Raw genomic sequence first — 72089 nt, 5'->3', positions numbered from 1 at the left:
TTGACAGGACACCACACAATGTTATGAACAATAAACAAGAATGCTGTAAAGTCAATAGAGCACACAGCACAGATTAGAAACCAGCAGCTCTTGAAATGCAGCTATAAACAGGGAGTAATTTTTGAGTAAATTCCTATAGGGACAATCTTTGACCCTAATTTGCATATATATTTTAAATAATGAATTAAATGAGGGGGAAAAAAAACCAAGTCAGATATCACTACAGTTTGCTTTTGGCACTTCTGTGAGAGGAATGGTGAAAAAAACCCAAAACTACTGCTTTGCTGGCATTGGTTTATGTCATTTGCTTAGATAATGATATCTTTTGTTGTGATCAAAAGTTAAGTCATGCACTTAATCAGGAAGACTAACCAACTGCTCTCCCAGGACTAGAGAAGGAGAACCAGAGGAGAAGACTTAGACTGGACCTGAGCCCCTGGCAAGTAAGACTTCCCAAAGTGATGGTTGCAAAAAAAGGGCAATAGAGCTCACTGTCATATAAAGGGTTTGAAGTGGGAAGATTTCTCTGCGGTATGCTGCAGTTGAATCAGACTTGAGGCAGTAATTAATATACAGCAAACGAGATGCCTTTGTTATGTATGAGGTCAGATGAACAGTCCCTTCTGATCTTAAAATATTAATTTATGTATAGGGGGGAAAAAATACCCTCACAAAGCTTTATCCAACCTGAGAGAATCAGTGGAGTGCACATGGAATAGTAATTAATTTTCTAGTTATTATTTTGACAAGAAAATTGCAAAGAAAATCTCAACAATTTTTTAGATAATTCAAGGTTTTCCAAACTGGACATACCAAGATTTCAACTGTTTAAAGCTTTGTATTACTGTCTTATCCCTTTCCCCCTCCATTTCACCAGTGAATGAATGATTATCAGGGACTTCATTTCTAGATGTCTTTCTCCCACCCCCTTCTTTCTCTATTTTTCTCAGGAATTCCTCATTTTTGAAAATGTTACAGAGCAGTTCTAGGAAAACTGAAAGTCTCAAGTCTCCAGTCTCTGGCTGTTTCCCCCTAGCTTGCTCTGAGCAACCCTGCCTCTCACCAGCTGCCAAAACCCACACAGGGCAGCAGCCAGACCCCCATAGCCCCACCAACACCTTCTCCCTCCCCTCTCCACCCTCTCTGCTGGTGGCTGGCAAGAGCTTAACTTAGGAGCAACTCCTGCAATCCACCACCACCTGCACTCTTCCCCAAGGAAAAGGATCTGGAAGTTTTATGGGGCGATTCAAAGTGGCTACACCAGTTAGGAAAATCTTTGCGTCTGCATTTCTCTCCTTTTTCCTGTCTTCAATGAGGTGTTATATAGTAAATGCAAATTGTCTTGAAGAGAAAAACAAATGAGAAACCTCACACATGTTCATAGAGTGAAATCCAGACTGCCTGACAAAAGGACCAACAATAAGTTAATGATTGCTACAAACCAGGACTCAATCATGTACCCACAGGTTATAAAAAAAACCCCAAAAAACACACTGTTATCTTCAGACAATTTGCTAATATGCAGTATGTAAAGTTTTCTTTAGAGCTGTCTGGCAAGAGATGGGGGAAATGCAGACTCTAGCATTAGAGACACTTAGGAGTAGTTTTATCAACAGCTGGATTATGAATGTGTGAAAATATCACTCCTATCCTTTCAAATTGCTATTTAATTGGTATTTAATAAAAACCAAAACATTTAAAAGAAGAAAAGGTATCACAGAAAGAGTTTTCTTAAACTAGCACAATCTGGCATTGAGAAATTTGGAAGGTGTTTTATATGGATTTTTGTGGGTTTTAGCTGGGTGGCTAAAGTATACTACATTAATTTTGAGTCTGTACTTACAGACTGCAGCAGAGTGAAAAGTAAACAATTAGGTTTGTTTGCTCTCTGAATTGTGATACTTTTGGCCTTTCATTGATTTAAAAGTATGTTGATCATATTTTATGCTTTGACAACACCTGCCAATCCAAGATCTGAAATGCTTTATAGTAGGTAATTAGCAAAATCTACAGAATATTTCCCCCTCTTTAAGCCAGATACAGTAATGTTGAAAATGCAAATACTCTATATTCATTAACGCAAAAAAAAAAAAAATAGCATGATACTGAAAAAAAAACTTTTGTTGTGACAGGTGTTAGGAATCCTATTTTGTATACAGAGGAAAGAAAAAAAGCAGAAAAGCTGATAGTCACAGTCAGTTAGCAGGAATGCAAACATGTACAAACTACAACCACTCTAGCAGTAACCAAAACTGGAATATGGATTTTGAGAGGTGCTCAATACCTAGTAATTCCTGTGCTTCTTCAAGTAAATGCCCAAATGAAAACAACAAGAGCTGTAGTTCATATAAATAGACATCTGCCAGTTCCCTTCTTTACCTTCTAAACAAGTTTCTTCCTGGTCAGAGATTACAAGATGTGAAAGGATTGTTTCTGCTGTGATGGTAATGGGAAAATGTGGTAAGGAGAGGCTGAGAGAGAGCATGTGCTGCTCCAGGCAATGCTAATGAGGGGGCCATTCATTAGCACAGTAGCCTTCCCTGACATAAATCTGCCCTGATCTGTTAACATTTGCTAATATGTAGTTTACTGTAATAAATTAGAATAAATTGTACTAGCTGAATTTCTTCTGAAGTTGCAGTTTCTCTTTGCAAGACGTGAGCTGCCTATTTGGTTCATTGGCTTGTTCATTGCTCTGTGTGGCTCCCTGCACCACCAGCCCCAGCTCCCCTCTACAGATCCACATGCACCCAAGAGGTCTAAGCAAAACAAAATCCCAACGGTTGAGTTTCTCTTGGTTTCATTCTGAAATCATGCAAAACCAGACATCTTATTTTTAGAGAAGGTAGTGAGTGAAGTTCACAAATGAGTTTTCTACAAAGCTTCCATGTTGTGGTGTGGTTTTTGCTTTGAGTTTGTGTTTGCCCACTATTCTCCTCCCTAATATCCTCCCCTCCCGAGTTGCCAATCTAACCAAGCCCTTCCCTAACTTCCTCCCTCCCAAGCTGTCAATCCTCCCTATCCCTACCCCTTTTTCCAGAGTGTTCCTTGTCTATCTTGTAGTACTCGATACCCCATTTGTTACTTTGTATTATCCCCCTCCCCTGCTCTCCCTGATAGGTTTATAGAATGTTAGTCCTGCCCTAGATTCCTCCCCTGCCATGCCCTCATTGGTTGGTTGCCCTATACCACTCCCCCTATAAAAACCTCTGCATACCCCCTAAGTCTTGTCTTGGAGTCCAGGAATAAATCCATCCAGTTCTACCCCAAGACCCATGACATCGTTATCTGTTCCTGTGCCGGACCAAGCGATAACTGGGAATAGCAGAGCTCCCGGGGGGAAAGTCGCGCTCCTGCTGTTGCTGCCTAGCAGCCATGACAGTGCACTGTGACACTTCCAGACAACCTAGGCTGGGATTTGGAGCAGGTAGGTCCAGACTGAGATGTTAAGCCAAGACAGTACTGCTCAGAAGATCAAGCTCTTTTGCAAGTAGGTACAGTAAATTGTTGATGCATATGCTGCCATCAGCACTGTTGACCACAGAATCTAGTTGAGTAAGTGGAAAAATTAAACAGTTGCTCATTAACTTGTTCCTTTTCTTAGGATGAAGTCTGACATGGGAGACAACAAAAGGAAGGGGAAAATACTTTTTGCCATTGGTTGTGAATTCCCTTATACCACTGATGCATGTGATGCATGTGAGGAGATTTAAGAAACTAAACAAGAAGAAAAAATAATTTTTTTCCCTCCAGGGGTTTAGTATGCTGATGATCCAGAAAGCTGATTCCAGTTCATTTAAGAGTCAGACAACTCACTCAAGTGAATAAAACCATCAGTGATTACAAATGAAGAAGTGTGCTGCTCCCCTTTCATAAGAGCAGAAGGAACATAAGTTGAGATGTCTTTCTGTAAAGTAAAACTACACCCTCAAAGATCCTACCTATTATTTAAACCAGTAACATTCTTACGTAAAAATCACAAATAGAATCTAGATATAACATCACAGAATGGTTGAGGTTGGAAGTGACCTATAAGAGTCACTTGGTCCAACTCTTCTGCTCAAGCAAGGCTGCCTAGAGTTGGTTGTACACAACTTTCCTGTTTTCCTGTAAAACTTCTGCCAGTGCTCTGTCACCCTCACAGTAAAAAGTGCTGAAGTTCAGAGGGGTCCTTCTGAGTTTCAGTTTGTGTCTGTTGCATCTGGTCCTGTCACTCAGTACTGCTGCAAAGAGACAGACTCTTCCTTCTCTCCTTCAGCTTTCCTTCAGCTATTTGTACACATTAGTGAGACACCCCCCACCAGGCTGAACAGTCCCAGCTGTTTTGGCCTTTATCCACATAAGAGACTGCTTATCAAATTCTTTGAGAACAACTCTATATATTTCTTTTCCTGTGAGGTCAGGTGAGAGAAGACAGGATACAATGTGCATTAGAATCTATTTGATTATATTGAACTGTCTCTCTTTATGATAATTTGAAATCTTGTGTGTATGATCAATAGAATCTAAAGAGTGATTCATCCCATCTTAAAGTAACTGTCTGAAACAGATGAGATGAACTATGCTCTAAAATTCCTTCCTTACTTCAGTAAAGAAGGCATAGTGCAATTACTCACACTGAAGGAGAATAAACTTGGACAAAATTGTCTCCTGTAAGTTACAGAGACCTCTAAAAAAGAACTTGCTACAACATAAACTAAAAATACAACTAATGTGTTTATTCTGCACAGAAGATATGCAGGAGGTATTCTAATGTGCTAAATTAATACCATGGTCCCTAAAAATGACAATCAAATTATTTTTAAAAAATCTGTTCTCAACAGCAGAAATCTTATGTCTTTGACATAACAAGATATGGAAGTTTCAATCTTTAAAAACAAATTTAGTGGCAAATTTACAACAAATATGCTATTATTTGGTTCATAGGGAAATATTACACAAGTTGGCCTAGACCACAAAGGTTTTTATATCAGCTGCTGTTTCTGTGGTAATTTATGAAGCAGGATAGGACATAGGAAAACTGTCATTGTAAGGAAGATATTTAATGTATTGGATATTGATCACATAGCAATTTACTGTAGAAATTCAATTTTGGTACACTAGTGTATTCTTTTTGTTTAGTCAATAGCCTCGGGTATGTCTGAAGCTTTTTGTACATGAAAGTATGTACAGTGGGAGAAAGGAGAAATTATGGATGAGCTTCAGAGGAGCTTTGATAGGATACAGATTCAGCTTCCTTTTAATCATCTGGATATCATCTGGACAATCATCTGCTTCTTCAAAAAAGAAAACAAACAGCAGATATTTTTGGCATGAGATTTAAGTTGGCTGGCATTAAACAGCAGCTGTAGATCACGTCCCTCCACAGTAAACCCTCTGTCCCTCCCTCAATAGTGATACTAATTTTAAATATTTATGTTTCCATGTAGATGAGATTATGTACTTCTGGAGACATACTCATGCATTTGCTTATGGAAAAGGGGTTGAGATGAAATTAGGTGTGTTTTATTATTTGAGGACTTGTTATACTGTGCCTGTCAGGAGAGGTTTAGCACTGTAATTAATGTTTCCATGAATTAAACACAGAAGTCTAGTACAGTGACAGTATTTAAGTAAAATATATGATTGCTCTATCCTCTGTTTAACAGATTTTGTCAGTTCATAATTCATGTTTATTTTGAATATCAGTCAATCTCTGATTGTTTTTCCTCTAAAATACCATTGTTGCATTACATGGGAAAGAAATGTAAATCTATAGTACAACAAAGAACAAGACAGTCTCTTCAATATTCTCCAGGTACTCAGAATATTTGACATGGAGTTTAGGTGCTGATATATATATCTGAGGTAGCACCTCTGCATGTGCTTTATTGGTCCTGAAAATAATTACAAACACTGAAAACACTGAAATAACACTTTATACATCCTATTTCCCTTCAAATTGCTGCAAATAATATTTTAAATATTTTTGCCAGTTTACAAGAATATAAGCTAATAAGCAAGTAGATAAACATGCTTTACTGGGATATCTGAATTCAAATTTTCAAAATCTTAAGGGTCTGAAAGGAAAAGAAGTTATCAAGATAGCTCGGATACCCACTTTCATCATTGTCAGTGAGGTCTTTGACAGGTAGGAAAAATTTAAAAGTCCCGGTATTTCTGTACCTGTTGTAATGAGAACTGCTAGATAGATGTTGTGAAAATCCATTTGATAAAGTGAATGATCCCTCAGTCCAGTTGATAGTCAGTGCACCCTAATCAGAAGGATAATCAGTTTGGTTTACTCTCACTTCTTGTTCCATTATCCATCTGCAAATTGGGTTTTAAAGAATTTGTGATTTCAGTGTTTCTCTGGAATAACTAAGAAACTCCATGAACTAAAATCTTTCACCCAAGTGAAGGGGGCTGCAATCAGACATTATCTTTCAATATTCTGATAGAAAACTCTACAGCAGCTAAAAGCAAAAGGAATGTAGGGGAGCCCACAAGCATCATCCAGAATGAAATACATACAGAGGACACCTTAAGAGGTCCTACCATTCAGAGGCTAACCACAATGTTATTTTCTTGATAGCAGGTAAGTAAAGCATAGTAATGACATGCATGAAGACAGACATTGCGTGCAGACATTGAGAGATGGATTTTGGGAAACACAAATGCAGGAGAAATATGGCAGATTACAGACTAGAAATTAAGATAGAAAGCCACTACAGAATATAAGGTGAGGTTTCCTTATTTTACCATTTCAGCATTTTTTTTAATGGTTCAAGTCCTTTACTCTGGTTCACAATGCAGGGTCCAGATAGTTTCAATGAGAGAGCTGACTGTATCTCATCACTAACTGTACTGCTTATGAGATGAAGAATACAGGACTAGCTCCACAGACCATTCCTTGGGTCATATTAAATAATGGATGTTCAGAGATAAAGAATATTTATCTATTTTATTCAGAGAGATGGAACTTCTATGCTTTGGAAATTTTTAAGATTTCAATTTTCAGAGAAAATGATGTGACATGATACACTTCATATTTACAAAGTTGCTTTCCAAAAGTATACATGAATTCACACAAACCAGTTTTGCTACATACATTTAGCACTTTTTTTACTATTGAAGCTCTTAACTAACTAAACCCACATTAAATTAAAAAGCTATAAAAAGATTTACACATCATTTATTTTGAAACACAAACTTAATTGAACATATGTTTTTATCTAGAGAGGAGCCTATTTGTTTACCTGTAACCACACAATGTGGTAAGATTGCCACATAAATGGAGCAAATGAATGATGAATTTGGTCTCCAATATTTCTGACCTCTCACTATATCAGTGAGGAAAATATAGACTCAAGAGATACACAGTCAAGTGGACTTATTCCAGACAAAAACAAGTAATGAAAACTGGAATATAACAGAAAAATAGGTGAAGATTTCAGAAGAGAGAATAAAAATATTTTCTTTACATCATTTATTCCTTACATTCTTTGACTTTATATTATAAATAATTTTCAAGGCCGATGTTAACGTTCCCCATTTTAATCAGGAGAAATATAAAAAACCCATGATTAAATAAATCAATTGGGTACCTATTTAATTCTTTTTCTACCAATTCTACCACTGAATCTTCAACATCAAAATAGCATGTTCCTTGAATTGCTGACCAGTTATCCTTAACTAACCCATGGGGCAGTTTAGTATGTGCAGAACATTATTCACACTGCATGTGACTTAATCTTTATAGCAACTTTTCTGAACAATAATTTATAAACACAAGCCATTCTGTTATTACTCCAGAGGCAAAGAACCAGATTTTGCTCTAGAATGTATATGCATCTCTTTTCCTCTTTTGTAATGTGCAGAATCAACACAAACTTGCAACCAAAAACTTGGAAATAGGGTTTTTCCTTCTGTTCAGTGTTCTTGCATGGATATGATCATACATGCTAAAGTTAGCACATTGTTATGCCTCATTCTGCTCAGTGAGTTTGGGGGAGGACTGTGTCTCACTCTGGCTGGTGCACAGGAGATACAAAATTCTTAGGAGGTTCAATAACAAACTTTTACTTGCAAATTTTAGAACATTAAGGTAGTAAAAGGTACTAGGCAAATTTTAAAACGTAGCCATTTTGGTTAGAACTGCAAAAATACAAAACCATAAAAATAACACTTCAGAAAATTTTTAAGGGAAAAGGAGGAAAGAGAAAGAAAGGAAAATAATCACCGTCCATGGGTCCCGCAGCAAGAGTTGGTTGTTGCAATTCCTATGCCTGCTGGTCAAAGCGATGGTTGCAGTCTTGGTCCACCAGGGCTGGAGGAAGCCCAGGAAACACAAAGTCCAATGGGTTAATATATGTTCAGGTACAGGTGTGAACACCCAGATACCTCCCCTGGGGTGAGGAATTTTACACTGTATGGGTATGTTCCCTATATGAGAATGGAGGCTACTTTAAGTGATTTGACTAACTTTTTGAAGATACTATATTAACTGCAACAAAGTTAGTCTTCTACTTTCAGTGTGTAGGTTTGAATCACACCCAAACTAGGTATTTCAAATAGTCAAAACTCTTCTCTAAAACACCCCTGGGGTCTCTTTTGGGTTAAAAAAATTACAGATCTCAGACTTTTTGTGGTGGAAAAGTCTCTTCCACAACATACCTGAAGACTGTTAACATTAGAATAATTCAGATTTATTCTGTTATGGTAGCAATAATAGCATACTTATAATAAATGGATCTGAAATTTTTTACCATAAAATAATTTAGAAAAAAATAAAGCAGTTAAAATATTTTTAATTGGACTTCATCAACCTCTTTTTCTATAGCAACTGCAGTGGAGTGATCAAAAAGGGGAAAATACCCAAATACTGAGAGTTTAACTACAACTGGTTTGCCAGATGCTAGGTAGAATGAGCACAGCAGAACACTATTAAAAATTGGTCATAAACTGACTCGATTTAGCCACAAAGCAAGCCCCAAAACGATATTTTTGCAGTCATTTATTAAAGAAAAAACAGTCATTTACATTCACACATAAGCAATTGTTGTGGATGCATAGAAGAAAACTGATGCTCTATATACTTCAGAGATTTATTTTGAACTACCTCTGCTCTGATTTTACAGACTGAGTACCCATGTCTTGGTTAAAACTGATAGTAAGTTCAAAATGATAGGAGGTGGTCACAGAGTATCTGACTTGGAAGTGACCCACTTCCAAGATCATTGAGTCAAACTCTTGGCCCTGCACAGGACAACCCTAATCCTTGATGACCTGACAGACAAAAATATGGAATGACTGTTCAATCCTCTAAATTTCATTTTCTTAGAAAAATGTAGAATAAAGCACCCAAAACATTACCAAAATCACTGCAGAAGTCTCAAAAAAGTATCTACTTAAAGTAAGAAATACACAATTCTTTGTAAGCTTTAAAATCAAACCTCACACTGCCTCACCCAGCATGTGAGCGCAATGGGACACTGCAGATATTTTAGCTGGAGCCACTAGTTGTTAAGCAAATATCTTTCTTTCAAACTATTCACTTCCCTTTTGGTTTTAAGTTACAACAGCAAACAGAGCTAAAAGAACAAGCTGAAGAAAAGAGGCACTGAAATTCTGCAAAGGAACCAATCACAAAAAGGCATTCCTTCATTTTCTCATATTCATACAAATGGAAATCTGAAAAGTGAAATGCTAATGGTACTTTCAAAGTGTTGAGTATCTTAGGCAATTTAAATCCTTACTGCAGAGAGAAAGACATTTCCACAGAGTTATTCTCTGCCAATATCAGAAATTCCCCTTTATAAAACAAGTTCAAGTAACAGCTCAGTGTTTCCAAACTTAAAGAAAATGTGACCTGTTATGTTTTCCATAGAGCAAAAGAGACATATTTTCTTCTCTAGAATAAGTAAATTTACATTAAGTGAAACAACTCAACCAGAAAAATATAATAATAATAATAATAACAGTAGTAGTAGTAGTAATTAAAAAAGAAGTTCCATGTGGAAACCACAGCTAACAACAGAGAGAGTAAAGTCCTAGAAGCATAGTCCTAGAAGTCCGCTGGTTTGAAATGAGATTATTTCTTAATCTATCTAAGAAAATAACTTTTTTTTTTTCAGTCAAGGAGCCAACTTTTTTCCTCAAATTCCAATTTGAAGTTATTCCTAGAGAACAAGCAGGGATAAAGAAATTCAAGAGACACACTGACTGCAAATGTCAGTGGACATTGGCTAGGATGGTACGATTCCATATTGTGGAACGCCAAACAAAGACAGGAAAAAAATATCTATATTAAAAGTATGAAAACCAGAACTCCATTATATCTTAATGTCATATTAAGAACTTAGAAAGCAGCAATGCATCCAATGATGAGATCCTGATAGACCTGATCCAGTATTTTTTATATCTTTAGGATTTTTAGATGATTTTCAGAAAATAACATATAATTCCAGATCTTTGATGAGAGAGAATATGTTCCCAATGTACAGAGCAGCTAGAACTGTGCTTTCTGGTACAGTAGTACTCATGAAAATCCAAGTTCATGTTCTCTGGAAAGGGACGAGTTACTTTGATGCATGGTCTCATCGTCATTAACCATCACAAAGAAACCACCACATGCTGCAATTTACTGAGATGCTACTGCCAGGATAAGGAACAACTCTCTAACAGCATTACTAATGACAGAGATACACATCAAAGCATGCCTTCTGGAGACAAGCATCCTTACAGCTCTATAAAGCAGAAAATATCTGACAAATAAAATACTTTGTTTATCTATTAAGAGTGCTGAGAATGGCCAAGTGTTCATACTCCAGAGGTAGCCATATCTCAGGAGAAAACACCTCAGGAAGTTTGTCCCTATTATGGATAAGCTATAAGATGGAGTTTTGTTTAAAAAGGCAGGATAAAGCAGCAGCTCTAGAGGATTTGGAAGCTTGAAATAAGCTGAGGCCCATCACCAGAAGAAATGCTAAATCAGTAGCATACACAAATTTATGAAAAATTATTCCTAGTCAAGCAATCAACAGAACTAGGAGATCTGTACTAAATCTTTTATTTATTAAAAGTTACAGGAATTACAAGATAGCAGCAGATTAATACTCCATTTTCTATGAAGTGCACTGAATGGAGAGCAAAACTAAGGTCATAGGCAAAGATGTCTGTATTGTTTATAAAGCCTGTCAGCTGGTTGCTCTGGCTGTGTTGCGACCTAACACCACTCTGACCAGGAGTTTTTTTTCTTCTTTGCACTTCCCTATCATTATTTCTACTTGTGTGCACTGATTCTGGCTTACAAATTCAGGCAGAGACTCTTTTGATCTTTGAAAGATGTGTAACTAACCTGACTTGCTGAGACAACAGGCCTCCATGCCCCACAGTAGAACACAAATCAGTCAGTGTCAATAGGGAACTTAAGCACAAATTACCATCTAATAGGTGATTTGTGAGCAAATGAAGACAGACTTGCAAGACATACTAGATTGTCACAGCAGTTACCAAGCATACAATTAAAGACCTCAGAAAAGAATGCATCAAATAACAATGTATTTGTTTCACACTAGCAGGAGAATGAATGACAGAACAAAAAAAGCAGTAAAATATAGGGGATGATAATGATCCAACGCCCATGTACTCAGGTCAGCAGATCTGAGTACAGCCCTCAAGAAGTAATTTTAAGTACTTTCAATTAAGAATGCAAAACCTAAACTCCATTGGAACAAACTGCATGGGTGACACAAGGCAGATTGCCCTGCAGTAGACAAGGCAAGTAATGAAGAGTTATCAGTGACCTTGTCATATGCACTTATATCATGTATATACCAGGATCTGCACTTTTCAAGAATCTCATTGGTCAGTGGCACTCAATGCTTCTGATTTTTCTGCAAGATTTGCAAAGAACATCAACAGGAATCCAGAGATAACATTAAATAGAACCCAAACAATCACATAGAGAAGACTAGTACAACCATAATGATGTGAAGGGAGAGGATGGATTCCTGGAACATCCTTGCAGGAAAGTCTGGCTCCAGCAGGTCAAGAAGGCTTTTACGGAGAATACAAAGTAGTTACTAAAGGAATATGTGCATACAACTCAAATCAATGGATATGGCCTGGATCTGTCCATTAGTTACCTCCAAAGGTGTGAAGAGACATTCCCTCACAACAAAGCTATTCATGAAGTACATGCTGAGCTCATACTATCTCAGTGGAGAGATGTTATGAGCAATATGCAGTGAAGGCTGTTTATATTTTCTGAAAAAAGTATTAAGTTGTGCATTCTCCAAAACCATCATCTTGGAAACAACTCTAAACCAGACTTCATGCTCTCTGTTAGTGCTAAGAGAGGATTTTTACTGGGTCAGTCAATAATCCACAAGACTGCTCTGATAGTCATGTTGGAGGCAGCTAGTACTTTTCCTTCTTCATCACTTTTCCTTCTTCATCCAAGGTGAAAACAAGTAGTATGAAAGCATCCCTTACTAAGACACAGTAAGTTATTATATGTGTATTAGAGTTTAGGCTACATTGAAGCAGATACATAGCAAGCAAATTTGACTGACAAAACTGACATAATCAGTGGAGTACGGACAGATACAGGGAGATGGCTAAGAAAGTCACTGCAAGTTTCTCAAATGTTGGCTGTAGATGTTTGTCTATGAGTAACTATTCTATAAGAATCTCTGAATCCTTACTTGGTGAATTAACTGCTCGCAAAATAAGGAACTATTCTTGGCATGTTGCTCCAGGCAGTGTAAAATGTGTACTAGGGATCTCCCACAAGAAATACACAGGCAGGACTTTGATAAAAGTAGTCTTGGGATTAGGAACAGTTTAAGGTACCTGACTGCTGCTATAGGCCTAAGTCACTTACTCTACAGTATTTGAAGACAGTGGAAACTGAGTTTTCACTTATATGCTAGAATTCTCTGCTCAAGCTATCCTTCTGTGACTGAATGGAAGCTGAATTTATCAGGTTAATAATATAGAAAATATATGTGGAACACTGTCCTTGACTATCTTAAAGCAGAAATAAACTTTGTCATTTTTTCTGAGAGTGAATTCATTCTATACATCACCTTTAAGTATGTTCTTTTTCTTTCTCTCTTTTTCTTTTTCTTTTTCTTTTTCTTTTTCTTTTTCTTCTTTTTCTTTTTCTTTTTCTTTTCCTTTTTCATTTAATATTTTGGGAGAGAGATGGAGGGAAGGAAGAGGAGGACATCAGTAGCTCCCTTTCCAAGTCATTTTCCAAATACAGATTTTATTTTTCTGTACATAAAATTTTCATCTATTTGTAACATCCATTTTGCCTGATGCTGACAGTCCTTTCTGCTTATATAAGGGAGAAAACTGAGAATTATTGAATTTATCTACAGACAATCTATAGTCTTTCCATGACTTTATGTCTCTTCACTCTGCAGAAGCTCTTGGCTTTGGATAACACAAAATTTTGGAGAAGGAAAGCATAAGGAGATGGAGTCTATCTGCTAGTAAGAAGAGCTTCCCCTGGCGAGTACTAATATTTGCAATTGGAAATCCAAAGAAGAGTTAATGCCTGTTTCAAAGCCTGCTTCATCTGAGGCACAGATAACTTCACTTTCACTCTACCTGGCCACAAATCAGAGCTGCTGGCCTTCTTATTATGTGGCAGCCAGTCAGAATTGGGTCTAAATTGGACCCTAGCTTTCCTCATTCCTGTGAATCAAAGAATCACAAAATACCTACCTATGTCTAGACACAAACAAAGCTTCTATTCTTACTGACATTTGACAACACTATTCCAAAAAAAGAGCTCACATGTGCACAGGCAGTGTGATTCCCAGAGAGCTCCATATCACTGCACTGAGAGAGCTGATTTACTGTACATAGTTATGAGGTAATTAATATGTATTTATTACTTATTATTTTATTATGTGTTTATTTTGGAGAGGTAATAAACTATCTGCAAGGCTCTTTTAAAAGACATTTTATATCTTTGACTTGTCCTGGCTTGAAAATTACCAAATTTCCAATTTTTCGGGCAATGGGAATGGGTCTTGTTTGGTTTGAAAAAAATACATCCTGTTGTCTCAGGTATCCAATTCCAACTCAGAAACAGCAAAGGAAGTTACTTTTCTCACTTAGTTCATTAAGAAAGCAAAAGACATGTTTTGTCCAGCTTTGACAAGTTCCTATGAAATCAGACTATAAAGCCGTAGTCCTTCCATGAATTCCATCCTTTCCAAAGTCTGTGCAGTCACAAAACCTGCATGAAGTAAACGGGCATCTGCCTATTCACAGTTCATAGCCCAAGTGCAGGGGCTGGTTTATGATCTGTTTTCCATTTGTTTCACAGGCATTGCCCACTGTCTAATGGATAGGATATTTGGTCAAAAACCAAGGAAATAAACTAGTTAGAACTGAAGCACTGCAAGTTCCTGACTGGTATGCATTGTTGCATTTGCATTGTGGGCTTTTATTTTTTTGGTTATTGTGCTTTGCTTATTTTGCTTTGCTTGCTTTATTTTTGGGGTGGGTGGTTGTGGGTTTGTTTGTGGGTGTTTTTTTGTATAAGCAAGTCTCCTAACAAAAGTTTGTGTGCTCTTTTTTTCCATTACTTAAATGCAAAACCTTGTTGCCCTAAATAAAGTCCTTTCTGTTTGGAGGTAGAATGGTAGAAAGTGAAACACTTGATTAATATATTCCTTGGCAATTTCCCACCAGCACAACCAGAGACACGATTGTTTTTCATAATCACCTTTTCCCTCAATAACTCTTAGCAGAAGTTCCCTTTAAACCTGCCATGGCTGAGCCCTGGCAGTCCTCAAGTGCAGTTGGTTTAACCATGCTTCTTTAGGTATGTAAATAAAGTTGTTTTAACTGTATTTTGCTGTATTCCTTAAGGAAAAAATTAGAAGTTGACTGCTTTTAAAAATCTGAACAGTGACAACCATCCCATTGACTTCAAAATTTTTACAGGTCTAATTATCTCATTCTATTTCCTTTCAATATTTTGTAGCCATACTAAATTAATTTTTAAATGAAACAACATCTAAAAAATGTTAAAAGGGTTTTTTCCCACCTTTCTTAGGCAATAAACATCTTGAGACTTCACAAGTCGTCTCTCCTTTTTTTGTTAAAACACATCTTTAATACCTATTTTAGCTTACATGAAAAGGTGCAAGCATTTCGCTATAGTAAGAGCTTTTTGCTGTGCTGAGCTCAGAGGAATAAACAGACTTGAATTTAATAGTGATGCTCTTAAAAAGTAGTTTCCAAGGCGCTTTCTGGAAGGATTAGTGCCATTTAATATGCTGATTAATCAGCTTCTAAATAGTCAATTTGTAAAATCAGAAGTAGTTAATACCTGAAGTGTGTTTAATTGTACACACTGAATTATTTTCAGAAAGGAAAAGGTGTTCGGTAACACCTTTCTTGCCGACCTATTCTGTCTGGCCGAACATTGAATTTAAGGGTTTTCTTATTCTGTCAGTAACAGGCAACAAGCGCCCCGCGGACTTCAGTGGGAGCGCGGCCGGACTGCTGTGCCCCCGCAGGGCACCCCAGGGATGGCGACACCCGCTCGGTGAGTGGGCTGGCACCGCGCAGCCCCGCTCGCTCCCAGCGCCCCGGGCACCCGCGGCACCCACCCCGGGGGAGTCTGAGCTAATCCGCCGGCTCCTGCAGCTCTAATTACTGCTAGGCACTGCAAAGGGCTCCTGAAAGCTTCTTATGACCTCTCAGTCGAAGGCAACCTGCAAAAGAAAATAAATAGCAGATAAATACCTTATAAATGCCCAGTTAGAATTATGATTCACTGTAACCTAGGAGTGCTCTGCCTCTTTCTTAAAAGCAAACGTAATTTGCAAATGTTTCTTAAGGGGCTTGTCACACCCACGTCTTCACATGAACTTAATCAAAGTGTCAAATGTCCCGTTGGGTGAAGCAGAGTCCAAACTTTCCCCTGTGCTGCAGCTAAAGCAGGGCACTTCCCTGGTCTGTCACTAGTACACCTACTTTTGTCTGAATTTTCTTGCATTCTTGCATTCTAAGTAGTCTCCTTTAAAGCAGACTAATTTTCAAAGTACACTTCACTGTATATATGGATTTAACGTGTTGTACAAATAATCCCCAGAAAACACTGTGCTCCTGTCTTTTGTGACTTCAGATATAGGAGTAGACTGCTGGAATTAAAAGACCCTCACACTCTTAAAATTAAAGAGGTCTATAATTCTTTGCAGAATGGAGGCCTACGTTACTTCTTGTCTCTATTTCTAATAGCTACAAGTTGCACTTATTATTTGCTGTCCTTTGTTATGTTTACAATCTTTACTAATTGTTAATATATATAAAAACCACTTTTTAACCCATTCTTTAAGGCTGCAAATTAAAACAAAGAAGACAAGCCTTGGCATCAGGAGCTGGACTTTGATGAACCTTGAGGGTCCCTTCCAACTCAGGATACTCTAATTCTATGATCCTACAGGTCATTTTTCACCAGTGTCTTTCCAGACCCTTTGTTGGCCTTTACTGAAGTTTTCAGCGGAAAATTTGATATGTGAGGGATCAGTAAGGGGGAGAAAAAACAAACCAAAAAAAAAACCCCAAAAACCCAAACCACCACATCAGATTTAATGATAGAGACTATTGGCCATTCCACTTAATTTACCAGAATGGACCAAATTTATTCCCAAAACAATTCACCAAATCCATAGCAGTTGTAGGACTGTGTTAAGGTCACTGATAGACAATATGAGAAAACACTATTAACTGTGGAACAGAAAAGCATCTTTCTGATGATGAGGAATGCCTAGCCTTTTCTTTCATGTGGAGAAATACCAGCCTTTTTAAAACCATGCAATAAAACACCCATTAGCTGCAGTGTTATCCTCCTTACTTGACGGTTTGTTTGTTGTTTTGGTTTTTTTTTTTACTGTATGTGTGGCAGTAACAATATTCCAAGTTTAGCATCAAAGAGACTCAAAGCTGAAGTTGTATAACAATTTGGTTAGTTTGGAAGAGTGAAGCAATGGTTTCTCATCTGGGAACTTCTAATGCCTCAGCAAGGAGGATGTTTCTATCAACACTGCAAATCACAGAAAACCGTGGGGTGCAGCAGGATTTGCAGGTTTTCCTGCCAGGCTGTTGAGCCTGAGGCTGACAGAGATAGTCTCAGTTGAAAGCTGCACTAGCTGTGCTTGGAACCTACTGTACTTGTGACAAAAACACATGCAGTGCATGAAGTTAAATATGTGCACAAAAGATTAAAGTACATATAAAATATATTTATGTGTATATATGATTTTACAGGTGCAATATATGAATGAGTGTCTGAGCATTCAAATCAAGAAACCAGGATAAAACTGTGCATTAAAGAACTGTAGCATGCATGCAAACTTTGTGGCTTTAGACAAGTTTTAGCACTAGAAATCGAGGAACTTAAAATACAAGCCCTGGTGCATGCTGTCAGGTTTGTTTTCAACTATTTTTCAATTTTTGAAAATTTGAGCCCTTTCACATTATTTACTGGCATTATGAATATCTGCCAGGCTTATGAAAATGAGCTTGTTTTTCTTGTACTGCAGGTTCATGATCATTTATACCACACCTGAGCATTACTGGAGTAAATGGAAGTGCACATTTGAGATAGATCGGGTTTGAATCCACAACTGCATTCTGTCAAACTGGACAGTAATATTTTTAATTCTATCTTTAGGATCTTATACTAGCTTTATTTGAGCTACAGATCGACCTATTCTGATCTTGCGTAAAGCAAAACCAGGGGAGACAACATTTGAGACAGCAAAGCTTCAAGATCAAAGATGTGTATGGAAAAAAAAACTGAATTCATTTGAAGAGGCAGAGTGAGGTTTTTTAAGTTCAAGGGACTGTTATGTTTCTAGACTCAGAATCGGTGCACAAAGACTGGATTTACCACCACATTAAATAGTACTCTTTAGAGCACAATATATTTGACACACTCTTTTCAGAGGTAACAACCATTTAAGATGCACCTAGGACCCCTAGTGCCTTGCCACTGGTTCATATTATGGCAGCCAGAATCATTTGTGGGGCCAAATGACAAACGAAACAAATGAACAGAGACAGGTTAAAATAACTCTAACAAAAAAATCATGATCTGGCTTCATCTAAGGCACCTCAAGCAGCTGTGCTCATACTGTGCGAAGGGTTGTTAAGGCAGGTCTGAGCAGGCAGTGTGCTGGATGGGAAAATCTGAAGCCACAGCTGCTTGAGAAAATTGTGTGGGGAGCCATTCACAGGGATACGTATTCTGTTTGCTCTCCACTGCCTCACCCTGTCAACTTGAAAACTTGTCTGTAGGTATGGAAAGGTCCTCAGGCCACCGGCAAAAGGTTATTCAGGCACACCTGCTCTGCTGAGGGAAAGTGCTAGGGAAACATGCTCAGAATGCTGGCAGCTGTACTGACTTTCCCCATCCACTGTATACAGCTTTGTTAGAAGTCTAACTCTCAAGTCTAGCTCATGAAGGTGAACTGGTCAGAAAGGGTCCTTGCCATCCATTTACTGGGCTTAGAGTTCTATGTCCAAACCTCCTTCTTAAATACATGCTCAAGGGCTCTTTGAATAAATGACATTTTTCAATAGTCCAGCTCTAGAGATCAGTGTATGCTCCTAAATAAAGATGACAACAAAGGATTGTTTGCATTTGCAAAGCAGCTTCTCTGGTAGAATTATTCATTTCTGTGAACTGCTTTTTCATATTTTATTATTAATTATACACTTAATTTTATCTGTTTAAGAAAATTAGAGAATGAAGTATTTGGAAAGCAGTGGAATAAGTTCAAGAGATTTAAAATGCAAGAGAAGTCAGGCAGCTATACATAAAAATTTTAAACAAAATTCTACCCTTTTATATTTAGCTGTTGACATTTTTTAGACAAACACATTTAGTTTTAACTTTGAATGATCTCTTGCTGATTTTATTTTAACATAATTTATGGCTTATTTTTTATTACATGCATTCATATATATGTATAAAAAGAACACTTATTTATAACTTATTATATTAATTTATATACTGAAATATACACAAGGCTAAGTTTCTTGGGTAAATATCTTTTGATCATATTTTTAAATAGTATTATTTTACAAATAAGATGCTAGTCCAAGGGTTTAACATTGCCCCAGGAGAATTAGTCTCTGAGGAACATATTGCTCACAGCTGCAGTGAAATATCCATCACTGAAAATTTCAGCACTTTTAATTCCATCTCAGTGACATCAGTGGGATATCTTACTCACATGTGGTACTCAGTAAGGGCATGTATGATTTTATCAAAAGCCTAGAAAAGTAATTTTGTGTTTATCATTAGCAATTTTTCTGATAAAAAATCAGAACAAAAAATATTACTGTCATAACATGGTGTATTTGTGGTGGATTTTTTTTTCATTACAATTACAATAAGATGTAACTTTCCCAAAGTTTAAAATGATCAACAAACCTCTTCCTGTTTACTTTAGTTTATAGCTTCTTTCTTTTAATCCCCTACAAAACTGGGAAATTCATACTGTAGCAGTAGCATAGCCAACCTTATGGAGACTTTACTGATTATTTTACAGAATAACTAGGTTGGAAGAGACCTTCAAGATCATCCAACCCAGCCCTAACACCTCAATTAAACCATGGCACCGAGTGCCATATCCAGTCTTTTTTTAAACACGTAAGTTACTCAAAGGACAACTCAATTATTGAGTGTCTGCAACTCAGTGAAAGCCATGGTTTCTTAATCGCTGCTGCCAGACTTGTGTCCAGCCTGACCACGTGTGATAGCACTGCTTTGATTTTGACACTGTACATGTGCACCAAGGTACACTGTGGCACTGTGCCTTCCCATCCTCAGATCCTCATACCTCAGATGTGGTGGGATGCTGACAGTGTTGTTGATATCTTTCTGGAAGATTGCTTTTTCTAATGCTGAGGTCAGTACTGCCCAAGGAGAACTGTACACTAAACTATTTGTCTTGCAGCAATGTTAATGCATTGCACCCTTGTATCTTGTTTATTTCCTCTCCACAAGCTGAACAGCAACAGAGAACACAACTGCAAGGAGAGTCCCTGAACCGGATGTTCCTTCTTTGGAGATTACAGTACACTACCAGGAACATATGCAACTCTCTGCCCTGCTAAATATTTTGTTTGATAGATTGAAGAGTGTAGAGAGGTTAGTGAAAGGGTGAAATTACTGAGAGGAGATTACTAGGCTTCAAACCTGTGAGGGAAAACAACAAAAGAAAAACTTCACAACTGAAAACATTATGGAAATGCATGCTGAGGGTTATCTTAACTTACCCTAGCAGAAAACCCACTTGATAAAGTTACTTAGGGTGAAAAGAAGTACCATGACCATTAGGAAACTGACAAACCTGTTTCCCAGGGTTCACTGGCAGCTAATGGGGTATTTGAAAGTGACATCTCCATTTCAGAGACTTCCCAGGCTGTGTTGCCTCAATGTCAGAGATGCACAAGAGGCTACAGAAAATTTTGCTTGTATAAGGTTCCCCAAAAGGATTCATACCAGGATCCCTTACAGTTTCTTCTGATTCCACATTAACAAGATCAAAGCAAAGAGTGTGTTGCAGACCATTGTTCACCAATCTGGCCAGCTGGTGCACAGGAATGGTGTTGGTTGCAGCTCCTGCTGGGATGTAGCTGGCACTCAGCCCATTCAGATCTGCAGGCTGTGTGCTGCTGTCAGCTCCAGCCTGCTCTTTGATGCTCCAGCTCAGAAAGACAGACTTTATTGGCAAACATAGCTATTTCAAGTAACCACTTGAACAGCTGTGGTAGTGGTGCAATTTGTGTTTGGCCAACTTCTTACCTGGATAGTGCTTGATTATTTTGTTGCATATAATAACTGGAAAAGCAAGAGGCAGCAGACAGCAGAAGTGGGGGACCAAGTCCAGATGACACTACAGAGTGCTATGACTCACTGGTTTCCCAATGATGGCAATGGGATAGCTTTGTGCAAAATTTCAAGCGCTACTTGCTGCACTGCAACACTGGGTATTCATTTTGTGAGAGCTGGAAACTCTGTCCTCGTGACCTTGCTACCAGCTTTTTGTAGCCAACTCCATTCCTCTCCCCTTTAATATGTGACTTCCAAATGGGATATAGTACTTCATCCCAGTCCTCACCAGAACATTATTTCTTTCTCTCACATAGAAAACTCCAAGTGATATACCCCGAAATGCTTCCTATATTATTATTGTTAGCACATACTTATTTAGTTTGTGATGCACTACCAGATATTTCTTCCATGTGGTCCTCATTTTGTATTTGTACATGATACTTCACTTATGCATAGCATTTCCCCTTTGGTTTACTAAGTCTTCTAAGATTTAACCTGTTAATAAATCCTTACTAGAACTTGTTACATCAGCAGGAAACAAAGTAAACTATTACAGGGGTATAATAAAATTTTAAACTACAATTAATATTTGTGATAAATTTTGCTTACTATAGTTACAATGATATTTAAGGTACTGTCATGGGTTGATGCTGGCCAGATTCTAGGCACCCACCAAAACCACTCACTCACTCCCTTCTGTGGCTGAATAGACAAGAAAAAAATGTAACAAAGGGCTCATGGGTTGAGATAAGGACCGGGAAAGATCACTCATCAAACACCATCATGGGAAAAACAGGATCAACTAACAAATCAGAGAAGGATAATGAGAAGTAAAATAAACCCTGAAAAATGCCTTCCTCCCACTCCTCCCTCCTTGGAGCTCTATCACCTATTCCAGTGGCTCAAGGAGGCAGAGAATGGGGGTTATGGTCACTTCACCACCTGAGGCTTCTCCTCCTGCTCAGGGAGAGGAGTCATTCCCTGGCTGCACCATGGGGTCCCTGCCATGGGAGACAGTTCTCCATGAACTTCTCCAATGTGAGTCCAACTCATAAACAACGGCTCCCCATGAAGTGAAGCAATGTTTGTCCATCATATGGGCAAGTCCTCCCAAAACTGCTGCAGCATGGGTCACTATTCCAAGGGGTGCAGTCCTTCAAGGACAGGCTACTCCAGCATGGGAGCAGGGCTCCTCTCTCCACGGGCCTCCCACAAGATCAAAGCTGCCTCTTAGGCATCCACCTGCTCTAGTATGGGGGTCCTCTATAGGCTGCAGGTGGATCTCTGCATCCCCATGGAGCTCCATGGGCTGTAGCAGCACAGCTGCTTCACCATGGTTATCACCACGGCCTACAGGGGAATCTTAGCTACAGCATGTGGAGCACCTCCTCCCTCTCCTTCTTCACTGACCTTGGTGTCTTCAGTGTTGTTCTTCTCACATTTTATCACTCTGTTCTTCTCTTGCCAAAACAAAACTATGCCACAATTTTTTATCTTTCTTCTTAAATAAGTTAGCACAGAGGCATTATCAGCATTTCTCATTGGCCCAGCCTTGGCCAGTGGAATGTCCATTTTTTGAGCCACCAGGGATTGGTTCTGCTGGACATGGAAGAAGCTTCTAGAAGCTTCTCACAGAAGCCACCCCTGTAGCTTCCCCACTACCAAAACCAGGCCAAGCAAAACCAGTACAGGTCTTCATTGTAGAAAGAAATTTGAGAAATATGCTCCCATATTATTCTATTTAGCTTAATGTGTATGTTTGAAAGAAGATATTGAGAATCATCTGAAAAAACAGGGTCTAGACTAAACTAGTCATAAGGTTCTTTTTATACAGAAGGAGAAAATGTCCACAGACTGATTCATTCTAAATTCTTTGATTGTCTATTTTAGAAAGGTAGTAATCACTTCCTGGATTTGTCTTTTTCCACTGACTCCAGAAGAAGCCAATACAAATGCTTTAGAAGAGATACCAAACTTCCAAATTGCTAAAATTACACAAGATGAGTCCCAGCTGTAGCTCATTCTTCCCCTAGAACAGACAATCAGACATAAATTCATCAAAGATTTAGGACCTAACTCCCATTGATTTCTCACTGTGAGATTCTTTAAGCAGTTGACTTCAAGGAGAGCTACACATCTAAAGGTAGTGATTACTTAATATCAAGACTGCAAAATACTGATATAAATCTTAAAAATCAGCCTGTGACTATTTAAGCACATACAGCCTTCAAGCCCTTTTTCCTGGGGCAAAATCTTTCATCCTCACTGCAGAAAGGAACTTATGTTTGAGCTTCAGGTACCACAATCCCCCACTCCAAGGAAGGGGAGCAGGGAAGAGCCAAAGATATTATTGTCTGGAAGAGCCACTGCTAGGTCCAACAGAGCACTCTTTCAGATTCCCTTTTGGACTACTTCTTGGCCTTTCTTACCACAAAATGTTTACTTATTTTAAGAGATTATTTAAAAACCCTCAACAAACTAAAACAACAGGTAGAACAGACCTGGCAGGTGTTTTATTACAGTAGCACCATCCTGAAATTACATCTACTTATTTTTATTCAAATTGACAACATTTCAACTTGAGTGTTCCTTAATGACATAAAACTAAGTCTTAATTTTTTTCTCTTTGATGTTACATCATTGTAGCTGCTGATTGTTTAATTGTCCTTCTAATCAAGCACTTAACTTCCTACTTAGCCCCACACAGGACATGACTTGAAGACATTAACAATCGTCACTAATGCGGATTGCCTTAGGATGTTTTAAGTTTATTTGTAATGGAGGCAAACACTCACTGTTTGGATGAATTCTATAAAAGCTGAACATTTTCTGCCCTAGGCAAAGTTTTCAGAGAGTTCATATGGTTTTTCTGGTTGTAATCAGTGCATTCAAATTATGTATAATTTGGTTTTCATGGTTTCACTGTTGGATCACATGAAGTCAATTATAATTACTACAAAAAATAAATTTCTGCATGCACCTTGGAATATTCACCGTGAAGTTATGACACACTAGAAGGAGATTCACAATTACTAGGAAATTATTTAAGGATATTTTATTATTTTCCTCAAATGCAAATGAAATTGCAGTGGTTAATCACAGGGTTTGAAATAAATGGTTATGAAGTCTTAGTGCTACTATAATCTAAAAGTAGTATCAATTGCAATACCAAATGGGCAGAAGTAAAGGAAGGTAGAAAAGCTCTTCATTTAGAGTAATATCCATGAAAAATATTCCAAGATATTGGATGTGATTATTGTTCACACACAAAGAAGTGAAAAAGCTCTTCTGCATACAATACGGAGGTTTTGTGGGACTCTTCAGTAACTTCCAGACAGGTGCCTGAGGCAAAACTTTCTCTTGTCTATTGCAAGGTATTTCATGTAGGCAAGCAGCCTCCAAAAAAGCATATCCTGCTCCACTTCTCTTTTATAAGCAGAATGGGTCGCACTGGTTCATCTCTCCCTCCAGCTGTGGTTTTAGAAAAAAAAATTGTTAGCCTTAAGATTTCTCTTTTTAATGGAATAAATTGGTGAATCTCCAAAAGACAGTAATGATCTTGAGAGCACGAACTCCTAATTTCCTTCTCTCAGACAGCCCTAAAAATCTTCTTTGACAATAAATAAAACTGAACTGTGAAAGTTTAGGAATAAACAGACAGGACATTAATTCTGCCACTGCTCCTACACGGTCATTTACTGACAGGAAAGTAAATAGATGGGCCATTGGTTTCTATATCACTCTATCAAAAGTGAAATGTGTCAAAGTGTAAGCAATGTTGTTCTGCTTCACTTCTGCTTTTTGCTGCTGAACCCTACCCAAATCACTTCATTTACCCATGAAAAGTAGAAAAATCTGAAATGAATACCAGACACAGATTTGGATTACAAGGTGATCCAGGAGTACATGGGAAGACTTCGAATTCCTGAGATGGCCTTAGTGGACAAAATCATTTAAAATTTAGTAGATGTAACTGTTCAGTCCTTTTGACCTTCTGATATTAATCCTGCAGATCTAACTACACATAACTATATATGACTATATGTAATTGTCCAATGTAATGACTTGAGACTCCTTTGCAAAATGAATAAAAAACCTTCAATTAGTTTAACTGAACTCTTACTAATGTTATAAAAGATGTTCTAATTGGAATTCAGAACAGAAAATGCATAGTACCTTAATAGTTTTACTTAATTTAGCAATAGGTAAATTATTTTTAATAATATGCTAAATCCAGTCTGATTTAGGGTTGACCTTTTCTGGAAGTAGATTATTTAAAAGCAGTGCCTGATTTCAGTGCATTAATGATATGCAAAAAAAAATAATCATACTTAAGACAGCTTCTGGGTGTGTCTTTAGCCTGAAGTGAATACATATTTTAAATAACATATGTTTGGACTTGACTCTGATTTACAATAATCAGAGAATTAAAATGATACCATTAGAATCAAGCCATAACATCCAAAACTGGGCAGTATCTCACTACACAATTCCCTATCCTACCAACTCATCCACCGGACTATGCTTGGCAGTGTTGTGGAGGAAACTAATCTCGTTAGCCAAAGAGAGAGCTTGAGAGTCTAGTTTTACAAGAATTTTTCTCTGCAGCCATGCTTCCCCCTCCTCAACATCATTCCCTCAGGCTGACCTGTATTCAGGCTGTCAAGGAAAGGACCTGTCTTTGCATAACCCCAAGTCAAATCTCTTCCTTGTGCAGCTACATGGAAAACTGGCTAAGCAAATTATTCCAACTCAGAATTAAACCAAGTGTGTGTGTGTTGTTATTATTTTTAAGGGGTTTCAGTCAAATCAGTCCCCTAATCCTGGTGAATCCACCATTATGCTAATGCCAATGCCAAAGAACGGTCACCAGAAGTTGCTTGCTACATCTCAGGGTAGATGAATGGGAGACCTCTTATTTTGATATAAACTTACTTTTAAGCTTATAAGATATAGTCCAGCAAAACTTGTGAAGGAAGAACTTGTATTTGCTTATGTACAGCCACAGTGCACACTCAACCTAAAACCAGTGATGAAAACACTCCTGGAACTGAGGGCCACAAGAACTTGCAGTGCTCATATGAGGTCTCTGAGACTTCTGAAGAGAGCAAATCTCCCTGTAGGAAGAAAGACTTTCTGTCATGGATTCTGAAGTACACATACATGTAAGTATATATAAGCACTGTAGGATTCATAATATTGATTAGTTTGAGAAAAGAAGCTGCAAAGCAAATGAACTAATTTTCTGAATTGATTTACCTTGCTTAACTGAAACCAGCTCCATATATTACTAGCACTAAATATGCATTAGGTTTTTCTACGGACACAGTATTCCCTGACTGCATGAGTGGTTTTCAAAATTACAAAACCAGAAGTTCCTACCCTTTTCATCTCTTTTTTTCCTTGCTTTTGTTTCTCAGATTCTCCCTTGTTCCACAGTTCACATAAGCACCGTATATATTATTGACTGCTATGATAAAATAAGTTCAAAATGCTTTGTTTCTAATTTTTCTTTTCCTTGAATGTTAAAACTGACAGCTTAATGATTCTTTTGCCACTTACTAGTGAATCACCACCCCTACCAACACTCAAGAGAAGCTCACTTTTCCCAGAAAAGTGAGGCCTTTTGCTGTGCACTCTGGGAACTATAATACAAAGCTTAGTTACTTTAAATCTATTTTAATTTTTGTAGATTCCTCAATAATTACCTGGAGCACTATAAAGATCCTTCTCTTGAATGTTTGATTACTTTGCAAAATTAGCAAGTATAGCATATCTTACCTATATGTAAACACAACATGTTCAAGTGTCTCTTTATCTTGGTGTTATGGTGTGAAACAATTGGATAGCTAGAACAAATGCTGGAACTTGAGAAAAGCAGCTTTCCCACTGACTTCCATGGAAACAGGTACAGACTAATCATGGATAGCTTCAAAAATCCAAATTGAGCACTGTCCTGCTGTCTGTTTAGAACAGCTAAGTGTTTCACAGGCTTTGTTGATCTAATGTCATCCTAATGTTTTCCAAAGGAAGACTGGAAAAGAAACTGCAATACTGACATGCCAATGGTACCAGGATAGCTTTCATTCACTTTAAATAAAAAAATAACTTGTAAAGACATGCTAAGTCATTTCTGTCCTTTATTTTGTTCTTTTGCTTGTTTGCTTGCTTTTATATGTAGAAAAAAAGTGTGTTCCTGCAGCATTTGTTTGTTTGTTTTCCCATGGTAATTTCCTTAAGGAACACCAGTGGTCAATGGAGCACAAGCTGACAAAACATTGCAGTGCTCTGCACACCCTATGCATCTGAAACAGTCATGTTGACAGTGGCACATGAATGTTTGTAGTTACTTAGGACTTGACAGTTTGGCTTGCAAACTCATGACTCCTGGCTAAAATGTAGTTTTCTTTCACAAAAATCCCTGTATCATGAGATATACGTGGAAACAAAAAAAACCGGGACAAAGTTTCAGCCTTAGAAATCTTGATACTGGAGCTGTCATACTTCTTGAGGCTCCAAGTTCACAGTGTCTAAGATGTCTGCCATCTTTCAGGTGCACATATAAAGGTGGGAGGGAAAGCAGTGTTCATGAGCAATTTGATGGCGGCTGCTCCTGCAGAGTAGGGGGGTGTGAAGCCTTCAGTAATTGAATCCGTTGCAGGGTCCGCGCTTACATATGGAACTTGAACAATAGGTATTTACTTAAATTACATCGATTACCTCAGACATGTGGAATCTGTATGTCCTGCCCACTTCCCTGAACCTTTGGAGCCAGGATCCTGTGGGGAACTTAATGGGCTTAATTACGGTGTCTGGACTAGCCATGAAGGACCCGGAAGGCAGGAGTTAACCTCACCTCACCTTTTACATGCCAGTGACCCCAGGCTTGGCTGGGAAGCCCGGGGCCTCTGGAGCAGCTTCTGGATTACCACGACACAAGCTACCTTGTGTGATGGCAAAGAGGAACCCCGCGCGAGTACGGCCATGGTGCCCGTGCCTTCTCACCTCGGCCCGGGCGTGGTGGGTGACGCTCAGGGCACACAGGGCCCGCTCCCGCCCGCCCGCCCATGGAGAGGCCGAGGAGGGCAGCAAAATCCCATAGCAGCGCCCGCCGTGCTGCGAGGCGGGGGCCCGGGGGTGCCACCTCCAAGGCTTGGCAGCAGTGGGACACGACGCCGGCCCACCCGCGCCCTGGCCCACCTTCGCGCCCCCCAGCCCCGCGGCGCCCGGCGGCGGCTGTCACATGGCACGGGGAGGGGGCTGCGGCGGGGCGGGCCGTGCTTGGGGCTCCCCCGGCCGCGCGGAGGCGGGCTGAGGTGGCGGAAAGTTTGCGGAGTGGCTGGCGGCGGTGGCGGCGCTGCGGTCCCCTCCCGCTTTCTTGTCTTTACTTTTTTCTACACACCCGTCTTCCATCGCCTTCCCCTCTCAGCGGTCGCTCCGGGGCATGAGCGGCAGCCGCCACCCGCGCTGAGAAGCAGGAGGTCGTGCCGCGCTCGGCTCCGTCAGTGGGGGGAACGCCAGGGACGGGAGCGCGGGCAGCGGCTCCGAGCCCGCCATGCTCCGCCGGTCCCGCTCGGCGCTCGCCGTCCTCCCGGCGCTGCTTCTGCTGCCGCTGCTGCTGGGCGGCCGCCCCGCCGCCGCCCGCTGCCCCGCGCCCTGCCGCTGCGCTGGGCACCTCGTCGCCTGCAGCCGCCTGGAGTGGAGCCGGCTGCCCGAGCGGCTGCCCCGGGGGGCGGTGCAGCTGTGAGTATCGGGGAGGCGGGCATCGTGGCGGGCTGGGGGCACCGCTCTGCGTCCGCCCGCCATCTTCTGCCCCCGGGGCCGCGGGCGGGCGGGCGAGCTTTGAAGGGACCGCGGGTGCGGTGGCGGCAGCGAGGTGCGGGAGCGGGCAGCGCTGGGGCTGCGGCCGAGCTGTCATGGGGCGCGGAGAGGCGCCGGCGGCCGCAGCGGGACAGCGTTCCTTGGGGCAGGCTGCGGCCGCGAAGGAGGTGGCGATAAGCGCCCGGCTGAAGTGGGCCCGGGAGCGCTGCTCAGTGGCGGAGAGGGCGAGGAAAAAGTTCTGTTGACTTTGTTGGACAGCGTACAGTAATCATCACGTTAGCACTGATCGGTGTTGGGAAAGCTCCTATCGGTTTTCTTCGTGCAGCTCTTCATTCCGGGGTAGTTTTGGCGCTGGCGATGGTGCGAGCCCGCTCGGCCCGGTGCCGCGCAGTGGCCGAACCCAGGGCAGCGCCAACTCAAGTGTCAGCTGAGGAAAAGTTACTTTCAGTGATAAACTTTTATAGAAAAAAGCATAAATTAGGTCACCTTTCTAAAAGCTTGAAAATGAACGAGGGACTTCTTAACATTTGTTTTTAATCGCTTGTCACTGAAAGATCGTCTATATTAGTCGTATTAATTTTCTATTACATTTTCAAAGCAGATCGAGATAAGGGCTTTAAAGTAAACAGGAAGACTTTCAATTAGTTGTGGCTAATTCTGTTCAATTGCCTCGTCTGGGGGTCATGCTGCTTTACTCATGAAATGTGGATGGCTGTATTGGCACCATATGGAACTGAACACAGTCTGGGAGTTGAATATTTCCAGGACTGGTATACGAAAGTGTGAGGGGAATGAAACTTTTTTTTTTTTTTTTCCTTATGTGATTGAAACTTACAGATCTACTACTGCATCTGCTTTACATTCAGCACCTAGTTTTGCTTTCTAGTACATTTCATTTGTCTTAGTTTTTTGAACTGTTTACATATGCCCACTTAAGTTTTCTGACAAAACCCAAGGATTTTGTTTAGATAGAATGTAAGCTTTATAGTTTAATTTCGTAGCTTAGCATACATAAATGCTGTTAAAATTCAGCTGTGGTGAATAAAAAGGGGATAATCACAGAACTTTTCATTTTTTTAGAGTTGCTTTAAAAAGCATTTTTCATTAGCAGTAATCCAAATTTGTTTTTTCCACTTATGTTCCCGAGAGACAATAAAACACATTGCAGAGCTTTTTTTGTTAGCACAAGGGACATTTTTCTAATTAGAATTCCCTTGGTAGTGTAAATTGCCCTTATGTAAGTGCACATTCCTTTAAAAGTGTGAGAAAATAAGTTCCGCTTGTATAAATAAGCTTTGGTCTGTTGTAAGAAACCCTGCTGTGATTAGTCATTGGACAGCTGTGTCACTTGCTTTTAAACTCGCAGAAGTACATCTTTGGAGGTGTCACCAAACCATGTGGTCTGGCCACTTTTGTGTAAATATTTCTTTTGTTTGTGACAAATGCCTTAGAAGTACCCAGCTCTTTCTTCCTTCCCCTCTTAATAAGAGCAAGGAAGAGTGTGTTGTCTGTTACCTCCAGCTGCCACAGTACTTGGACCTGGGATTGTGCAATTTGATAATTAATGCATTCAGCTTTGCATACGCAAAAAAGGTTTGACTAGTTTGGATTACTGTTGCAAGAAACTGCACATTACAAATTGTAAAAGACTGATTATGAATTTTATTGCTATATGTCTATGTTTTCCATGAAACTATAGTGGGTGTAGCCAAAGGCTAGTAGTTTAATTGCAAGTTTTGCAGTCGTCTTGAAAAAACAACAGCTTTTTTTACCACGTTCTTAACATACACTGGTGAGACCCCCAAGCAGGAGAGTGGAAGCTTTTATGCCTGGGAAGGTCTAGGCCCATATTAGGCTTTACATCTTCCTTTGCCCATCTGTACTCACCCATACAGAGAGCAGGTTTTTGAAGCTCTTGCTGCATGCTTTTGTGCCTGTTTTGTTCACATTCCCTGCTGAAATAAAATAAGAGTGACCTCAGAATGGACAAAGAGGGGAAAAAATGAACCCATGTTCCCTTCTACTTCGTGGCAGGTGTGTGAATACTGGTTGTATGGAAGTGTCTTCATAGAGTGTAAACAGGCTATAATTGCCAACTTCACTGTGCTTTTAGCTAAAGGTGCCTTCTATTACCTTGCCTTCATGAGAGGTAACAGTCTGCTGAAAACTGATAAATACTTATAATGGCTTTGTGTACAGATAGTTTTGAAGTTGGATTTCCATTTAATTCCAGGATGTGTATCCTGATAATGCAAGAATGTGAAGTTGTTAGAGCTGGTGGAGGAGGAATAGTGTTGAGCACTGGCCAGAGTCCTCCATGTGTGCAAACTCCCATTGGCACTGCAGTACCCTTTCCCAGGTTCACTCAGGAATGCTAGAACTGTCCGTGGGGCAGGAGGGAAAGTCTGAAAAATGGTTTTCACTTGTGTTTGTATTACATCTTTAGTATTTACATTTTATAAATCCTCTAGTTCTCTACCAGAATTGCCAGAAAAAAAACCTGTGTGGTTTTCACAGCTGTTTTTCAATATTTTCCAGACTAAAGCTTGAACATAGCAAGCTGATTTATGAGTCACTTTGGATCAGTGTCTTAAAACAGCTACAGCCTGGCTTTTTGTTTTTCAGCTCTGCTGATTTCTGCTGAATTAGCAGCTCTATAGGCCCCAGTGGGACTGATTAAGGAACTGTTGCTGGATTTGCATTTTAAAATTTGACTTGGGGCTCAGGTTTCTGAGTTCTCTAAGGAAGAAGATGATAATTGTGACTAAGTGTTGTAAATTAAGTTAGAGTCTAAAAGTTATATCTGTAAAATGTGTGAAGAGGCACTTGCCTTCTCCCTCAATGCATTAGGTTTCCTTTCAGTTTTGATGTTCAGAATTAAGTTTCAGCTAATGCTGGGACTTGTGAGTTACAAAAAATGGTCATAAAAACATAATGGAGGAAAAATGTCCAATCACTTCTATTAGAAATGCGAGGTGAAGAACAGGTATATATGCTTACTACTGCTGTAAAGAATTTCTTAATATGTATCTGATTTCTGACTGTTTTCAGAGTGTGTTCTGTTCTGTCTTCTATGACTTTTGAAATTCTAGTAACAAAAGTAATCACAGAGGGAATTTTCTCCCCTCTTGTAATTTGGTTTTAACATACAAGGAAAATTCAGAAATGGAAAACACATAGTAATAATGTTTGAACAATGTCAGTTCCATTTCTGTGAAGGAAAAATAGAATTTAATTTTCCAACTTTTTCTTTGTACATGTTTTAAGGTATGGTGAGAAATGATTGGACTGAAATAAACTTTCGGCTTTGCAACTGGGATGTTGGATTTTTATATTTTAAAAAATTGTGCCAATCCAGTGCTTAAAAGTTTGAAAAACTTCTACAGGCTTAAGCTTCACTTAGATTATTAGTAAAAGGCAAATATTTTAACTCTTGGTTCACTTCCAACTAGTCTGATTGAACTTAAAATGTAACTTGCAAGGCTTTTTTACGGAATTTTCTTGAAGTTTCCTATGCCAGTGGTACTGAAGTCATGTTAATAAGTTATTTATAATACGTATTTTTTGCAACTATTGGTAGACAAGCATATATACTATATGAAACAGGCATTTCAGTATTGTCTGAAGGGTTAGGCATTTTTTGTTGGTTTTTTGCTTTGGGATTTTTTTTTTTTTTCATCTTGTGTTTGACAACCTGGTGTAAGTAAACCAGGCATAAGAAATTCTTATGTATGTATTTTTTAAAGTAGGTGCTACTTGGAAAATGTGAATGTATCTTTAGTGTTAAAAACAAACACCAAAAAAAGTCGTTTGAAACCTAGTGTTAGTTACGCTCATGGTTGCCTTGATAGACTCCAGATGGATGTGAGCTTGAGCTATGAGTGAAAGTGTCTGGCTCCAGTGTGGTGATCATGCACAGCAGTGGTTGTAATTGCAGGATTTTTATAGTTTAAGGACTCTGCCAGATTTTTTTTTTTTAACTTGTTTTAACTCCAGCAGAACAAATCTACTCACGTCTGTTACTGTCTGGTAGGTCCTTTAGGCAAACTTGCCTTAAACAAACCTTTTGCAGAATTTTTAGGTGAAATGAAAAAATGCAGGTTTTTAGCACTAATGTTGAAAGCTCTTTGTTGAAATAATTACTGATTCCTAAGTCTTGTCTGAAGCGTGAACAACAGTAACATTTTAGGCACTAACAGCCATAACTTGACTGAATTTTGGCTGTTTATTTGCATAGTTCTTATAATCCCTACAGACCAAAGCCAAATATTGAATTAAGTTTAAGAGCAAAAACTGTCTCTACTCTGCCTTTAAGGACCAAGTTAGATTGCTGTCTAGATTTTTGTAGCAGCATACTTCTTCAGTATTTACACTTAAGAATGCAGTGTGAGAATTTCAAATCTGTACAGCTAATGCCTTCAGATGTTAAACAAAGGGATTTTTCTCCAGTGTATGGCCTGGAGAATGTTTGCACTAGATCTTTAAGCAGTGAAAGTTGCAGTCCTCTGACATTAGTGTGGTTAACCCAATATACAGGAGAACTTAGAATCATAATGGTGGATCTAAAATTAGTGGCCTTTTGAAAACATTGACACTGTATTGGTTTTCCATTGTTAGGAGGAAAATCTGTAGGGCTTTAGACACCTGAAAATCAAGGCACAGATATATATTAGGTGCTTGAGTCCGGAGTGGAGTCTCTGAAAACATCCCCTCTGTGGCCACCTGAAGGTGGTGGAATGTATTCCCCTCCTGTAGGTGGCTCTCCCCCAGCCCTCAGCCCCTTCTTTTGTTCTGGAAAATACTATTCACACCTGCAGCTCTGCCCTGTGCAGTCCTGGCTTGGGAAACACAGCATATCTCTTTTCCCTGCCTGTGGCTCTGAACAAGGCTCTTGCTGAGCTGCCACAGCTCAAGCAGCTCCCTGGGCCTGGTCCAGTTGGCTGGCTCAGAGCACACCTTACAGCTGAGTACTGGTGGTACCCCTCATAATACCCATACATGCCTGGGATTATTTTCTATACTTAATTTTTATTATTACTGAGGGATTTTTTTAACTGCCAACTGTAGGAGAGGACAAAAGTGACAAATTAAACTGTCCTGGCAACATGGAACAAGTCAGTTGGGAGAATCTAAAACAGAGTTTTACTATTCACATGTTCTGCTAAGGAAGCCTAGGTGCCTGGCTGAGTTGCAGAATTACGCCTGTGTCTGAGGTTGTGTAATCATGGAAGCAGGGAAACTGGAGTTCTCTGGATCTGTGGGTTTTCAGGGCTTAGTCACAGAGCAGAATGCCTAGCACAGACCCTGAACTTGACTTCGTTTAAGCCATCTCTGGTCTGTGTGCAGCAGGGATATGCTGTTCATCAGCTTTCTTGACTTCAGGAACTGTGGATGGAGAGTAAACACGTCCATGGCAGTCAGGCCTGTGTTTGGCATGCTCAGCACAGATGACTCTACTGAGTCATCTTACCCAGAAAAAGTGAGGAATCATGTAGTTTCCTCATAGATTCAACTTGAAATGACACTTTGTGCTTGTGTGGCTTGATGAGGACCCCAGGTTTGGTGGATGACTCTTAAGTGCTTAATTAGTGTGGTGAAAAGTATTGTGGAGTGTGAGCAATTTTTTTCAAAAGGGTGCTTTTTAAAGCACCCTTTACCCGATACTACAGCTCACTGCTGAGATGCGCTGATTAATTTCTTTATATGTCTGCATTACACTCACTGGAGTGAATTTAAGAACTCATTAAAATAATGTCATTTTTGTTAGCTGGCTTGGATAAATGCAGTATTTTAACTTGGAACAAATGCTTGCAGATGCCTGGATAGTTGCTGGTGAGGTAGTGATAATCTGTAGTAGGGGAACAGAAAAGTGCATGTTTTGGTGGATGAGTGACTGAGAATGGGGAGGCCTTCCACAGAGCTAGTCAAGCTTACAAGATAAGTTGTGAGTCTGTACCACTTGTGCAGAGGTTTAGAGATGTGCAGGTTTGAGTTTCTGCAGTTAGCTTTTCTGTCTTCTACTTTATGGTTACTCTATTTCTGTTATGTTTCCAGTACTTCTGAGGCTACAGCAAAAATTTATTAGGACTCTTGTATGATGTCAAATGTTTGAGAGGGTAAAGATACATGGTACTGTGAGGAAACGTATTTCTTGTGGTCAAGAAGTGTTGCATTTTTAGTACCTGGCTTGTTCGGTAGCAAATGCTGCAAAAGAGTTAACGATTGCTTATAAGCTGCATCAATATATACTGGTATCTTTGACATGGCACAAGCTAAGTGTTTAAGCTACTTCAAGGGTAATTAAGTGTGGTATTAATAGCACCAGTATACAGACATCTTAAAACTCAGAATTTGCCCTTGCAATGTCTGTTTTCTTCTATTTTTTAAGATCTCTGTTAAATTTGGTTATGTGGGAATAGTATCCAGAATTTTGTGGAAGCATGAAAATACAACTGCCATTATGGGCAGTCTTCATTGTGTATTTGTGAGCTGTGCATTGCTTTTGAAACATGGGTGAGAAGAGTGAAATACTATGATTAACCAAGGAATGAGACTGCAATGACTATTGTTTTTTGAGTTTTACTTGTTGAAATAACCAAGAGGTTGTTATAGCCATATTTTTTATTGTGAGGGGCTGTGGGAGAGGGGTTGTTGGTGTATCTGAGTCAAAATCTTAAGATGGGTCCTGTGAACATTACAATGAACAATTCTATGTTGTTCAGAGATACTAGGAATTTCTTTGACACTGCTAGCAGTGATCAGGGTATTTGTATTTGTATATTTATACGTTGTGTAAGCAAATGAGTTTCTATTCTAATTTTGCTAATTAAAAAAATCTCTTTATGTACTTGGAGTCAAGTGAGAACATAATTTGAATTGAAATTTCACTTCTTTACCTGATATTGTAGGGCAAAACTGACAGGGTGTTTATTTTTGTAACCTCATAGGGACTTAAGTCACAACAAATTATCTTCAATCAAGACCAGTATCTTGGATCACCTTCATAGTCTTCAGGAAGTGTAAGTTAATTTGTCTTAATTAAAAACCATACCAAAACATAAACCCCAACCAAAAATACCCAACCTGTGTTTGTGTATGCTAATTGTATAGTTATTTCGCTAGGAATGGTTGCTTGAACAACAAAGATGCTTGCTGTTCGCATATTTTACATTAAGTGAAACTGGTATTATTTTTTAATTTTGAGGTGACACAGTTCAGCAGTTTAGCAAGTCCAATGTACCTACTTCTGATTAACATCAAAGTTAACTCTCCCTTTTGTAATATTAATAGGAAGTTGAACAACAATGAACTGGAGATAATTCCAGATCTGGGACCAGTCTCGGCAAATATAACTCTTCTGTCTTTGTAAGTAGATCTTACTCTTGTCCCTGATTAGTGGAACTAACTCTACAGGGTTCATGGAAATATGTGCATTACAGAGATTAAAGTAAAATAATTGGAAATAGAGCAGCTTGTGGTTAGGAAGTTGATTATGTCATATTATTTAGTAGTTCTTTAAAATGTGTATAATTGAGCTTAATCCTTGTAGTTTTTGTGCTTCTGAAATACAAAGACTGCATTAGAATAAATTATGTTGTGGTAGTACCCAGAAGCCTCAGTCCTGTTGTGCTAGGCACTGTACAAGCATCTGTAAATGTTACACTAACTTGTACAGTGCTTTCTTTAAAACAAGACTTACATTCTGTCATTATGCATCTTGGCTGAGATCCTGATGTGTTAAATCATGGCAGAATTCCATTAATTTCACTGGACAATACAGGGAAATCCCCATGAGATGCACCTTCAGAACAAGTATCTAGGTTAGAAGATGTTTTGCCAATGTCTTGAAAATTTATTTTTGAGCCCATTTTTAAGTGTGGCACTTTTTTTTTTTTTTTACTGCAGTTAATATCTAAAATTGTGACACATGATTGTGTCCATGTTCATTGCTTTTCATGAAAGAAATTAGTAGGTTGCTTGGTATTCATTTGTAATACGAGTATGAAGTTGTAAAAGGCATATAGGGCCCATAACCAAAAAGGTTGATTTTAAAGGAAATTTTATTCCTGATGTTTTAACGATAAATTAGTTGGATTTCTTTTCTCTGATTTAGTTTCAATAAACAGTTGAAGGAAGGTGTAGAAAAGTAGTTACTATCATACTATTAGAAAAAAAAGATCTGGTTTGCATGTGTGCGATTTGCGTTTTATCAGTGGGAATCTACAGTGTCTAAAGCTAATAATATGTAGCCCTCTGGCCAAATCCTGTCCTTGAATACAAATTGCAAGTTACCTTCCTTGAAGAATCCTGAAGGGTTAAAACAATACAATAAACTTTGGAAAGCTGTTCAGTTAATTAAATTGATCACTATTCAATTGCTTACATCTGGTGATTTATAGGGGTTTGTTTTTACTTTAGGCCTAGGTCAGCCAAGTCAGCTGGTGCAGCCGCTGTGTCTGGGCTGTTCTGTTTGAATAAGAACTAAGTGACATTTGATACTGATGTGGTTTCTTACAGATCAGAATCAGAAAAGAATAAAAGAAAAAGCAGATAGTGTCTGACAAATAACTGTTGAATTAAAGCACATATTTTATTTTGCAGTAGCATTGGCATTACTTTTACACTGGCATAGCATTCTGTAGTTCAAGCATCTAATTGATCTAAAAATTTTATTTCTCTTATATATATTTACCAACTTGCTAAGGTCCTTTTTACCACAAGGGTAGAAATATTAGCATAATAAAGTGGTTTATATAGTCTTGCTTTTTTTCTGAATTGTGCATTTCTCTGTCTCATGGAAACTCAACAATTGTTGTTTAGAGGAAGCTAAAATCATTCTTTTGCAGCTGTGCAAAAATTTTGGTATTCCTCTGAGAGAAGAAATAACTGTCAGTTACTGTTGAGTTGTTTGTTTCATATTCTTATGTCCCTGGTTTGGGACATTTACTCAGGCAGTCAAACATGGAAAAATCTTTGTTAGATCTGTGCTATGCTCTGTATATGCTAACACTTGAAAGAAAAAAAAAGTATTTTCTGAAAGCTTTTATCACACTACTAATGTAGTTAAAGTTGCTCTGGGTGGGTGTTAGCTTGTTTTCATTCTAATTCTGTGTGTGGATAAGGAGATTACTGAATGTAACTGTGCTACAGCTGAGATTTAATACCTATTCGACAACTACGGCAGAGATTCCTGGAGTTTAATATGGCAGAAATAATTACTTTAATGTTTTGTGTTAACTTACAAATTCCAATCTACAAATTAAGGTAATTGTTCTGTATCAAAACAGATGAACATAGAACATAAAATTAGAGTTGTATTGTATTGGCCAAAAAAAAAAAATCATCTTGTTTCTTTTGCACGACTTTTCTTTAAAACCTAGAGTAGAATCATAGAATCATTTAAGTTGAAAAAGACCTTTAATATCATCAAGTCCAACCATTAATTCAGCACTGTCAAGGCCACCACTAAACCATGTCTGTAAAAGCCACATATGCACATCTTGTAAGTACTTCCAGAGATGGTGGCTTAATCCGTTTCCCTTTGCAGCCTGTTACAGTGCTTCACAACCTTTACCATGGTGAAATTTTTAGAGAGCAGTAAGGTCTCCCCTGAGCCTCCTGTTGTTACTGGTTGGATATTATTTATGTAAAGATCTTAAATTTGATTTCATAGAAAATAGTATAAATAAAGAGAAATAAACATACAGCTGTTTGGCATAAAAATAGATATGGTATTGTGATATCATAAATGAACAAATAATCTAATACTTTTTTTTAGAAGTGAAAAAATATGTGCATTTGGTTTTTCTGTGGTGGATGTTATTTGAAGGGATTGAATCGAATTGATTTAATGTATCTTAAGTCATGTGAAGTCATGACTTAAGTCATATGGAACAATAAGAATATAAGTTTAAGAATCACTCTTCAGAGAAACATCTGATGACTTTCTCCAGGATTTTATACTTTTATAAGAAAGGAGGTTGTGAAGCCTTTCCAAAGCGAACCACTGTTTCCATGTTGAGTCTTTGTTCTGGCTTTCAAATGATGGCAGAAAAGAGGGTGATTGTCTTCTAGACTTGATTGCACTTCTTACGACATATTTATCAGTTGGTTCATTACTGTCACTTGAAAAGCCAGCTGGTTTTTTTCCAAGGAATCTTCAAGGAATGCTGTAGAAGTGATACTCTCTTTTCTTGCCAATATCTTCATTATTGAAGAAGCTCTATTACAAGATTTTTTCTTTTACTTGTGAAGAATTCTCACTGGGCTGGGGAGCCTTAGAATTTTACCTGTTCTGCAAGAATTTTCTTGCCCTGCAGAGGAAATTACACTGCTGGTATGTCCCCATAAGTAGTGCAGGTATCCCCACACAGTCATGAATGTCGGAATTCTTTGGAAGATATAAACAAGCATGGGTGGATTATCATGTTAGTCCAGTTTCCATTTCTGGAGCTACCTCATTTCTAGCTATCTAGCTGGTATTTTATCTAAATGAGATATTTACATACTAATGAATTATTCAGGATAAACATACCCAGAGTAGGAGATGATCCCAGTCTCATGGTCCCAGTCTGTCTGTAACATGAAACAGTAATGCTAACATTTTGTTTTTACCAATGTCAGTTGAGGGTTGAGCATCTTGGGAATGAAAAGTATCAGACAGGCACACCCCCTCACCACCACCCTGGGAGATATACAAGGATATTCAGGCACACTGCTTATATGGCTGGAGATGTATCTATGATTTTATTCATGTGATGAGTATATATCTTGTTAGAGCTTGTGAGCCTCCTGGGAATCTGGATACTACTGTGAGCTACATGGGTGGTAGTTTGGGGTATATCTGGTCAGGAGGCATAGGTCAAGTGTCTGTCTGTAAGAGAAGGCATGAAGAGAGCAGTATATTAAGGCAGTAAGAGGAAAGTTTGGGTATTTGCCAGAGATTGTCAGCAAAGTAGCTCCAGCCAGGAGGTCAGTTCCCCCATGTGCTGGTAACATAAGCTTTTGAGGAGAGTATTGAATTTAACAACTGCTTACTACAGGTATAATATACAGATACCACACATAGTAATGTAAGTGTATTTATTTATCCCTAGAAGTTAGAAGTTTTCTAGTTTGCATTCCTGAAGTAAATGTAAAAACAGTTAAATTAATGGAGAATTTCTTTAAATTTTTGTAGTTGAGAATTATTCATTTCTTGGAGAAAAAAAAAGTTTATTTTTTACTGTTCCAAGATAGTTGGATTGCTTTTGTATCAGGTACAAAAATGGGCACTAATGCTCTCATTCCAGGAGAACAGGTGAAAGTTCTGAGTATTGTTTCCATTCTAATGACATTGCTTATCCAAGGTGTACCAGCTCTTTCCTATTTATCCTAAAAATCTTCCTGAACCAGTGATCTTGACATATGAGAAGAAAACTAATACTGCCTTTCAGGTCTATAGCAGTTGTAGTTTTGGACCTAGGGGAAAAATCTAGAAACAGATTGAAACCAAATAGTGTAAGTACAATAGCCTTGTCTGGAAGTCCTGTTTGGTGTTTACCTACCAATACTATTTGCATAGGGGTTTTACTTTAAAATTCTTCCGAAAATGTTAACTGCTTTTAATGTTACTAGTTCTTTGTAAGGAAGAGACTGATTTGCAAATTCAGCAATGTTATGTAAGATTTTGTTTAAGGATATACAGTTTAAATAAGAAACCCATGCTACTTTTACTTGCAGAATTTAAAAAAAATACATAGTTGTAGACACTGTCCAACATCATCAGTACACTGTATCTTTGAGTACTGTGAAAAATGGAAGGTAGCAGTGACTATGAAGAGACAGAACAGCTTTGAGTATTGAAGTATTCCGTCTCTCCAACTAGAATTTATTGTTCTTATCAAAACGTATGTGTAGAACTAGTATTAAAGCCCCCATGTTTCTCATTACCCACATCCAGGATGTGTTCTGTAGTAATGCAGTTGTAGTCAGTAGGGATTAGAAGAGCTGTACATGTCCAAGTCTTTAGTGCATATAGTGAAATTCTAACATTAGACTAGTTTTCAAGAATGAAGTGTTTTAAATAGACTTGTAATTCTACATTTTATTGAATAGGAGATACTTTATTTAAAGGCACTAGAGCATATGGTGTAGGTGATTCAAGTTGTTATATTGTAAGGACTGATCATGTTAGTCTAGAACACAAATACTTGGTCATAGTAAAGCCAGAGAGAAAAATGTGAAAGTCGTGGTGTGGAAGTTAAAGGGTGCATGAATGATTCACAGTTCAGGAATGTTTTTCAAGTCTTACATTAGTGTGTGTTTTATATTAGGTTCCTGTTTCACTTTTTTTTTTAGAATGTGAAATGTTCTGTTTATGAGAGACATAACGAAAATGTGACATGGTAGAGGTTCTCTGCTGTGCTAGGGGAATCATCCAACTCTATCGGTACAGGAAGCCTTTAAGGCAGGGACCGTTCACTTTTGAGTTCTGAGATACTTAAAAGTGCTGCCAAAATTGAGGCAGTTTTTTGAAATGTGGCCGTGTGTTTGTTAGATGATGAACAGAATCCACAAGCCACTTCTCTGAAGGTTTTCTACAGCCTTTAGTTTGTAATGTCTTTCTGTCAATATGTGCTGAATTTAAATTTACTGGCTTTGAAGATGTGTCTTGTATCCTGGATGTTTAAAATGGAAAATGAACAAAAAGTACTAACAAAAAAGGTCAGGAGATAAAAACAGGACAAAAGTAGATATTGCAAAGTAGCCAGTCCTAGGTGACTGCGCAGGTCACAAGTTTTCATAGTAAGAAAAACTATTTCAGTTTTAAATTTAGCTTTCTGATCAGCCACTACAAAATTAGCCTGATTATTTATCTTTATGCACAAACGTAGTTACTGAAGAAAAGTGGCAATTAATCCCTTCTACTCTTTTGAAGGGATTTTTTTTTTTTAGTATTTTTTGTCCCTTTCTGTTTAAAATGTGGAAAAGTGTATTTATGTATGTTATGTGATAATGGGCATCCCAGGTCAGGCTTCATATAGTCATATTGAGAAATAAAATTCAACTAATTGAAGCAAACACTCAAATCATGCGTTTGTCCCAGCTGACAGTTTGAAAATCAGAGTGATAGTTCGCATTTTGTGGCAGTAACTTAAACCCCTGTGAAAGGCTTTCAGTGAGGACAGAAGGATAGGTCTGAGAAGTTTGCCTCTTTGTCATCTCACAGTGGTCTGGGAGTGAAAGCTGTGTGTAAAATCCAGGAGAACACTGTCTCAGTATGCAGTTAGAAAGCTGCAGTCACAAGAAAGATGTTTAGATGAAACTCCTGAATATGAAAGCTTACATTCAGTAGGAGTGAATGCCTTTCCCTCCTGTGCTTGCTAGAGAAAGTGGTATTGTTTGTTTATAAAGCTAGCGTACTAAACTGGAGTCTGGATCCCAGTATGAAGAAAACATTGGTCAAATATTTTACATCCTTGTCATCTCTTCAGCTACCACTTTATTATGGGAAGGATTAAGATTTGGATGCTGCCTGGAAGAGTTTGTTTTGAAGAAGGATTGAAAGAAGGGGTAGAGGAATGCCAGACTGGGCTTCAGGCATAAGGCTACTTGGAGAATGTCCCAAAACTAAGAGTAGTGGTAAACCATGTGTGACTTGGTCTGAAGTTGTGAGCAAAAAGCTAGAGTGAGGAACTTACTGGAATTAGTTCTTGCAGTCATTGACATTTGGTGTGGAGACTTAAGAGGAAGTAAATGAAAGAATTTGAAAAGAAACCTGACTTAGTCAGACTTACAGACATGGAAACTCAATTTTTATGACAGTGATTTAGGCTGAATGATAGGAAAGAGAAGAAGTACATAGAAACCCAGAGTTTGTTGTAGCAAAGATTGAGTGAGAGCCTAGATTAATGCTTTTGCAATGAGAATGGAAAAGAATCCAGATTTTATGAGCTATTTGCAGTGGATAAATATGTCATGATTTTCTGATCAGAGTGGTAAAGGAAAAGGTGAATTAGAATAGTAGTGGACTACAAATTAGAGAAAACTGTTCTGATATGACAGAATGGAAGAGTGGTAGGAATTTTACAGAGGAGTAGGGCATATGATGTGGAAAATGAGAGAAGTGAAAATGAAATTGAGAAGTCAGGCGTAAGTGTTTGGATTATATTTTAGAGAATTGGTGGTGGTGGTGATTGTAGTAGAGCAGTGAAATCACTTGTGCCTTGAGTGGAAGAGAAGTGGATGGAAAACATTGCTCACCTTGAATGATTGAAGTTAGGGGTACATCTAGAGGGGTTTGCAGTCTAAACTGCCTAGACTTTGGTCTGCACCCTCTAAAAGGGAGGGTTGCTCTGTAATAGTAAAAAATAGGTGTTACTTGGGAACTCTATACATACAGTAGGTTTACTTAGGAGCTCTGTACATTAGATTAGAAAAATGATTTGTAATACTGGAAGGCACTATGCTGGTTTTATCTAGGTCATGTTTTAAATTTTCCAAGATTTTAGCATTAACTAACTGTCACACAGCTCACCAAGTCTGCAATGGGCTATTATTCCTGTTGTCAGATCTTGCCAAAATGGACTATTATTCCTGTTGTCAGTTCTTGCATTGCTTTTGTTTACAGTTGTTAAAATAAAAGGATGAATTTGCGCATTCATTTGCCTATCACATGCTAAGTAACTTGTGATTATTTTGGAAAAGCCAGAAAACTGAATTGGAAACAGACATCAGGGTATTAAGAAGAGAATTTGGAAGGAAAACTTAATTAGTTGCATATTGGCACTATGACTGGAATCAGAAGAGAATTGTTATGGAAGTATCATGTGTTTGAAAGTTTGGATTTGTCTCTTTCTTCTTTTTGCTGAGGAAAACGTATCTGATCACAGAGTTGTTTCAGTCTGCATCTTTCGCCTTTCCCAGTTTATGTTTGATTTGGGAATCAATAAACCTTTGGTTTTAAGTTTTGGACAGGGTATCAGTAGCCTACAGAGTTCTGAGTTTTCATTTTCTGTTATGCCTGTGTAATATTAAAAACATGAAATATAAAGAGTCTTTCTGACATCTGGCTTTAAAGAGGAATGAGAGGCATGGATCATGGAATGAAGGGGACCTTCAAAAGAAGGAACAGCTGCTTGCCGCAAGGAAGGCAAGAAGCTCGTGTGTGAGAGAGGCATCAGACTTGTAAACCTACCAGTAAACTGGAAGTGAGCCAGAATCTTGGCTCTATTTCTGCTGACTTTGTCTTGGAGAAAAAGTTTCACTTGCAATACTTCTATGACTAACACTTGCAAATATTAAAAAGAAACCCCAGACTTGCCTAATTCAGTCCAGTTGGGTATCTTAATGGTGAGAAGAGCATGTAGTCCCATTCATATCAGAGGCTGTTTTTTTTTGTAAGGGTAGTGTTCAGCTTAAAACTAAAATTTCAGTATTTTAAATAAGGTAATTTTTCATTACAATGTTGCCCAATATTCAAATGAATAGAAATTGAAGAAAAAAAATAATATTTTTGCTCTTCTTGAAGTAGTAGTTACTGAGGCTCTTCTGATAAGACTTCCTTAAAGTTGTCCAGTCTTACCCTAAAAGCGACAAGGTATGTATCTTCTAGCACTTCCAATTACAGTGTTGATCCTTTGTATTTAATATAATTTTTTTTTCTTTTTGCTTCAGTTTTCTTCCACACAGTATGTTTACCTCATTGCTCTCAAAGGAGTTTGGGAGCGGCAGAGGGGGACTGCAAAAAAGAATATGCCAGCTATATGGATATGATGTCAGCTAGTGAGTGATGGGAAGAACAGGTGAAAAACCCAGAAAAATTTAAAAGGAGGCTGTGAATTGTAGTGGCACACAATGGAGACCGCCCAGAACGTGCTCAGATGTGGACAATCATGTTGGTTTTGTAAGGACTCTGATACGGCTGCCTCCAAAAGCTCTAATCTGGTCAGACTATGCATCCACGTGTGTTGGCCTCAGCACGGGTCAAAAAGATGCATCCAGTCCTAGCAGAAGGCTTTTTTTTTCCCTCTTCACTCCTGTTTTCCTGTTTTCCTCTTCACTTCTGTTTTCCACTGTGGTTTAATTTGCCTTTTTGTGATTCAGATTAGTCTGCTTCTCAGGGCTTAGTTGATGGACAGGAGGTACTGTGTTAGTCCAGATATACACATATGTTACGACAGTTACTTTACATCTAACAGTTATGCAGAACAGGCTGCATGGACTCTTCTCCAAAGTTGTCTCTCTATACAACTTGTTTTTTACTAGGTTGCTCCACCTCCAGGCTCCTACACATACTCCTTGTCAGGATAGTAGGGTGAGATCCAACAAAGTTTTCAAAACACTGCAGATCAGGATACAGCTGGAAGAAAATGTTATACTGGAAGTGCAGGAGTGGTTTTTTGTGCTGAGATTTCAAAGAGAAACAAAAGACAGGACTTCAGGTCCTAATTTGTTCCTACCCTGCATTTTCCGTGTTACAGTGTGCATGATGAGTTACAACTCATAAGGACCATGAAGCTTACGTGGATATTTTTCTTGGGTAGAAAACATTTCATACTGACAATCTTTATCAAGAGACAGTATGACTATCTCATATCTTTAAAAACTGGGGAGGGGGGGATGTTTCAGCATTTAAGAGCTTTTATATCTGAAAGGCGTTAACTAGATGCTCAACAAAATGGATACAGAAGTTTCTGACCTGCTTTGTATTTCCCCAGAGTAAAGAAAGTACAAGTCATTGTGTCAGATACCTTGGAGCTGGTTGTACAGAATGAATCTTAATATCAGGATTAAGAGGGCTGTTACAGGATTTCTGGCCTATTCATACGTTTAAAGTCATGAATGTTGAGAAGGAAAGCTAAGGTTTCTCATACCCATAATGAAAAACTGGTATTCTCTCTTAAGCTGGTTTTCACACAGGCTTATGTAAAAGTTATTAAATCAGGCTGTATGCACTCATTGTCGTTGGTTTGTGGGTTTTTTGCTGCAAGTCAGGGTGTAGGCACTCAAATTGCATAAGGCATGTTCAAATTCATGTAGATAGTTTTGGTGGGTTTATCTGCATTCCTTGGTGCTCCCGCTGCTTTAGCTGTAACAGGAGAAGTTGTAAGGAAGCTGCAGCATGTTGCTGGTCCTTTCACATGAAGAAATTGTTATCAAATTGCTGCAGGTTCGTTTCTGGGCAAACTAGATGTACTGGTTTTCTTGTTGCAGGGAATCTCTGTTTCTCTCATGTTGCCTTGAAGGTCTGTGAAATTAAACCAATGGAGTGTATGCAGCTCCTTTTGTCTGAATATAGCAATAGTACCATCTCACAGGAAAGATTTTCTTTTGAGTTTTCTTACCCCCACCCTCCTCTCAGTGAAAAAACATTTATGTCATTGTGTCTACACTCATGTTCTTTGGTTCTGTCTTGACCATTAGATAGGCTTATGTTTTCAAACATGTTCTTCTTGACTAATTTTGATGATGATTTGGCAGTTATGAGGAGGGTGATAGACTGTTCTTTTCAATTTGCTTAAGTGATGATTATGAGGAACAATCAAATTAGAGTTAAACTTTCTCATTTTAAATAAAGTTGGGTCTTAAAGTAGAAATGTTTGGATATCTTCAATGCTGAATAATCTTCCAGGTGTGAATTATTATACTTAGGTTCTTTTGAAGAGAAACTGGACTAGTGTGTTGGAACAATAGGGAGTGAACCTAATTTTGCAACTGAGTAAATTCTACAAATACGATGAAGCAGAAAGGTGCAATGAGGGATGGTTTGATTTTGATTGTGAGATGGACTGGGACTCCGATGTGTAGTGCAGTTTTAGTGCACAAAAAAAGTTGCTCGTCACTCCTCAGTATGGCCTTAGCATCTCCAAAAAAGAAAAATGTTCCTGAAGCAAACAAGCTGCGGGTTTTTTGTTCGGTTGTTTTTGTTGTAACTTGGTCTGTGCCAGGTAATTTGCCAGTTGGTTTAAGTGGTACTCTGAAGATGGTGTAAGATTTTTATTCGGTTCCATTAGGTCCAACTAAAGTTTGTAATACAGGGGCTATTATCCTGCCAGTTGTGAGGAATTTCTGTTTTATGGAGCAATGCTGACACAAAGACAGTACTGTGCAAGCCGTCTTATAACTGAACACTTTCACACTGCAATTTAGGAGGTGGGCAGTTCAGGAAATTGCTGGCTTCTGCTGGAGCATACTTTTACTGCAAGGAAAATTTTATTCATCACTCAAGTAATTGGCAGTTTTAATACCTTGTTAGTAATTACCTTGTAAACAAACTAATGCATAAAGGCAAGGCTCTATGACCTGTTATGTTATCTAACTCACATTCTTATTTGGCCGGTGGAAGTGACACACGGTGATGGTGTTTGTTGTTGTTTTTTATTAAAGTAATTTGTTTCCATTTATTATAAATACTTTCAGCTAAGAGTTTAAAAATGTAGTGTATCTATACCAGACAGCCTAAGGAATGAAACATGATACAAGCTCACCATTGGAGGGGCTGCCGGATCCCTTACCCATTCCCTTATGTGGTCAGAAAGCCCATTAATCTCACTTCTGGTTCAGTTTGTGAGTTAGGACTTTTTTGTCTTGAGCAGTAGTTCCCCCACACCCCTTGAATACACGAGAGTTGTCCATTCCCTAATGTGTGGATTACTATTTGATCCAGAGCAAGTATTTCCAGTAAACACCTTCCAGAATTAATATTCTTGTTGATAGTTTTTACTGAAATTGCTTTTGCCTGCAATCTCTAGGATCTGAGAAAAGCTCCTAAATCTTGGTAATTATCAAACAAGGTGTAGAATGTACCACAGCTAGAACTGACTTGAACTTACAAGGTAACAAGAATTATTTCAGGTTTCATTTGTTTAATTGGTTGTGATCTGCTTTCACCTATGTAGTGGTAGCTCTGAGCAATAATGCTGCTGATGTGTGGTGTATGATTTGGCCAGAGTATTATTTGGTTCATCCATCCTTTATAATCTAGCTCTGTGTTTTTTTCTGGAAATTCAGTTGGACTTCTGTGCCAAGGAAGTTTTCAAAAAACCCCAAGCACTGTGTTTAGCTACTGTGATGTTAATTTGCTTAAAATAGAAAACATCTCTAACCTTATTTCATTGCAAATACTGTGGCATACTGTTCCATGCAAGTGCCAGATATTTCTACTGTTCAGAAATAGGTGATTATAGAGTTTTGCATCTCTTTTTAAAACCCATGAATTGCAGTAATTTGATTACATTGCTTTTTTTTTTTTTCATTTCATGGAATTATATTTTAATTATATTTATTTATTTAGACTATTCCAGTTTGTGATTTTGGATTAATATTTTGCCTCGAGAACATAATTTATTACTTTTTTGTAATTCAAAATTATTTTTGAATAGGAGAATTAAGAACTAATATTTGCCTGAGTTGTGTAGTTAAGATGTGTTTACTCTAGACATGACAGTCTTTTGCCTACTGCCCTTAAACTTCAGGACGAGTAACAAGATTGCCAACATTTTGTCTGAACATCTGAAGCCATTTCAGAGTCTAGAAACTTTGGACTTGAGCAACAACAACATATCGGAGCTAAAAATTTCATCATTTCCATCATTACAACTCAAGTATCTGTAAGTAAAATTGTTTCTTTGAGGTTACTTTCAAAAATCTCATTGGATAATTTAGATTGGCAGCTGTTTATTAAGGTACTAAATCTTATTTTAATTGGAATGACATTAATATTCCTACCTGTCTAGTTTAACATAAGCTACTAACTTGAATATATGAGTTGTTAAAGTGAGATGTTTTAATTCCTTAAAAAAAAGCTAAGGCCATTATCTTGCAATGAAACACATAGATGTGTCTCTTGAGAGAAATAATTATGTGATAGAATGAATTTAAGTTCCCCATGGATAGGCCAGTTTGTATTTATATGGAGCTTGATAGACTTCTTGTGAATTCACTTTAATTCTTATTCCGGAATATTGGAATGCCAGATATATTGACTAATAAAAAAGGAACAGGATTGCTATATACTATCTTCTTCCATTACCACACTCTGGCAGAGTAAAATGGTGGTGGTGAAATACTGTTTGACTCTAGAAAAAGCTGTCAAGAGCTTTAATTAATATGAAAAAATTCCATTTATAAATGACTAAGCACCACAAGAGTTTTGTGTTTCACTACTTGGTGTTAAGAATTTATTAAATAACTGTAAATTTAACCTTCTAGACATTGTTTCAACAGGTATATTAACAGTAACCGAATAACCTCTATGGAGCCTGGTACCTTTGACAATTTGTCTACCACACTTCAAGTATTGAAACTGAACAGGAACAAAATTTCAGCAATTCCTCAAAAGATGTTTAAACTGTCCCATCTGCAGCACCTGTAAGTGTAACCTACAATTGACTAATTGTTTTCAGGTTTTCCAAAGCACTGGCAGTGCTTGAACTTTAGCCTTTAATTTAACCAGAGGCAGAGTGAGACAGACAGAGAAAACATATTACTACAACCCTTACTAACTGCAGCGTTGTACTGAACAAAACTAGTCTTATATGTTGGTGAGATGTGAACAGTCTTTGTGTTTAAAATTGTGTTTGCCTATTAAAAGTTAAAAAAAGACTGGAAAAGGGGTAGTAGCAATATTTCTGTAAAAAAACATGAGGAAAATAGTAAGTAAAGTAAACATATAGTTCACTGCAGCAGTCATTTACTTTTTGCTTTCACAGCAGAATGAAGGACATTTATTTGCTTTCAGATGGCATGACAATAAGCAATATGCTTGAAAAATAGACCTTCAGCTTTACTAATACAGTACTGTCTGTAAATATTTTACCAAATAAATAATAAAGTTATATGAAAGAGACTGGGGGGTTTGTTGTAATTGGAAGACTTAGAAAGTGCAGAAAATGGACAAGAGAATGGGTTGCACTTTGTCAAATCCTGGATAATTACTTTCTATATCACATAGTCGGGAGTTAAAATTTAAAAAGTCTCTTAGGTTAGCCTTGAAAGTGATAGGTTATAAGAACACTGAAATATTAGAGTGCTTGACACTTTGGGAAAGAGTAACTGTGTTTCTTCTGTATACAAGTTCTGGAACAGTTTTATTCCGGGCTCAGTAGAAGAGAATGAGAACAGTTCTGCAAAGTTCAGGATTTGTTAATGATCTTGGTAGACTTTGTGATCTTCAGAGTCACCTTAAATTTTGAATGTTGGTTATATCCTTGCCTAAAAATGTTCCCTTTGTTCATAGTCACTATGCTGACTGAGTTATGTTAGGTAGCTTATCTGCAAGGAAGGCTAAAAATTTGTGTTATCACCTGGAAGTATTCAAAGAAGAATAGAGAAGAACTAAAGCCTGTTCTTACTGAATGTTCTTCACTTTTTATTCATATTTAAATACAGTATAAGAAGTAGGGCTCTCCCTCAGGTCTGTTATCAGGTAGATTTTGTGTCAGACTGCCATAAGAGACGAGCTGAATTCTTACAGGGTTGTGACTCTGAAAAATAATGATGGTATAACTATGGGGAGAAGATTATTTAGACCTTTACTTTACATGAGGAAATAAGTTTTGGAAGGAGACTTAGGAGTCTTAATAAACCTAAGACTTCCCTGAAGGGGCAGATGATCACTCTTTTTACTACCTTTTGGTAGTATTGTCTAATCCTGTCACTGCATCTTGCCCTCCAGCTAGTTATGCCCTACATCTACCTCACAGGATACACATTGCTCCCAGTTTCTGACCTGCACAGGGTGAGTGTAGTGGCAGAAGAGTGAGTGCCAAGACCACTGGAGAAAGAGGGAAGGCATTATGTGTAACTGGTTGTGGAGGAGGGAGAGGTATAATGAGTACTTGGCTACAGATACAGAAAGAGATCACCCAGGATGTTAAATTTTGTCTAGTTATCACAACTAAAATTTTAACTTTTTGTTGACTGTTTATTGATTACAATTACAAACCAGCCTTAACAGCTCTACTGCTGGATAAACACTGCTCTCAGTTTTGAATTTGGGAACAGGATTAACCTAGGCATTCTAGGTCTACAGGGATTCTTTAAGTCTGAAAATCAAGGAACTACCAAGTACTTGTTCTCAGTATCAGAAAGGCAGAACAGTATTAACATGGTTGAACATAATGTGTTACAGTAAAATATTTGACTTTTATTACTTCTTGTCTTTGTTTCATGTGCAAGAAAAATGTTTAAATAAAGTTGATTCCAGAGAGAGAAGAAAGATTGTTGGCATGTAGGTAAAATTACTGTGCTGTAACTGTAAATTCTATTGATGCAGGGAGCTGAATCGCAACAAAATAAAAAAAATAGATGGGCTCACTTTCCAAGGACTTCCTGCTTTGAAATCATTAAAACTGCAGAGAAATGGGGTTACGAGGCTCATGGATGGTGCTTTCTGGGGTTTGACCAACATGGAAGTCTTGTAAGTATCAAACTTTTGCTGGTAGGTTCTGCTGATAACATATTAAGTAGATTTGCACAAAATGATTAGAATTGTGTGGTAAAATTTAAAGGCATTTTTAAATTAAATTGTTTTGTTGTGGTCTGAAAAGGAGCAAGCAGCCAGTAGTGAATGTGTCGAACAGGACATTTTAAATGCACGCATACAACTCTATATTTAAATAGAGGATCCAGCTATCTAGCCAGTGTGGTGAGGTCAGAGGTGGACCTGTGGCATAGCATGCATGCTGCTGAGTTTCTGAACCTTATGTCTTTTTCTGTTTGTGGATGTTTGTAGGCAGCTGGACCATAACAACTTAACAGAGGTAACCAAAGGCTGGCTTTATGGCTTACTGATGCTGCAGCAACTCCATCTCAGCCAAAATGCCATCAGCAGGATCAGTCCTGATGCCTGGGAATTTTGCCAAAAACTTAGTGAACTGTGAGTACCTTTATTCTCTTCCAGTTTCAAAAGCCGGGTACATGCCAAAACATGAGCCTTTTAGCTCTGATCTGAGAATTTTTCATAGCAAAGTTTCCAGGATGACTACAACTTTGCTGTATAAGACAGTTATATCTTGTTGAGAGAAGTTGGAAGTTAACTGAGATTGCTCCATTTCACTGTAGCAGTTGTACTAAAGCCACAACACAGTAGTTTTCAAATGAGAGAAATTAATTCTGCAGTAATTTGTGTATTGTTCGAAACAGCGCAAAATCCTGTGTGGTCAGAAGTCGTGTAGTGAGTTCTGTGATAATCATCAGGGGAAAACCAGTGCTTCCCCCCTGAAAATTCATATGGGTTGAAGGAAGTTAAATAAGTACTGAGGCATGAACATTAAAATGCTTTTTTCCCCCCTTAAATTTGCAGAGATTTGACATTCAATCAATTAACAAGGTTAGATGATTCAAGCTTCATTGGTTTAAGCGTGCTGGTTGGACTGTACATTGGAAACAACAAAGTAAATTACATTGCTGATTGTGCCTTCAAGGGACTTTCCAGTCTACAGATTTTGTAAGTTGACAAACTCAATTTGTAAGGTCAAAACTCTTAAGAAAAATACTGTGTTTATAGGTTTATTTATTTTCTTTATGAAAGAGACAAGAACATTTTGTTAACTTCCCCTGATCAGTGTGTGATTTGCTTACAGTAAGATTTCTTTCCAGAATAGTTGAGAAAGGGAGGAGTTCCTCTTTTGTTTAAGGCTGTGCACAATGGATGGTGGTAACTGTGATACAGACTTCCAGTAGGATTGTTTGTGGGAGAGGCATATCTCTTGAAGGCAGCAAGCAGAACACTGCTACCCACAGTTTTAAGAATCTGGATCATAGTTGTGTCTTAACTGAACCATTTTCCCTCATGGCAGAAATAAGAAGACAAAACTTGTTGTCATGACTGGACAATTGATTTAAGTACTAGACCATGTTTTGAAATAGCATTTCATAAAGGAAGGGAAAGAACTAATCTAAATATATTCCTCTTCATTAAAACCTTCCCTTTGCATACCACTGACCCATCTGTGAGCCAGATGAGCAAAACGATTGCCTTTGCCTCTAGGCTTTATTTTCAGGGGTTTGCTCACATACTCACACTTAGGGCATCTAGTAAAGATGCAAATTAGAGGAGTGTACATTGTGTTTTTTAAGAATATGGAGAGTTGGAGATCATAAAGAGAGGAAGTTAGAGAATTGTGAGCTGTTTAGGTATTATGTATTAGGCATTTTCTCCTAGATTTTTCTTTGTCCTCCAGCCCAACCCTGTAGATTGTTTGCAGACACACTATTCTGTACACAAATCTGTAATCTCTTTATGCTTCATAGATAATTAAGCAAGTGTTTGGGGATGTTAAAATGACTCTCTGGGTGTTAATATTAAGGACTTAAAAAGACATGAGCATGTTCCATTTCAAAGGGACAACAGTTGGTCCTTTCCCTTCCTGCAATGCATCGTTTCTTAAATAGTCCTGTATCTGAATACCTTTGGAGGGGTATGTGAGTTTGTTTGTTCACAATTATAAAAATTGTTGAGTTTGTGATCTTTTTAACTATCAGTGAGAAAAATACTAATAGTCTTCAAAGTCTCTCAGTAAAAATTGAAATGATGAAGTTAGTCAGGAAAAACGTCTCTTAAAAAGCCCACAAAAACCAACTGAACAAAAATTCAACCGAACAGAAAGCTATTTTAGATTTTTTTTAAGTACTACATGCTGTTGAAGAAGTATGTGCCTTGCTCTATTTAATAGCTTTTGTGGTTTGATTTCCCCTCTCCTCTTAAACAGGGATCTGAAAAACAATGAAATATCGTGGACTATTGAAGATATGAATGGTGCTTTTTCTGACCTAGATAAACTTAAGAAGCTGTGAGTATTGCTGCAATATTTGTATCTCATCATGCCTTAAAAAAATAGCTTATTATGTGTCTTTCTAGGAACAAACACAACACTTAAGGATATTAAACTTTCAGTAGTAGAGATGATTTTTTCTCCCTTACCACTTTGTTCTCTATAACATCTTCCTTTTCAATAAAAGAAATTCAAGATTCTCCAAGTCAAACGAATCTGAAATATTTTAAGTATTATTAATATTTTTTGGACATTTTTATCAAAGAATGAGGTTTTCCCATACTAAAAAATAATAAGTGTATCATATGACAAAGGCATAGTGTCAGGCTTAGTCTTCAGTAATGTAAAGCAACACACAGTGGAAGTGTCTCCATTTCATTGAAATTTTCAAATGCAGATTTATGAAATTAATAGATGTTTATAGTTACACACTTAGAATAATCCCTGTCACTTAACTGCACACCTTAAATGTCTTCTAAAATCATTGTAAAATCTAGTTATTTATTCAAGGGGAATAAATTAGTACCTTTTAGATGTGATACGTTTTGTTGCATTGGAGATGGGTGAGTGGTGAATACTAGTCACAGTTCAAAAATAAATGCCAAAAATGCAATTATTCAGCTCAAAAATACTCCCATTTAATTGCATTTCTTTTGCATCATGTGCTTAAATTTTTCAGGATGCTCCAAGGAAACAGGATTAGATCCATTACAAAGAAAGCATTTTCTGGTTTGGATGCACTTGAACACTTGTAAGTAGTAGAAATTCACATTTAACCCAAAATAGGAAAAAAAAAAGAATTTTGATACTAACTGAATTTAAAGTAGGACTAACAAGCTTTACTGATGACTTGGGATGAAATACACTTACCCTGGTTGCTAATGTGATCTTCAGAAGATTTTTCAGTTTTGAAGTTACACTGAGTGTGAATTTTTGAATTAATGCAGAAATTCTTACATATTAACCATGCTATGAAACTCCTTGCTTGCATCTCTTTTGATTTTGAGCTTGAGTGTCCTTTGTATATCACTAAAATAGCAAATGATTGCTTGAGTCAAATCCATTCAGTTTAATAAATTATTGTTTTCTTCTAATCCTATTTCTCTTTTTTCTTCCTAGAGATCTAAGTAACAATGCAATTATGTCCGTTCAAGGAAATGCATTTTCACAAATGAAGAAACTGAAAGAATTGTAAGTTTCTATCAAAAGACATAATTTCTGTTAAGTATATAGATTTTATACATATAAATGTATAAATAAAAGCCTTGTAAGGTGTTGCCTGATGCAGTGATAAATCCCTGTTGTAATCTCTCTGAAATAACATAAAAAGCTTATGCCAGTGTTTGGGGTTACTTTTGGGGTTACATAAGAGGCTACATTAATTTTCTGCTACATTTATTGTCTCTAAAGTCTTTATTTTAAATTGGGTGATCTCTAACATGTTTTAGATAAGGGAGACTTTAATGTAACGAGCTCTAAGACCAGCAGTGCTATCACTGAGCTAAAGCTTGCTGGACCAGTGAAATGCAGTGCTGTAATTCTTTTATAAAGACCTGGTTGTCAGTGCTTTTAATTGGGTCCTTCTCTCCTGTAGTAGCAGAGGAACAGATCTTCAGAGAAATAATGAAGCTGTCACTGCGAAAAATGTATTTTAGTGAGGATGAGTTTTTGTCCTCTCACCCTTTTTTTCTTTGATCAATGCAGAACAACGCTGGCTCACAGGCTGGGTGCAGAGGGTTATACTGAAAGGGGTGACATCAAATTGGCAACCTGTCACTGGTGGGGTTCAGCAGGGCTCCATCCTCAGCCCTATGCTCTTCATAAATGACTTGAACTCAGGACTGGAAGGGATACTGAGCAAGTTCACAGATGGTGAAAAACTGGGAGGAGCTGTTGACTCCTGGAAGGCAGGGAGTGTCTGCAGAGAGACCTCAACAAATGAGAGGGCTGTTGTATGAAGTCTAACAAGAGAAAGTGCTGGATTCTGCACCTGGGGTAGGGCAGCCTTGTGTGTATGGACAAACTGGGAAATGAGATGCTGGAAAGCAGAGTTTTGGAAAGGGACCTAGTGCCCTGGTTGATGGCAAGTTGGATATGACTCACCAGTGCCCTGGCAGCCAGCAGGGGCCACCCATGTCCTGTGGGGCATCAGGCACAGCATCACCAGCTGGGCAAGGGAGGGGATTTGAGCTGAGCAATATTGCTTTCTTTCTCCTGCTATATGTGTGTTTAACCTAAAGCCTTAGTTTTGTTATGAAAGTGTGCTCATACAGATCTGTATTAGAAAAAAAAAACCAAACAAACAGGCTTTGATTTTAATTACTTAGGCACTTCAACACATCGAGTCTCTTGTGTGACTGCCAGTTGAAATGGCTACCACAGTGGATGTCAGAGAACAACTTCCAGAGCTTTGTAAATGCCAGTTGTGCCCATCCTCAGCTGCTGAAAGGGAGAAGTATTTTTGCTGTCAGCCTGGATGGGTTTGTCTGTGGTGAGTGTAGCCTCTAATTCTCATTCCATAAAACAGATATTGCTGTGTGCTTGAGATTTTTTTGTGGTTCATTGATATGCTGTGATTTCTATAACAAAATTGAGAGGATGTGATACTTATATTTTCTTCTGTTCCCAGACTGTGATGTAGATGCTTAAAGCTTGTGGCTGTGTACAAGACAGGGAGTGATGGTATTTTGACTTTTATACCATGTACAGCTTGCTTACACAGAACATATCATAGTGTGCAACTGGAAGCTCAGTACTTTGTGAGGGTAAATGTATATCCCTCTAGTTTTAAAAGATACTGTTTAGATAACTATCATCTTTATCTTTAGATAACTATTGTCTGACATATCTTGGCAAATTTAAAATGTAGTTTTTGGTTTTGGTTATTTGTAATTTTTTTTCATACTCCATTAGTCTTGAGTTTATTCCAGGGCTGATAAAATTTCAAGGTAAAAAAGCCATACTGGCCTCAGCTCTGACTTTTTTTATGTATGCTTGTGTGCTTTAAAAATTATTTGGAGTATGTAAATTACTGTCTTTTAAAATGTGTTAAAAAAATACCTGATTACCACAGTTATGATACTAGTATTTTTTTATTTCAGTTTGACAGATAGTAAATGCTAGCAAAATATTTTTTACTTTAGGACCTGAGAATTTGAGGTGATAGCATCTGCTTTAAAAACAAAATTTTTCTGTGTTTAGTTGCATTCATGAACACCTGTGTTATGTTCTGTATTTAAAGCAAAGTGAAGCTAAGCATTCAGAGTAAGGACATGTTTGATTACTCTGATATATAAAGTGGGAACTTTGAAAATATCAGGAAATTTAAAAGCCAACTAACTGCATTTCATGTATTTTTGTTGAATAAGTTTTATTTTTCTTACTAAAGAAAATTCAAACATTATATTCTTTGGAGACAAAAAGGTAAGTGTCTTTTCAATAATTTCATCTCACAGCAAATATAACAGGTTAATTTTTACTGTTGCTACCCTTTTTTCAGTGGAAAAACAAGTCCAGAATATAAAATAGTGTACCAAAATGTTGTTTATTCCTTTCCTGTTAGCAGTCAGATATTTAATAAATAATGAGCAGATTCTAGCTACTGCTGAGAAGAAAAGGTTGATGTAATGCAGGGAATTACAGATTACTCAGTGGCTGGAGGAATATATATGAACTGGACATCCTAATTTATGCAAAATGCATTCTGTCAGAAAATTAAGCTGGGCATTTAAATATATAACCTCCATTTGTTAAATTGGGAGAACTGTGATTTTTCTTTTGGCTGCTGAATGCTATATGTAAGTAACTAATTTTAAACCGTTTAAGATGTATTAGCAAAAAGAAATGTACTGAATCAGTTTTTGCACTTGATACTTAACACAATTGCCATGCAGAAACAACTAAATGAAGTCATTGAGTGTTTCAGTTACATCTGTCAAGTGTGTTATTACTAGGTGTTCAGGTGTTCAGGTAAACTTGCCTTACAAGTTTACAATAGCTGCTTTTGCTTTTATAGAATTTTTAAGTGGAGTGTGTTGACTCCTGTCTGAAATTAAAAGATGTGTATATATGTGGATGTCTTTGTGATACATTTATTCAAATACATTCTTGGATTATTCTGTTCTGACAAAACACAATGCTAGTCTTATCCTGGTGTGTTCTGTATTCTGTACTGTATGCTTATTTGAGTGACCTTGATATCACCCCTTTCTGTCAGATAATTAAGTGAAGTTCTGCTGTCCTTTCACAAGGCTAATTTAAGTACTTAGAGTGTTTTACTTAGTTATTCCTGTGCAAAGTCAGTGAATGTATTAACTCAATCTGCAAATGGCAAGATATGGGTATGGAGCATGAGAAGCAAATGGCCTGGGAGGTTTTTAAAGCCCATGCTTAGAGTCCCAGATCCATATTGCCCTGTCACTGGAGCACAGCATCATACTGGCAGGAGTTTTGAAGACAGTTCAAGGTTAGGCTCTCTGCACACCCCATTTTCTTTTGTAACAGAGTGGAGGTTCTTCAGTAAAATAGCACTTTGACCCCATAGTTGTTCCCAGTCATTTGAGATGTAATAAGACAAAGATGCTAGGAAACAGCAGAATCTGCAGGGAGGAATTTTTGGGGCACAGGGCTTTCCCTGCTGTTCCTTTGTCCAGAGATTGGACACATCTTGAAAGCTGGGAATATACTATGGCTTTTGGTTTTGGGAGACCAGGCATTTACTTGCCCACTCCTTTTGTTCATGCAGTGCACACACAATTGAATAAATAACTTAGAAGGCAGCTAATTCTGCAAACTTACAACATAGCACTTAGAAGGTAGCATTCCTATAGTAAAGGGACCTCCAGGAATTCTTTAAATTCTTGTGTTCTGCCCTGCTTAAGGAACCTTCTATCCCCTTTGGCCCAAACAGATGCATATCACTGGTACACTGACTTTTGTACATGATTTTTTTTTTTGTGGGTTTAGGTGAAACGCTCAACTGTATCTTGCAGTTTCTGATAGCTGAAGAACTATGCTTTCAATAAAGAAAAACTCACAGCAGCCTGAGGTGTTGTAAAGATGAGAGGTAGACTTCATAATTGATGTTCAGAGTAGTTATTATGGATGTCAGGGGGTAGTTCTTCCATCTTTAGTGCTGCTATTGAAGAAGCCATGCATGAAGTTTGCTTTTAAATGTGCTTTTTCTTCAATAAGAGATGGCTTGGCACAATAAACTCATAGATATGGCATTTTTATATGCCCTAAGGCTAACAAAACTTTAAACAAAAGCATTGTGGATCCATTTAATAAATACTTATCTGACTCTTCTCTCAAACCTATAAAACTAGGCTTACTAACTCTCTGGAAAGAGTCCTCAGGCATCACATATATTTTTTTCTTTTCTTCTGTGCAGATGATTTTCCTAAACCACAGATCACTGTCCAGCCAGAAACCCAGTCAGCAATTAAAGGCTCCAATTTGAGTTTTGTCTGTTCAGCAGCCAGCAGCAGTGATTCCCCAATGACTTTTGCATGGAAGAAAGACAACGAATTACTGCAAGATGCTGAAATGGAGAATTATGCACACCTCCGGGCCCAGGGTGGAGAAGTGATGGAGTACACCACCATCCTTCGACTGCGCAATGTGGAATTCAGTAATGAAGGGAAATACCAGTGTGTTATTTCAAATCATTTTGGTTCATCCTACTCTGTCAAAGCCAAACTTACAGTAAACAGTAAGTATGTTATGTTATGTTTTGTTTGTGGACTTAGAATGATTTTAATCAAGATAGGGATTCATAAATTTTCTATTCTCGTCATCTGCATCTTTTAGAAGATCCATAATATGAGATTATTTCTTAAAAATTTATCCATTTCCAAGGTCACTGTTCAGTTTTACCTCTGGTCCCAGTGTACTGAAGCATAGTATAGGAAAAAACAAATAGCATTCCCAATTCTTAGTAAATCTGGCAAAATCAGTGTTACAAGATGGAAAAATCTTAACTTTTCCTCACAGGAGGTAAGTGTATGCTCTGTTTCAAGATGCTATGGAAAGGTCACATGGGAGGCTGTTAGCAAAAACGAGATTTTGATCTAGGTGGTGTCACATACTTCAGTTACCTCCCTTTCTTCTGGCTACTGATCAATTTAGATTGTATGTTTCTCTAGTGTTTTTTAGGCCCATGAGGTGTGTTCAAGAAAATGCTGTACAAAACAGGAAAAGTATGTTTCATGTATTGATTTTGGTATCACCAACTTTTCTTTAGTGCTGCCTTCATTTACAAAAATCCCTATGGACTTAACCATTCGAGCTGGGGCAATGGCACGTTTGGAGTGTGCTGCAGTTGGGCATCCTATCCCACAGATTGCTTGGCAGAAAGATGGTGGAACAGATTTTCCTGCAGCACGCAAGAGGCGCATGCATGTCATGCCTGAAGATGATGTATTCTTTATTGTTGATGTAAAGATTGAGGACACAGGTGTTTACAGCTGTACAGCTCAAAACACTGCTGGAAGCATTTCAGCTAACGCAACATTAACAGTACTAGGTAAGATATTGGCAAACCTTAACAGCACAATCAATATTACGATTCAAAATAATGAAAGTTAGTTGTGTTTCACAGTGTATACACATCTGGTACGCATGGGATGGAGGAAAGAAGGGGCTTCTGTTTTCGTTTAGAGACAGTAGGTTTGTTTAACTTCTGATTTCTTGACCTTTTATTAATCGTTTTTATTGTAGTTCTCTGCAATCTTAAGCATGTATGATGTGGCATTTTTACCTTGTAAGGTAATCAAACATATAAATCGGATCAATTGGCAAGTAAATTGTAGACTTTAAGTACAATTTCCTGAGTTTCTTCTTAGAATGAGAGTAAGCTTTATTAGGCCTTACTGATGCATTTAATTTGGCTTTTCCTCTTGAGCTGTGAAGGAAAGGGACACTTCTTCCTCTTGCATGATCATTTAGAATATAAGGCTTGTGCTTTCTTTTCAGAAACACCATCATTTTTGCGGCCTTTGCTGGATAGAACTGTAACAAAAGGTGAAACTGCAGTCTTGCAGTGCATTGCTGGTGGTAGCCCTCCACCCCGACTGAACTGGACTAAGGATGACAGCCCTCTTATGGTAACAGAAAGACACTTCTTTGCTGCAGGCAATCAGTTACTAATTATTGTGGATACAGATGTGGAAGATGCTGGGAAATACACTTGTGAAATGTCTAATACACTTGGAACAGAACGAGGCAACATCCGTCTTAATGTAATTCCTACTCCCACCTGTGACTCTCCTCAGAACATTGCCCCATCCCTTGATGATGATGGATGGGCCACAGTTGGCATTGTGATCATAGCTGTGGTTTGCTGTGTGGTGGGCACTTCCTTGGTGTGGGTGGTCATCATCTACCACACCAGAAGGAGGAATGAAGATTGCAGCATCACAAATACAGGTGTGTAAACTGAAGGCTTACCTTGGAAAGGAAAACAAATGTTTGTGGTTGCCTTGCAGTGACTTTATTGTAGGAACATTTGTGTGCTTTGACTCAGAGGCAGAAGGGTGAATTATTTGTTACTTTCAGTGCTTTGCTGACAAGTTTAAAAATGTTTCTACAAACTGAAGTGTGTTGATGGCTTTTGTATGTGTTTTGCTCCCCCACAGATGAAACAAATTTGCCTGCTGACATTCCAAGTTACCTATCATCCCAGGGGACACTGGCTGAAAGGCAGGATGGATATGGCTCATCTGAAAATGGCAGTCACCATCAGTTCCTCTCATCTTCTGTAGGAGGGTATTTCCTGCAGCAGAGGGACAGTAATGGTAGGTAGAAAATGTTAAGCAGATTTTTCATGTGACTTGAGGAGCTGCAGTTTGGCTATTGTCTTTCTAACTAATAGAACTCTAAAGAAGCATGTTTACAGAATTTAATAGAGGGCGTGAAATTTATTGCTTGGGATTTTTTCAACACGATAATAACTGGAGCTTGGTTCTGTTGATCTAGATGATGTTATGGTGTTTATTTAAATCAGGAAGTTTTTCTATAGTCTCAAGGGTAAATTTAAACTGATGAGGACATGTGCAAAACAAGAATGTCCAAAAGAAATTACCACGGCATATCTTCCTGTCTTACAGCTTGAAAAGAATGCTTTTAGTGGAATGTAGGCATGTGGGGTAATACCAGTGGAACTTTAGTATAACTGTTTAAACTTTCTGGTTAAAAAAAAATCATTATGGTCACAGACAATAAAGGATTCAAGATGACTGCAAGTTAAAAGCTGCAATACTTGACAATTACACCTGTGGCCCCTAAAAATCCTGTACGTACCTGCACTAGGGAGGCAGAGGCACCTTTCTGGGAAAGGGCTTGGGGTTGAGATACAATCAGGAGCTGGGACAAGTGAGAATGGAGTGATGGTGAGATAGTTTTGCAGTTGTGGGGTAGTGAGAGGAACAGCCTCTTTGTGGATCAAGAACCAGAGACTGTCCAAAGCTTTCAGGAACCATTGCACTAAAAATCTTTATAGCTGTTTAGACAGCCAGTGACTCCCTCAGATTCTTCCAACCAGGACTTTGACATTGACATTCTGCTTTGAAAGGTGGCTGTGAGACAGATCATGAATTTGTCTTTTGTGCTTTGGAAGAAGGAAGTCCCTGGTTCTGATCCCTGTAATTGGTTTTGTTTTGTTTTGTTACTCAGGGATTATACAGTGAAGTGACACAAGCTAATTAATTGAACAGTTGCTGGAATTAGAATTCTCAACCAGAAGTTAGGTTAAACCTAAGCAAACTCTAAACTACACTGTGAAATGGAGATGAACACGTGGGGTTCTTAAAACTTACTCAAGAAGCTCTGAGTTGGAGATTCAGATGTTAACACATCATGGCTGTTGACTGCTGACACACCATTTTTATTTTTAAGGCATTTGCCATCTAGATAACAGCAGTGAAACAGACTTGGAGGGTGTTGCAGATCCATTCCTATGCCACTATCTGGGGACTTCGGGGACTTTGTATTTAAAAGGTGGCGCTTACAGTTCTGACGCATTTGAAGCATACAGTACAAGTAAGTTGGTGGGGGGAAGCTTTAGTCCTAACTCAATCTTTGTTAAGATGAATCTATATAAAATGAATTTTTCATTTCCTTTAGGTTGCAGCCCTGACCAGAGAACTGCAGGCTTGGGCCCTTATGAATCTGGATATTTAAAGAAAAAGGAATGCTGTCAATACTCACCTTCACAGGAAGATCCCTTTGACCAGTGTGTTGGCATTACTGGGACACAAACTACAAATAGCAGATTGATTAACTCTATTTATACTCAAAATGAAGGAACTGGACTGAAAAGCAAAGCTTTCAACTCAGACACATTTGATTTAAACAGAAGTTTGGAACCCTCATCTATTACAAATAAAAGCACTTTCATGGGTATGTTCTAGCTATTGTTTTTTATTCAAGCTGCTGTTGTCTTGCTGTCTCATTTCCTACCTACAACACCAAGCAAAACTGGTTTCTCAGTATTTTTTTTTCCCAAACATTTGATGCTGAGGAACAGAAAAGTGACTATAGTAAAGCTGTGTAATGAGGATATTCAGATTACCAGATCTTAATAGCTCACACATATGTAAAAATCTCATCAGTGATGCGATTCTTATCTTCTGTCTTAATATAGTTGGCAGATTTCTGTAAATGTTGGCATACATAATTTAAATATACCTTAAGAAACTTCAGGCATACCAGAAGTTTTCCCTGACAGGCAAAAGGTGTGTAAGGAGGGCTCAGTGCTGGTGGGGAGAATTGAGCTTGTATGTGTATATATTGTATAATATTCTGCTAGAACTATTTACCCTTCAAAATAAGGCACTGTGTAAAAATGCCCTCCCTTATCCCTCCTGTGTTGTTTCCACATGATGTGTATGATAAAAGAATTCCCGAAGTTTAGTTTAGGGTTTACAGTTTTAATCCAGATTACAGGGAGAGGTGGGGGAAGGAGAAAAGCATTGCTTTATCCTTGAAACTCATTAGATTTTGGATGTTGATTTGGTTGCTTGGTTTAAAATGCATATGAAACCACACACTGCTTTCATCTTTGTGATATCTTAGCGCCAAAACCAGCCCTGGGACCATGGATTGTCTCCCAGCTGGTGTGTCAGCACTGGGTGATCGAGATCTGGGTCTGCTGGTTCTGAAGGGGATCTGGGGGAATGTGCATCACTGGGCTCTTTGTTCTCAGGGGGTGGGGAGGGAGGCACAAGCTCTGAAGTTCTCCTCCTTCAAAAGCCAGATGTTTGAACTGTAAAATGTTGCAGATGCCAGGACATCTGGCAGAGACCTTGGGACTGCACGCAGCCAGCGTCCTGGCTGCCTGCCACTATTACTGTGGTGTGACTGTGCAGATAGGGCTTTATAATGTCTCCTGCAGAAAGCAGTCCAACTGTATGTTCGTATATCCAGGATTAAATGTCACCTCAAGGGTGCATAGTCCTCATTCTGCCCTAAAACTCTATGCAGAGTTACTTCTTTCATCAGTTCTCTTGAGTGTACTACTCCACTTATGTTGCATTGTCATTGCCTTGGATGCTTCATAATCATTAGCACTCTTCCCTCAAAGAGCCTATAGCTAGATCCTGAAGATGGTGGCTGTAGAAGAAGTTGTGATAGATTTCTTGTCTTTAGTTGTGAGTTCGCTTCTTCAACACAGTCGTCAAATTCAAGCCCCCTTTTGCCTGTGCAGTCACAGTGAAGTCAACAGCTGGCATTAGAATCACAGTTGGAATTCTTGTTTTTAAGACAGTTCATTTGTAGCTTTGGTGCTGTAAGGAACATCCTTCCATATTGCATTAGGTCAAAACTTATCTACAAATCATTGATGGAAATAGGGTTTTTGTCCAATTCCTTTTTTAGTAACTTCTCAGATCACAGTTTAACTTGAAACCCTTGCTTCTAACAAGTAAACAAAAGCAGAAGTATTGCATTTTGGGTTCAAAATTTATTTTAAAATGTAGTGTTAAATTATTAATAAAAACTTGAGCTCTTCAAAGTCAGCCTGTGACACAATATCCTCTGAAAATAAGTCTTTACAGACACTATGACTTATGATGGCTGTATCTTTGTTCAGTGAAAAAAGAAGGTCCTTCTTGTAGAGGTGTTAATACTAACAGCTTCCCAGTGGTGAAGAATGACACACAGATTGTTTTCTGACTAGTAAATACAGATAATTATTAGTAACAGTTTAACTGAAATGTGTAATTCTCTTTGGGTTACTCCTGTTCTCTCTGCTCACAACTGACTGGATGATCAGTAGCAAATGGAGCATGTGGCCATCTGCATGTTTATTATTACTGGGAGATGCTAGGCAGAAAAAGATTGTGTTAGCATTCAGATTGCACTGTGGGACAATATTGTATAACCTGATAGAGATTGTGGGGTTACATTTATTTAAAATTATTGGTTTATTTTTTCTGAACTTCATGGCAGATTTCATGTGCCATTTATTGAAGAACAAAATAGGGAGTGACTTTTGCATTAGAAAGTGTCTTGTGATGTGTTTGCAGTTTGGTCTGTGCTCTCACCTCCCCCCTCACCACCCTCCCCAAAGAAAAATGGGTATGGAAGTAGTCATGAAAACAAAACAAATGAAGTTATAGGTGGCTATACAACTACTTGGAAATGGTTTTAATGTCACTGGTGGCAGAATCCTGCCTTATGCTTGTGATCGCATGGATGTTTTCTTTAAAATGGTGGAACAACATTTAAGTAAAATCTCACTTTGATGAACTTCCTGTCAGTCTTAGATTTCAATGTCACTTATGTATGCTAGGGTGAGACAAAAAGCTTTTAGCATTAATATTTCTGTGCTCACTCTTTTACTGTCTTTCAGGAACATTTGGAAAGCCTCTATGGAGGCCTCAGCTGGACTCTCTTTCAAGCTGTAAACAGCCAGCAAATTGCCAACCAAAAACCTCCCGTAATAATCATCATGTCTCACTGGACTTTGATGCAGAGGCAGAGGAAGAGGGAAAGGAAAGGACAGTTTCTAGAGGAGAAAATAACTTTTACGCTTGCAAACAGTCCTTTGAAAATTTTAGGACTTCTACTTTCCAATCCTGTGATTTGGATACGTAGCTCCTTTTGGACTTAATGATGACCAAAGAAATAATTTTACATACTACTACCTCAGTATGGAACTTTATTTTAAAAGGGAATAAGGAGAAGAAGGGAAGAAAGAAACCACATGATGCTCTGAAATCAGAAGAAAAAAAAAAATAATTCCAATAAAGCATAATTTTCAAGATGCTCTACATTGGTTATACGGGGAAAAATCTTTAGAAAAATACTATATTTGTAATTATTTTATAGCCTTTTTTTAATGCAAATAATATGTTTTGTAAATTAATGGTGTAAATATTACAGTGTATGTATTTCTATGTCAGACTTCATTTTCTTGAAATGAGCAGTAAGCATTCTAATTTTGTACTGTTACTTGTACCTTTTTTCAAATGGAAACTCCATGCTGTTTGCAGGTATCATGCATCTTATTTGCACATTACTTTAATAAAATATGCTGCCGTGTGGTCTCTGACCCACATTAGTGTATGAAGAATGAAAAGTGTGAATTATGTTTGTAGACAGTGTTGCAAATGTAGATGCTTTCTGATGCATGTTTGCACCTTCATTTGACTTAAACTTGTACCTTTAGATTTACTGTGTAAAATATGTTCATCTTCAAAGAGTGGGTGTGGTCCTGCCACACTACTGGTAAGGTGGGTTGCAGCTATTTGAACTAAAGCAAGGCTGTAAATCCTCCAGTCTGTGAATTCCCTCTGTCAGATGTGCACGCACATGCTCTCAGTTTTCATGCCTGTGAGGCTGTAGTATCAGCAGTTTCCCTGTGCCTTTGTTAGTGTGCCTGCATCTGGTGGAGGAATATACACAGCAGATGCACAAATTCATATCAAACTATTTAGTAAAAGAAAAAAAAAAAAAAAGGCACTGGATATCTGCCTGGTAACCTAGCTTTTCTCTGAGTGGCTTAGTGTCAAGTGTTTGCCAAATATGCAGTGTGTGCCTGCATATTTCCCATACCCTTTACTTTCCCATACCCTTTCTCCCTCTTTTTTGCTTCTGCAGCCACTCCCTGCTCAACATGACGAGGTAATCCAAGAACAAGATAATGTTTTTTTTGGTGGTTTTTTTTGGGTGGTTTTTTTTTTTTGTTTTGTTTTTTTTTTTTTTTTTTTTGTTTAATTTATGCTTCTGTTCCTTACTTGGCTGCCCTTCTCTGGATACAGATGAGATCTGTGCTTTATTTAATTGCTCAGTCAAGTTGAGCAATTGTAGACTCTTGCTGGATTATATTTGTAGTAATGAACCCAGTATCTTTACCTATACAAGAGGAAGAAGATTGCTTACTATAAAACAGTAGTTAAAACTGAGTGAAAACAGTCTTTGTGTTTCCATGATGCCTATTGTTTTAAAAAGCTGTGAATCCTGTTGTCATCATTGCACTAAAACAGCGAGACTTCAAAATGGTTAATTCTACAGGACATTGGCTTTTTAAATCTGCCTGCTTTGAAGGTGCAAACTTACATGGTTGCCAAATAGCTTCTTTTAAACTAAATTGAAAGCAGCTGTTAGAATAGGCCATCACAGGCATCATGGCTAAAGCGAGAGCAAAGATTTTTTTGCCTGGTGTAGCTGAACTAAGGGCTTTTAGTTGTCTGCAGCCAGAAACCTGGTACCCAGATTGCAAGGCAATTTCCCTTTAATTTAGGCACCAGTATTAGAGACAGGAAGTTAATCCATCCTTAGACACTGGTGGTCTAAGCATACAGAATAGATTTTGCGTGCTTTAGTTGATCATATTGCCAGATTTTTTTGACTTACTGTTAATTTGTCTTCATTGCTGCCAGATGTGCTGATGTGGTGAAAGACATTGGTATGGGTATTTGATTCTAATTAAGTGCATTTGAAAGAGATTAATTTTTCCTCAGTTAAGCTCAAACCTGTAGGTCAACAGGGCAAGAAATCTAAAATTTGATTCACTGAATATCTCGGCCTTTTCTCCCCCAAACCCCACTCCCCAGTGGCCCTGTTTTTAGGGAGAGGAGAGCTGGGGCCTGTGATCACTTCTGTTTATAACCAGACATTGCTTTCTGGCGTATTAAAAAATACCCAAGTTAAAAACAGTGACTCCAGATTTAGTGTTTATCCTTAAGAACTCCATGTTAAAGATTCATCATGAAAAAACAAGCTTTAAATTCTGTCATTGGTGAAGGCTGAGAACAGTGGCATTGTCTTTCCTTTTTCATCTCCTTTGCAAAGATAATAATCTTCCAAAGGCTTGGATGTCTGTACCTAAGTAAATGTTCAGGGTCAATGACTGAATTTTAAGTGCTTTTTATCAAGTTGCATTTAGCAATCTAGACATAGGAATTACTTAAAATTTTATTTGATGCTTTAAATGCCCAGAAATGGAAATGAAAGCTCCCAAGTCCTCTTTTCTGCTAGCTTGAGTTACTATGTTTTATAAGTGGATTGTGCTTAAATATACAGTGGGTATCTGTAAAGTGCAAGATGCACTGTAAAGTTTCAATATCTTAGTACTTCTTTTTAAACCGGTGATGTAATCAAACACCTGTTTTAAAGGCTTGGAAGTTTGCTTGCCTTTTTTTTTTTTTTTCTCCCCTCTAAGATGCAGATGTTTGTGAGCTGGTAGTTGGGTATTTACTCAGCTGAAAACTAAATTGTAAGTTGATGTGATGGGGAAATAAATTGCAGCCAACCCTGAGTAAAGCTTACACTGCATCTCAAGAGTTAGAATGAGAAACAAGTGTTGTATTGCTGAATGACAAAACAGACATTTTGCAGTTTTATGACCACCAGCAGCTGGAATCTTGCCATGGGCTCACTTAAAACTTACAGAATGTTCTTTAATGGCAGTATCCACTTAATGTTTTACACAACAAAATGTTTTGCCTGTTGAATTCACACAAGCAGTTGCTTGTGGTATAGTTTCCTTGAGGTATAGTTTCTGCAGGTCCTAAATAGTTATAGATAAATGGAGTTAATAATTTACCACAATTTCTCTGGCACAAACATTTCCTAAATGAGTAACCTAAATGGTGTGTCTGAGATGACACTAGGGATACCTGCATACTGACAGGTGTTAAAATTTCAAACAAACCTTATGGAGTACTGCTGTATTTCAGCAGCAAGTGCTTTAATTTAGAATTCCTAACTTAAGGGGATCTTGAAAAATGGCAAAGAGTTAGATGCAAAGCTTTCTGCAACTGAAGGCTCATTAGTGTCACCAAACATTTCAGTCTCGGGAATCTCTTGAACACTTAAGCCTTATTTTTTGAGCCGCTTCAAAAAAGCTTAAAACTAAGACTTAGCTTTGCACTGCAAACATTTGTGTTCTGCCAGCCTTACAAACTAGGACTATAATTGAGCATTGTGTTCCTCCTTGAATATAAACATAAGGAGAAATTCTATTAGCTACCTGCAAGATTCCTTGTTTGGGATATGACACATCTCAGAGAATTATACTTTCTCAATGAAGTCTTTCTTGCTCACTTTGTGTATTGCTTTGTCATAGAGAATGTGTCTTGACTAGTTGGATGTTAATTTACAAGTCTTGTGGAATTATTTCATTAAAAAAATAGAGACGGGAACCTCCGCCTGTTTAGTGAAGGGGAAAAAAACCATGTATAACAAGATGCAGTTTGCGTGCATACCATTTTACTTTGATTAAGAACTTTCCAGATGCCTTCTGTTTTTTATATTTCAGGGAACTGTTACAAGAAGGAATAAAAGCAGCAATGTCTTGACTCACTAATGTGTGGCAAAAGGTGCTTTTCCTGGTTGTTGTGCTTAAGTATTAAGGGGTCAGTTGTTCCCCTGAAATATATATGTGCACACCCAAGCTGTTACTGAAAGGTGCAGGTGGCCTCTCCTGTTTCCCGTGCTGCTCTTTTTCTCATAGCTCAGTATTGCTCCCATGTCCTCAGGGGACCATCTCTGGTAACCTGTGCTCCTCAGTTTCCAGTTTCTCTGCTTGCCCTGACACTGTGGTGACAGGCTGGGACAAATGGACTTGATTTACAGAGCACGGTGCAATTGCAGACAGTAACCAGTGGTTGTGTCTGGAAGAGAGGAGGGAGAAGTGTTAGGGAGAAGTGTTGGAGGCAGGCTAGCCACAGCTTTAGGAAGAACTTGGTATGAGTGTGCAGAAAATGCATAATTCAGGAGACAGGAATTAAATATTTATAGGACAATGTTATAAGCAAAATAAAGAGCATTTTGTACTTTACAAGCTTTACAATCCTTTTTGTGTATTCAATTCCACTCACCCTCTATGCTTTCAAGTGCCAAAAGCAACAGTGCACCAAAGAGCACATCATCTGGAGATTTACCTCTTACTGCATCTAAAATCTCCTTTTCTGGTAGACAAGAAACAAAATCCATTTGCTTTTCTGTGTTTGGGTTCAAGACTGAATATTGCTGGTGCAGTGCATAGTTTCCCAGAGTTATGTGGTCTGTGAGGTCCAGTGTGTCAGAATGCATGTGATCACTGTGACTCAAGAATGCCATGGGACAGCAGGACGTGAGGGTGAAGTTGGTAACAGTTCTAAATTCACTGCTTATAAAACAAATTTAGGCCTTGTTACTTCAGAAACTTTTTTCCCCACACAGAGAACAGAACCATGAATTACTCTAGATTAGGGGCTACTGAATAGCACTTCTTCATGATCCCTAGTCCTCAGCCATCCACAAGGGCACTGGTGTTACTGCTATTCAGTTTGGCTGTTGACCGTGGACTGTTGACCAGCAATTTCAGTGCAGGAGTTTGCAGTCTGAGTATATACTCTGTTCTGAAATTAATGGTGGCTGGTTTTAGGGCATGTGAATTTCAAATATGTCATTGGAAATTGAGATCTAGCTTACTTGACAGAGTTAGTAAGATCCTCTGGATATAAAACAGGCTTTGGGATTTTGTAGGCATCTACTTTGAAAGGCTGGTATGCAACACTGTCCAAAGACACTCTCATTTGCCATAGCAATATGGGACCTACTAATTTTCAGCACTTCCGTTTTAAATGTGCAGGACAAGCTATGACTTATGATTTGGGTCTGCTGCTGGATTATCAAAATTCAGGTATTGATTATAGAGACATGTGAAATAACATCTTTTTGGACAGTGAGGCTTCGGATTCTTTTCTCAAAATGATGCAAAGCCATATCAGTTCCTATCCAGTTAAAGGAGTGACCTTTGGTACTATTCCCGGTGTTCAGCCTACTTATTTTAGAAATCACTGAAAAGATACTGTCATGGAGGCAAAGACATTGATGTCCTTCGGTTGCTTGCAAAATGTTTGCAAAATGCTTGCGTTTTGTTTTGCTGTGACACGGAGAATTTGGGACTCCATTCAGCCTCTGTTCGTCAACAAATGGCAGACTACTCTCATCCTGATTTTCATGGATGTGCCAGCACAGACACATCTAGTTCTGTGTTGGGCTGGCATGCTACATGTTAGGGGAGTAGTCAGAGCTACTGTAAAGCAGAGCTACAGAGATACCATAAAAAGAATCCAGGGGAAGAGGGCTATAGTTCCCCTCTATGGAGGGGTTTTGAATAGTTCCCTTGTTCTAAGGGCGTAACTTGTGCAGGTTTTAACATTTACTCCTCATAATTCCTTATCAATGAATTCTTTAATATAACCTTATCAAGGCGTTAAAGCTGCCACTTTATAAGCCCTTGAATGGGGAAGGTGTGAATTTTCTGCAGGACAAAGTCCAATGGAGTTTTTGGAACTGCTTTTCAATCTCTTTGTGATTCTGGAGTCTCAGAAGTAAGCAGAAAGACTTAGTCCTTCCTTTGGCATAGGAAGATCCCTCATGATGTGCCTTACTGCATGCAGAAGAATTTTGCAGTCTATTGACTAACCAGAGAGCTCACATAAAAAAATATTTGATTCACTGGTACCACATAATAATTTTTAACACATCTCCAAGTGAGTCTTTTGTTCTATGTTTTTTAATAGCTGTGACTGACTAGCACAGCAATGAAGAAGCTGCTGTTTGATTAAGTGGTAGAAGACATATATAATTAAACCAACTAATATACTGAAACTAGCCACTCTCCTGGCTTAAAATAAACTGTATTTGTACTGCTACCTGCTGTGGATCTGTACACCAGCAGTATTAAGAAAGCATCAGTGCTACAGCAGCCAGCTGCCCGTAGCCTGGCCTCTGCCACAGAGTGGTTGGATTCTTTATTAGTGTAAAGTTCTTTCTCTGTTAACCTTCCCTTAGGAAAGGGGAAACACGGCCGACATTGTAATTAGCTTACACAGCCTTCCATGTAAGCTAAAGAATAGAAGGTGTCAGGGGTGCTTGCAGCAGCCTTGTAGGTATTTGCTATTACCAGGGAAAAGTTAATCTGCTCTCAGATTTTGGCTAGGGCACAAAAACCCACGTATAAAATGTTCTTAGAATGAAATTTCACATAAATGTGACCACACAGTAGGTAAAGTAGTAAAATGGTGGTGATGATGGAAAATATGACTAATCAGAAAGTTGCATTAACTTATGAATAAAATTATTCTTTAACATATACCGAGGTTCTTAAGTGCCTCATTTTAAAAAATGAATTTGTTTATTGTTCTGTAGCT

At 38.2% G+C, this 72089-nt stretch overlaps 1 protein-coding gene and 1 long non-coding RNA gene across 5 annotated transcripts; one reads left to right on the top strand and one right to left on the bottom strand.

The window, feature by feature from the left end:
- Window positions 1-26988: 26988 nt before the first annotated feature.
- Window positions 26989-27855, bottom strand: LOC137473943 (uncharacterized). The gene is made up of 2 exons (XR_010999073.1): window positions 27725-27855; window positions 26989-27642 (listed from the first exon to the last, which is right to left on the bottom strand). It is a non-coding gene; the product is annotated as an uncharacterized lncRNA (long non-coding RNA).
- Window positions 27540-65995, top strand: LRIG3 (leucine rich repeats and immunoglobulin like domains 3). 4 transcript variants are annotated; one of them, XM_068190076.1, is made up of 19 exons: window positions 27540-27557; window positions 35632-35703; window positions 35975-36049; window positions 48142-48276; window positions 48893-49036; window positions 50943-51086; window positions 51402-51545; window positions 51972-52115; window positions 53380-53460; window positions 54122-54193; window positions 54562-54633; window positions 55770-55933; window positions 58835-59155; window positions 59687-59968; window positions 60418-60870; window positions 61080-61238; window positions 62338-62481; window positions 62566-62841; window positions 65294-65995. In XM_068190076.1, exons 5-19 carry the CDS (start codon window positions 48921-48923, stop codon window positions 65536-65538), a joined length of 2817 nt encoding a protein of 938 aa, XP_068046177.1. In that variant the 5' UTR covers window positions 27540-27557; window positions 35632-35703; window positions 35975-36049; window positions 48142-48276; window positions 48893-48920; the 3' UTR covers window positions 65539-65995. The 4 variants fall into 4 exon arrangements, with proteins under 4 accessions (XP_068046177.1, XP_068046176.1, XP_068046175.1 ...); XM_068190075.1 differs by lacking the exon at window positions 27540-27557 and adding an exon at window positions 27732-27883 and having other exon boundaries at window positions 48878-49036; XM_068190074.1 differs by lacking the exon at window positions 27540-27557 and adding an exon at window positions 28275-28606.
- The last annotated feature ends 6094 nt before the right edge of the window (window positions 65996-72089 follow it).

The sequence above is a fragment of the Anomalospiza imberbis genome, chromosome 5 (assembly GCF_031753505.1).
Source record: "Anomalospiza imberbis isolate Cuckoo-Finch-1a 21T00152 chromosome 5, ASM3175350v1, whole genome shotgun sequence".
NCBI classification, from domain to species: Eukaryota; Metazoa; Chordata; class Aves; order Passeriformes; family Viduidae; genus Anomalospiza; species Anomalospiza imberbis.
This window is presented reverse-complemented; position numbering and strand designations above follow the sequence as displayed.

What these genes read in the sequence shown, in the direction of transcription:
- LRIG3 (XM_068190073.1), top strand. Translation starts at nt 28,419, where the DNA reads ATGCTCCGCCGGTCCCGCTCGGCGCTCGCCGTCCTCCCGGCGCTGCTT. An exon ending in TTGACCAACATGGAAGTCTT is followed by an intron (nt 51,087 to 51,401) that starts GTAAGTATCAAA and finishes GGATGTTTGTAG; the next exon opens with GCAGCTGGACCATAACAACT. An exon ending in TTGGATGCACTTGAACACTT is followed by an intron (nt 54,194 to 54,561) that starts GTAAGTAGTAGA and finishes TTTTCTTCCTAG; the next exon opens with AGATCTAAGTAACAATGCAA.